Raw genomic sequence first — 70228 nt, forward strand, 5'->3', positions numbered from 1 at the left:
AGGACACCCCTTGATAAAAGGTAAACACAGCCCGGGCACGTCCTCACGGGGAGGGATCAGAGCTGCCCGAGAGTGGGCCATGGTGCCAGACACCGTTGCAGCTCTCGCGCAACTACTTATGCGGACGCGGGAGCGGGTGGGACTAGTGCCAGGTCAAACCCCCTCCTCTTCTGGATAGGAAGCAGGCAGGCCGACTTGCACTTCGCTCTTTAAGGGCAGAACTTGTTGATTTGGCGGTAGCATATACGGGCCCTTGGTTAGCGCTGGACGCAATTAGGGCTATCGGCAGGAAAGGACACGTCACGGCTTATCCAGGGCAAAGGCTTGAAGTGAGGTCAATGGAGCATAAAAGAACCGCGAGTAAAGGGACGGTTCCTAAGCAGCAGGCTACCTTAGACAGCCAGGCGATCCTTTTTTGGAAAAGACGTCTTAGCCAGGATTTTTCAAGAAAGTGCGGAGTCGTAAAGTGCGCTAATACAGCTAAATGCTAGTCGCCGTAGGATCGACGCCATAGTAGGATCGCCACGAGCTAGGGGTGCTTTAAGGTCTTATTTAGTCGAAGTGGAGTCTGTTTATTTAGTGGCGCGTGCTTATCGCTTGTTGCGCAGCACGCGGTGGAGCTTATGGTATTTCACTCACTAATCATATATCCAAGCCAGAACCTCGGTAACCTCTCGTTTGCCAAAAAAGGGGGAAAAAAGAAGGCCTGTTAGCTGACGCTAGCCGAAAGCCTCACATACATGACACCAGGCAACGCTGGCAGCACAGCTATGCCACAAAGCAGGCCAACGCCTTATGCCTATCTAACACCCTGCGCTTAGTATACCCAAAACTTACTATCACTCCCAAGCACAAGGACACCCTAATCCTCCAGCCATTCGATACAGCAAGACTGCACAAGCTCAAAGTACATTATCAAAAATCGACTAGTCCCGCCGACTTTAAGGCAACGAAATATATTCTCACATGCACGATTCCGATCCTGCCAGTCCCCACCACAGCCGTTGCAGGAGATCGAGGGGGAGGAGGAACTTTGACTTAAAGGCGTTCCAAATCCTGTATATAGTCTTAATCTCGGGTGAAGGTGTTCACGTCACGGTTGAACCAGGTGTGTTGTACTGGGCCCAGGCATCCAATAACTTATGGCGTCGCTGATAAGAGATACGTGCCAAAAGTTACACGATCGCGCCGACGAGGAATTAAATGCTTAGGAAAAAGGAAAGAAAAGACCGCTGGCCAGCTTAGGTCCACGATTTTCAAGTGTCTTGGTTTGCATAATACCTCCCTACCTTACTCGACGAACGGAATGGACCCCTTCCTAGATCTTATCAGTAGTTGCTTAGTTAGGCGGTAATGGCTAAAGAACTGGAGACTTACGCACCGAGGGCGATATAGAGCGGATGGAAATTGACAACTTGTGTTCCACTAAAGCCGTAACAAAAACCAGCCTTGATAGCCACAAATTATCTCGTCTGCGCGTCCATGGCAAGCTGAGCATCCCTCTTGAACTCTTTTACAAACTTATAAGGTTTCGAAGCCAATCCCACTTATCCTTACTTACTCCCTGGGGATTCTGCATTTGAAGACGACTAACGTCTTCAGAGACAAAGAAATACTATTTCTCGAAGATTTTCGGGATAACCGATATCCAGGGTTAAAGCTCAGGGTTGCGCAGAAGCTCTTCCAATATTGGTGAACAGAACAGTTCTGTCTCCCATTCTTATAGGATTCCGTATAAGATATTCGTAAGTTGGATCCCAGCAACCTTAGGAAAAACCGTTTCCCGTCGATTAGAGTACCCGGTGCGTTAAGGGGATGTTGGCCTAACTTATCCCCCTCGGCAAGAAATGTTGTGTTATGCCTCTAAGCTTCAGGGGAGTCAGCGAGGTCACGAAAACGGCTAATAACGCTCACCAGCAAAGTAGAGAATATTAAGAAGGTCTAAAATCCACCGAGGGGGCGTCTGATTCGCCTGTTAGCTGTCGTATATGCTATATGCTAAGGTACTTAAAACTCACCTTCTGCTGAAGCTCTTCAGGGATGGCTTCATAGAGCATCTCGTTAATAGGAGTCTTTGCACTCTTTTGGCCGTTACGTGTCACCTAGGAGGAGAACCAGTTAGATCTCTCCTCTTTCAAACGCGATATTACCTCGCCTAATCCCGTATCAGCTAAATCCTTATCACTGAGAGCAAATGAGCTGTCTTGCTGGACGTATTTCCTTTTGCCATCGCTGAAGTGCCTATCAAGGTCGACTTCTCTGGAAAATTTCGCGAGCCGCACCTTTACGGGGATCCTTAGTGAGTATTCCCGACCCGACTTCCGAGAGGCAACGACGATTGTAACGTAACAGATAGGGCCGGTCAGCTCTATCACGTTGAAGTTAGGTTGTTCTGGCGGCCGCAAGAGGCTGGTTCTTTTTAGGGTACCAGTGAAGCATTATTCAAGGGGGTCTTTTCCCCCAGAGATTATCGTTATTCTTTAATAACGGGGATAATGCCTGTTAGAATGGAAAAAGAAAGGAGAAATCTGTGGAGGAAAGAACGAAGTATAGGAGAAGGAAATTAGGCTAGAGCATTCGGGACGTCATGCCCCCTATATACCGTGCGCAATCCACTCAGCAAGACATCTCACCCTTGCCTTATTCATAACAATAGATGCCGAGCAGAGCTTCGCGTGGTCAATAATGAACCATCATTAGAAAATATTTAACGGGCAAGGAAAAGATACCTCAAATTCAAGGTGGTAGAAATGCAGAAACAAGGGATATTTGCTCATCAGTGCACACAGTGGCACGTCCTCAGCAAATCAGCGACAGGATACAAACGCATAGGAAAGGATCACCGAATTTACCAGTGCCATATCGCTCCTCTCCAAGCCGAAGCATACGGCCAACCGGGCTTCTTATGGTGGAGGCTAGTAAAGTTATAGATATAGAGCATCCCGTGTCGGCGACCTGCTCAGCTTTCATCGGTGCGCTGCCGTGAAACGTACCATCGGCGGCCTTAGGGAGTCTAGGACTGGTACACAACCTAGACTCTCTTGGTGGACGACAAAACCAGGGAGCAGGGCCAAAGCCATCAGCCCCGCGCATAGAGGGACCAATCTCTTCAACGAAAACTATTACTATGTTAATAGCAAGGCCCATCTCTTGCAGCATGCATACGCCACTAGTCGTCACACTACCGACGTATCGGTCTGGTTGAATCGTGCCGTCGTACTTCGTCGTCAAGGGAAAAAACCACCTCCTCCCCTAGTACCAGAACAGCCAATTCCAGCCCGAATAGAGAGTCCATACAAGCGAAAATGGCTGGACGACAAACGAGATTAGCCTTAATTAGTTAAAACATTTCGACCAATCTACCAAACATCGTACGAAGGGAGTCTATCGACTACTTATACTTGAACGGTCACGAAAGTTCCGAGCAGAGAACAAGGAGCTTCGTACGGCAAATGAGCGGCAAAGCAAGCGACGCAGGACCAAAGAAACACGTTTGCAGGATAGAGGATCACTCATTGACAAGAGTTTCGGGAAGATTCCGATTATGGGCCAGAACTCTAAGCATATTAATGCGGGCTGGCTTGCTTGTGCCAATTTCAGGGACAAGCTTGAGGGGTTCTCATCGCTCTTCCTAATGGATGGACTCGTCTGGGACTGAAACCAGGTCATCGCATTCGCTGTGAAACCCCGCAAGGAACTCTACTATGGCCTCTCTGGATATTGGGCTGCATAAGGACCCTGCGACATGTGGCAGGAGGGAGACAATCGTCTGGAAACGAATTGGCGCCTTCAGTTTGATCCATCTTTGCAGATAGCTGAGAAGAATTAGTTACTCTGAGTAGGCGCGGCTGTTGCTCGAAATCGCGACGCGTTGGTGGTGGCCGAGTCAGGCTTACATAATCGGCACGGGGCCCCGTGCAAAATTACAGCTACGGGGCCCCGTGGCCCTATTAGGCCCTAGTGTGGAATGGTTGAGGCTGAGCGTAGCTTGCAGGCTGCGTGGGATACGTCGCTAAAGGATTAGACGAGTAGGAATAAGTAGAGGTTTGAGCGGAATAGTAAAGCTGCTTATGCCGTAGTGTAGGAAATTATTATATTAGTGATGGTTGATTTATTAAGCTATGTAGATCTAGGCGAGGTTAAGGAAAAGATACTGAGCCCGACTATAACAGATATCTTTAATATTCTATCAGAATAGTAGTAGAAAGGGAGGTCTACTATTACCTATTTAACTTACTAGTAGAAACGGCCGGGTTAGGCAGGATTAGGTGCTAACGAAGTAGTATAAGACTTATTATATATTAGTAGGCAGCCTTAGGCCGTTTAATAGGTTAATAGCTATATACTTATATATCCCCTAAGTAATACTATAGCTTATAGGGTAGCGACCCGTTATAGTAGTTCCTAGGTATTAAGATAATACGAGATTAGACTATATAGAAGATCTAGTTATTATAATAGGACTATATCGTGAAGCTTAAATAGTTCTTACCCCCGGGAGTTAGTAATAGTAAGCCGGCTTCGCCGATACGGCTAAGTACTTATAATCGCCCGGGTATTTAGCGGACCGGCCTTAGCGTTAAGTAATATTTAAATAGTCTTAGAATATACCTACGAGTCACTTATTATACAGAGTAAATAAGGAGTTAAATTACTACTCTCTTAGTATAATTTAATAAATAGCTTACTTAAATCCTATATTAGCCTTTATCTCTAGATTAGCCTTTAATAGCACCGTATTATAGCTAGTTATTTTGATTTTATCTTCCTTAGGTTACTTAGTTAAGTTATCCGGAGGGTTAACCTATTCGGTTCTGCTATTAGTCTAATTCCGATCGACTAGGTTAGAAAGGACCTTACTAAAGAGTTTAGAGGAGCTAGCTTCTTATCCGTATTTCCGTTTATATCCGAAATAGCCTGCTCTTATATTAGATAAGCGTCTTCCACTCTATCTAGTATTTACTAGAAGACTAAAAGGGTTATTACTACCTATACCGCTACTTACGGTATCCGGAGCTAGATTCTCCGGGGGATTAAAGAAGGAACCCTGGTCGGGGTAATTATAGGCTCTAGTATAACCGGCGGGATCCGAAGCCGGATTAGCTATCTCCGAAGGAATATTATCCGAGCCTTCTATTAGATTAGCCTAATCGGCTCTCCTATTAGCCTAGTCTTAGTTAGCTAGCTTAAAGGGGACTTACCGGGGAACTAGTTTTAGGATTAGCCGCGAGAGGTTAAGGGTTACCCGCTATACCTAAACCTAAATCAGGGATTTTAGTACTTAAGGGTTATTTAGGCTATCCGCTAGCCCGGTTATAGTGGTTCGGTATTAAGCTAGGTATCTTAAATTGCGATATTTATAGTTATTATAACGGCGGCACTTACGGCGTCGGCTTAGAATATACCCTTAATACTCCCTAAATAACTAGATCCCGTACTTTTAAGTGTGTTAATAGTGGCTATAGAACCCGAACTAGTCTATTCTAGTAGTAGTAGTACCGGTAATAGGTGAATTCTTAATAGAAAATAGGGTATTCTTATACCTACTAACTATTAGGTATAGGTACGTACTACTTAGATAAGTAACGAGGTTATACAGACGCTCTAGAATAAAGTTCTATTCTGTGGATACTCTGCTTTAGTCTCTAATATTCCTCTACTATTAATAGTTTAAAATATACCTTCCCCGGTATTCTCCTTACTAATTATACAGAACACGCGGGTACTTTCACGTTATTAATATACCCAGGATAAAGCTATTAACTACTAGACGCTATAGGTTAGCTAGCTACTCGGCCGGTACTAAAACTACCTAACTAGGCATATATACGGGTATAGATCGTAATATAATATATATATACATGCCTTTATTATTAAGCGATCTCCGTAAACTAATATATATAATAAATATCTGAATATAATAGTCTGCTTTTACCCCTATAATAGGATTATCGATATAAGAAGCTATAGAGTAGTTTAAAGGGGTAAACCGGAGGAAGTGGTATAATTTGCCGGAGCCGCGGGGCGTTAAACGCCCTCGTCTGTCTTATTCGAGGTGGCTTTATGCTGCTGTCAAGTTGCTGCTGGTCCTGGCAGCCGAGCTTAAGTAATATAAGAGAACCCTGACTCGTCGGTAGTGGGCCAGTGGCTATGGGTTATAGGCTAATACCGAAGCTTATTTTTTGCTTGCTGTGGTTCTACGTCTTAGACTGCTCGGGGAATGAAGTTCCGGTATTGGAAAGGTTGTTCTCTACTAAATAGTCAATATCAGAAATTCAGAATCAGGAATTTTATTCATTAAGCTATTCGACTCACAATTTCAGATACCGGAGGGGGGAAGTTTGTATCATCTAAGGCAGCGAAACAGTAGAACTTTCCACGGTAGCGGATAGCTAGGTACACTTCGGCATTACAATCCTCGTGAATATCGCGTAGCTTGCTGTATATCGTGTGTTTGCGGCGTCTGAATTTGGCTAAGAACGCCTTTGTAGCCCGCGACGTCTCTCGAGTAGTAGTCATAATATAGTGACAGGGAATTCAAGAGAGAAGATTAATATGCTTGCTGTTTATGATTATGTGAAGGTTCTTAGGTATTAATAAATCTATGTTTGATGTACTTAATACCATTAACAGTTTTATGATTACAGAATATACTAAGCAGGTAGCGAGTAGTACTTACTCCTTATACCTTATTTAGTAACTTCATAAAACAGAAACCTGTTTTAAGTCTTTAGCCTACGTACCACCTTATTTATACTATTACCATATATATATTATATATCGGTTCGGGTCCGAGCAAAAAAGATCGGACAGAGAAGTGGATAAAGAACTGACTATAAAATTATATACTATAGTTTAAAGTCTCTAATAAGTATATATATTATGTGTGTAGAAGCGAGGAAGAGATAGCTCTATGCTCGGATCCATAAAGAAATCTACGAGGTACCTAGCTATCCAGCTACCTGATTAGTCAGCTAATATAGATCACGGACCACTATAACCTAGTATTACTAGGACTTTAGTATTATATTAGTAACTAAACTATTACCACGTATATTAACGTACTAAAAAGTCTTGAAACCTACGAAGTGGCTAGAGGAAGCCGTTAACCTGGTCCCTCCCTTCGAACTAAACGTAATACGGTAATAGTCAGGCGCTCGGTATAGTATCGGGTTCTGGGGTCTCTTCTTAAAGCAGGAGACGCAGGCAGATAGGTCGATATCTCTTCTTTACGGAACCCCGTAGCCGGTAGTATATCGCGCGCTTAGAATTATTTAAGGTGATAGTAGGCAGGTTGGCCGTTTAGGCAGTGTACACGCAGCTTTATATTACGAGGCGGAAGAACTAGAAGATCTTTAGTGTCGTGTACCGTAAAGGTAAGACTTATTAGAATAGAAGCAATAATAGCCTGCCCGACTTTATAATAGCTTAACCCTAAGCTATAAACCTAAACTACCCTAATACCTGCCGAATATATCTTTCTATTATACTATAATATCAGGAATAAGGAATCCGTATTCCTGATATTGGTGGCCGGTCGGGATTATTCTTTAACGCTTAATATAGTATAGTAAACCGATATATATTATCGTCTATTCGTATAATCTAACTTCTTCAGAGTGACTTCGTGCGTCTTCGTAATATCTTCGTGCGTCTCTAGGTATCTTATCACACCTGCCTGCCTAACTTTAATAGTAGACTCGACCCTTCGATATATTATAGTATTATGCTACCTCCCCGGGGCATCTATAGGGAGGCAGCTCTTCCTCTTCTTCGGTGAATAGAACGACTTAATATCTCGGAAGTGTAGAAGTGGTAGTGGGCGGAGGAATCTTAACACCCCTAGTCGGGTTAGTGTCGGTAGGTGGGATTTATAAAAAAGAGGTCTTTTTAAATAGATAAAACGAAGGGAAATAAAGAGTAAAGATATCTTCCGGCCTAGCTAGATAGAATCGTTAGCTCCCCGGATAGCGCCGTATATTATCAGGATAGAAGAAATAATAGTGATATTAATACTTAAGATGTAAAAGGGAAATCCTCCTTCTAGGAGGGGTAAAAAGCTACGTATAAATAGTTAGTATATAATAAAGAATAACAGGATCGGTAGGGATAGGAGAACGAAGGCGAGGGCGGTAGTTTAATTCGATATCGAAGAAGAGAAAGAGTATATATACCACGAGGCAGAAACCTAACGGCTTAACTATTCGTGCGATTAAACTCGTCCTCTAGAATATATAGCTAAAAGTAAAAAGGGATATAAAACGAAAGGAGAATACGGGCGTGTAGAAGAGTAAGAGACTGGATAACCTAGCGAAAATATTCTGATAATAGTAAGACGCTTACAGCGTAACGCGTAATTAATATCGTCGCTCGTTTAATTAACGATATCGTCTCTCGTTTAATGAACTGCAGCCCTACCTGTAGTTATAGTATAAGGTAAGGTACGTAGTGGAGGCACGGTCGGGGCGTGTCAGGTGGCGTCGGCTGTTATCATGGGTGCCCCAATCAGAATAGCCAAATGCCGTAGTCGGAATAAGTCAAATACAAGAAACGTCTATACAGAGTCATGTATTAAGAGATCAACACCGTCAACAGCCGCGAATACGGACACCCCCCCCGGCATTATATTATCTGGTACGTGCCGAATTCCAGTTCAATCAATCCAGACACCCCTCCAGGGGTAGGCTGGTGGTGATTATGTCCCATGGTTGACCATAGCGCCCGACCCTAGCCCGCCCACATAGAACGGGAGAGATGTTTGAATAGTATACCCCTCATGGTTTTGGAAAACCACTAGGCATTTCCCTACCGTCGGTGCAGTGAACCGGGCAATAATGCGATAATATCCATTTTCCTTGTCAATGAATTCCCACCCGAGGGGAATGTCATTGACTTTTACGCTTCCTACCACGTCCACCTCGCGGAGGAAACTCGTCACCGTGCAAAGACCTCCAGGCTGTGTGGGCCAGGGCAAGACGGTAGCAAACGGCGTCCACCACCACCATCTATCTTATTGGGCCCTAGGTATACTGGAATTATACGCGTTTCTATCTTCACAGTCTGATCTGCCGTTACTTACAGACTGTACGTCGTTATATTTTCAATCGGCATGATGCATTCAGGAGGTTTGACGCTTTCTAGGACTGCGCGTCCGCGGCTAAAAGCTGGCTAAGATTGGATTGATAGGCATTGGCTGATCTCTTGAACAGCTCGTCTTCGGGTTAAGAGAGGTTCAAGTCGTAGAATGCCAGAGCACACCATCGTCGAGCGGTGGGGCGTCGAGCACAGTGCATCATCCGACTTGAGAGAAGGAAGCTCGACCGTGTCTGCATGCCCCCGGGAGGTTGTCCACTTTTTGGAGACGCGTCGTCGAGCGATTCTCGGTCGGCATGGTTGATGCTTGGTCGATGAGAAAGAACGATGGACACATACTCGCGGGATGATGCGTTTGGCTTTTGTTCTTATAAGTGTTAGTCTAGCCTTATGCGACTTGTCACTTCTTTAGGCAGGCAGCGAAGACGGACCAGTTTGTCTGGTTTGCGTCCAAGTGCCAGGGACACGGTGCCCGAGGCGAAGGCGCGACTAGTGATCTGGCTGCGTGACTAGCGGGACGTGTAATCCGCACTTTTCCCCAAAAGTGCTGGTTCAGCCATTTTTCGGAGAAAAAGGGAGCACCCCAGTATGTACATGTACTAATGATCAGGCGGCTCGCGTACGCGGGATCGGCAGGTGGGTTCCTGTGGACACACACCGTGCCCTAGTGAAGAGTGGGCCGTCACTACGCGTTCTTCATAATACGCGGTACAACCTACTTGCCGCGGTCGGGTTGCTCTTACATCTCATCACGCCCCTAATCGCTCGCCTTGCTTGCCAGCTCTCTGCCCCCGAGCCTGCTTGACCGCAAGCACGATGGATCAAATGCCTAGAATAGGCCGTCCCCCCAAACACTCCCCAGCAGATGCTGAAGAAGAGAAGCGACGCAGTGATGAACAAGATAGCCTGAAGGCATACAACTTACTTCAGAGCGGGAAAGAATGGAGCATAAAGGGTTCGAGGGCTTCAAATGTTCGGAGAGTGTTCCAGGAGCTGTATGACACGGGAGACAAGGAAAGTGCGGCGACAATACAGTTCTTACCCAGTGAAGCGACAGTCATCGCTATGAGAGGAACACCCAGCGTACTCAGAAAGCTCAAAAGGCATCCCAACGGCACGAAAGATATGCCGATCATATTGCCTCCCACCATAGAACAGGTAGGCAGAGTCATGGCAATCCTATTTATCGAATGTCCTACACACGGCCTGCGGTTTATTTGCGGTATGTATTTGATCTCGTCCCAGCTGCAGCGGTCTCTCACATATGATAGAGTTATTAGCACAATGGGTAGGACCGGGTGGGAAAGACATGCTTGTCAGTACTTTACAAGAGGCTATCAGCAACGTGAATTCCAACCCACGTACTTCACGGGCGTTTCAGGCAGAACAATCCCAAGGCGCACAAGACGCATCACTCGAAGCTCAAGATAGCGGGGCAGCCGCAGACTCGAGCATCCTGGAAAACGGAGGAGGGCGCTGGGCGCAGGAGGCAAGTCACATCAGCCAGGGTGGCAACTCTGGTGTCTGGAATAGTGAGTCCCTGTGTCAAACTGATTCGCTGGTCAGGAGGTTAGATGGACTCATTCATCCCTCGACAGGCACCTGTTCCCACGCCTCTAACTTCTTTAATATGGATGTGCTCACGGGCGTTGAGGGATACAGAAGAAACGACGAGGGCCTCCGAGCTGAGAACCGACGTCAAGACCTTCCTTCCACGCAATGTTCCCCTGCTCGTACGGGACAAGGTGAAGGTTTGAGACCAGCCACGACAGAGGAATGCCCGGCTTCGGCGACTGGCTTCTCGCATGCTGCCGACAATGTTCCAACCCAACCTATTGAGATGGAACATTCGCCAGGCGCCGTAGAGAGAGCTACACCGGGCGTAAATGACAATGAATCGTACGTCGCTGGTATTCATTATGCAGGGCTGGACGCCGACAGTAGCAGGAGGGACAAAGTGCGTGGATTCCTCTGTCTTGGCTCACTCAGCGACCAAAACGCTCAGCCAAGCTCCGCAATCCCTCATCAGACATCGACACTGCATTTATTTGGCGATAATGACACCTCAAGGGACCCAGACACTCTTCTCGGACATGATATGGACGCTGTTCTCCAGTCGTGGGACATGGATGCAATTCTCGAGACCCAGCCGTCGGATCTACCCTTATGAGCCTCTCCATTCAATGAACCCCAATAGACCAGCAACATCCCTTTGTGTTCGCGGCTTCCTCACTTCATCACTGCATCGCCCAGCCCCCTTTTCCTTTCTCTACCAGACATGTGTCGTGTTGAGCCGAAAGCAAGCATATTCCCCGAGCCTCTATGGTGTCGTTCTTAGAGCTCTGAATAAGAAGTTCCTCGTTTCCTTCCAGGATGATAACGTCGCCGACCTCCAGATCAAGTAAAGACCAAGCTCCAAGCCCCTCGGCAATTGGCCTTTTAACGCGGACCTTGGACCGCAATTCGTTTTGCTGAGGAATGACAGCCTATATTGTGAATTCAGCGCCTGCACCAAACAGTACCTCGGTATGAGCCCTACCTGCTGGGTTGCTGCTTCTGTCTTCTTGTCTTGACTGGGTTTTGGGATAACGACCGAAATCAAGAGTCTGTTAGCTCCAACCGGAACCTTGTGGAGCCAAACTACTTGGGGACCGAGCCTGGCTTTGTCATGAATGCGTATTCCACTCTCCTTTGCCCAGTCGTTAATGTGCTCTCGCTGGATGCCTTTAGTAATGACCTTGCAACAAGGTGTGAAACGCACCTTTCTATCGTAGAGGAACCTGACGAGCTCAAGTGCAATTGCCGGAAGGCCCGGTAGTCTCAATATTCCCTTCACGTTCGGGACAGAATTCATGTCTTCGAACCGGGTTTGGACTTGCGCTGCACGTTTTTTCAGCTCTTCGTGCAACTCATCATTGCGGGTGAATAGGAGCATGATGAATCTTATTCTTCGATAATCATCATAGAAATTTCCACGGGCAGAAGTTTTATGGAAGTGCTTGTTTATACACAATTTCGAATTTCCATTAGAGTCGGCCTAAAAGCGTCAGGTGGGGTGGCTATTGCGCCCGAACCGTAGATTGTCAGCTGTAGATCTCGTCAGGCACCTCCCGGTTAATGATCGGGTCACATGCATGCATCACGTGGATCACAGCTGTTCACAAACAACCTTGTTAGACCTATCGACTAGGACAGATCGAGCATAAAGCAGCCGCAAAGTCCATCACGTTCATGGAACAAACTGAGCTCCTTGGGCAATTCAGGATCGAGTCGCAACCCAGATGAAGCTGAGCACTGGGGGGCTACTATAGGTAAACAGAACCGGTTATGAGGTATTCAGCCTAGACAGAGGGGCACAATAGCACATTAGCAGAAGAACCGCCATCTGTAAAGGCCGGCCAGCAAGTACAGATAGAGGTTGAAGAGCAGAAGTGGGAAATTTGGGGACAGCAGTCAATGTCTCGGCATTGGCGAAGTGGGGCGGTCCGGATAAATGTTCGAGCGCGTCGGCGGCCTGCCAAACCCCGCTTATCCGGGCATAGCTGCTGACTATATAACGGCCATATCCGAGTAGGAGAAACAGGGTTCTACCTCGTCTTAATAACCAACATGTAGCGAGTGACCATTTTGAAATTCCATACTCCAATTGCTCCGATCCAAGGTTTCCTTCCGAGAGGTTTCTTTTCGATGATATATATGGTCGGGCGCCTGGTTGAAGTCTTGCGGTCAGAGTCAGATGCTTGAGTCGGAGGCGCAACTGGTATTACCTTGGATCATTTGAATCCGATATCTATGTTCGGTTCCTCTAGGACATCGTCCATATCAAAACTCGGTCTATCTCCTTCGCCATTTTCTGGTGGAGGAGTGGGAGAGGGTGGCGGGGGAGAAAGGCGGGGAGGAGTGTAGGCGGAGGAGGGGTAGGAGTGCGGTGCTTCTTGTCTTGGTCCTCCTTGTGAGGCATGTTTGTGGGTGAGAATGAATATATCTCGTATAGTGTTCTTCGTACGTCCAAGATGTAGATGATTATAATACGGCAGAGGATGTGGTCCTTCTGGAAGAACTTCGATAATGACGACGGGAGACTCGGCCTTGAGAACGAGCGTTAGCAAGACATTATGAATGTTGCAGTATCTGTTCTAAGTTCTCTTACAGGGTCCTTGTTGGGTCTGCAATGATGGAAGTGTCGTAGACCAAGAGATAATACAAGAGAGCTATGACCGGCAGAGCTGCTGGCACTTGGGGCCTGGATGGTGCGGTTGATGAGATCCTGAACTTGACGGCGAAAAGGGCGGGGTCTTTATATCTGTTGACCCTCCGGACGAGGTACAGGATGTCTGGGGTAGCCGAACTTCTCGTGCCTTGTCGACTCCCTTGACATGGCGAGCTTGGGCATGGGCGATACATCACCGGCCGGTCCTGCCGTCATGCATAGTACCATTGACAACTACACCATAACCTGCCAGAAGCAACCTCTGCTGCCCATCTAGCCTGTATGCGGCTTGACCACCATCGCGGCCGTTTCTCGCCAGACTCGGGAGCTCAGCTCAGCCAACTGCCCTCCAACTCCATGGATCGTCAAGACAAGCGGCCGAGAACGAACAGTTGGCCAGGAGCTACTATGTGACTTACATGCATGATCCTTGAGCGAATTCGGTATCGGATGGCCTCCGTGAACAAGACCAGGTCTCATCTCCACAACTTCTCACAGAAAACTTAGCTTCCTGGGTAACCGACATGTATCGAGATGCGCTCGTAGCCTTGCCAACTCCTTCCGGGCGGATGTAGGCTAGGCGGTTTACATAATCACCATCATCCTATGCTCAGTTTGAGCTCCACAGCACTCGGCAGCAATCACATCCAAGTAGACCTTATCTCACCAGGGGATTCTTAGTCGGAAGATTCACGTAGGCAATGGCATTCAAAACTCTATGGATTTCCTCTGCCCTCCCTATGACGTCCGTGTTAATCTTTGCCCAATAGGACCAGTTCCTCCGCCACTCTGCTCATAACCTTCTTACTCTCTTACGGGCCCGCTTCTCGCCCTGCTCTACTGTTGCGACCCCTTGATCCTGCGCTAGGTGAAAAAGGTCGAGCGCTGTCCTGGCGAGGTTCTTCCGGGCTTCGTCGACGGTCTCCCGAGCACAAGCGATCTCGTCTCCCTCCCTGTCATGGAAGCGTCGGGGAGTGTGTTGAAGCTTGTAGGTTAACCCATGGTCAAGACGGCCCAGATTGAAACGGTGCATAATGGAGGTGTCGACAGAATCTCAAATCCGGCATGCATAGCTCTGGGCTCGTTTGCCGGTGCCAGCTAAGAGGTGATGGCGCGCATTGTGAAGGAAGAGAGCTTTACGAGACTATACAGAGGACGTGAAATCTCGTCTCTTGCTTGGCCGCCACATCGCCACTCGCTGCACTAGCTGGGGATGTGTACCGCATCCATCAATAGTCACAACGAGCGAGCCACGTCTGCGGTTGGCTCGCCCAGCAAGTATGGGGCCGAGATCCTGGACATAATCCCGTCAACGGCCCATGTCGTTCACGACCTATCCGACGGCCACTCGACAACACAAAGGCTGGGCCAAGGATGGCCTATCGGCCAGGATCATGGTCGTGACTCCAGGAGAAGCCTGACGTCTGCAGAAAGGGGATTTGGAGGACAGGGGATTTGGATGACAGGGATAGTAGATGGCTTGAGCGTCCGTGAGGTGCATGAATGGAGCTGAAGACGTGTAGTCGTCAACGTTCACGTCGACTTTCCCAAGCCTGATGCTCCGGAGCAATCATGTAAGCGGAGCGGAAGCCAAGGCTTTTCTCATAACGTGAAGTTTTCGCGAGGTAGATCAGTAACCCCACATCGTGTAATAGTGTTTGATCGAACACTACTTAATAGGGTTAGCGCTTTGTTTTGGGAGACGTGGGTAAGACATGTATTCAGGAGTCATATCACTGATATCCAGGACGGGCCCCTGTATCCCTAGTAACCTACTCTTCACGAACACCCAGTTAACACCTAGTTAACACCCTTCGTCTACCAGGCCATCATACAGAGTACCTGGTCGGCACTATGCAAGAAGATTATAAGAGGGTGTGCCGTAGATAATAACCTACTCGGCATATTCAGCAGTGCTCACCCTTCTAGCTTTGGTTAGTTATACTCCTACACGCTATAATCTTCTAAGAAACTTATATCGATCCTCTTATACTATAACCCTAAAAATAGCCGTTACCCAGAAATTAGCCCCCGAATTAGCTAGATCGGCTATTTTACGATATAATCGTATAAGCCGAGATATAATTTTATAGATATAGAACTAGCAGAAAACGTAATAGTATAAGGGGGTCCTGGTTTTTTATATATAATCGTTATCTTTAGCGAGGCGCCGTGTGACTCACCCCTATTACTCGCCTCTAGTATAATTTTTTTTTTATTAATACCCCGAGTACATACCGAATCCCAGGGCCCTAGCAGAATAAAGCACTAAGTCTACTAGTAACGGTGTCCTATACCTAACTGTAGCGCTTCTAACTATAGTAGTAGCACCCAAAGACTAGGAAGGGTATAGTTATATTACTATTCGTGGCTAGGAAACGCTAGCCCACGAATATACCGGAAAATTAATATACCTAGAAGCAGGCTACCTAGGCAGTCCGCTTAAATAGAGCCGCTTATTATAGCCATAATCACCGGCAATATATAAATAACCACGAGTTACCTTTATCCCGATATGCTAATAGACGTGATAAGGCTTATATTAACCGAGCCACCCCTAGGTAATAACTTTCCTAGTAGCTAAGCCTAGGTAAGATCCTCTCGCTCGATTAGCGAGTCCTTATCTAAAAAGCACTACTATTATAGCGAGCTAATATCGTAATCTTAAGAGAAGTCTAGACTTACTTCTATACGTCTAGGGAAATAATAAACCGTATAGTCTAGCTAATACTTTTCCCGATTAGGTCTGCCGACGAGGTAACTACTAGGATAGGCAGGGAGAAATACTATATTCCTAAATCTCCTAGCTAAAGATACAGAAGTCGTCTACTTTCAGTAAAGCTAATCTTTAAGTAACCTAACCGATTAGAGCGTTAATCCGCACGGGTAAGGGATATAGGACACTAATATTTTGATTCTAATAATCGCTAGTATAGTAGGGATTATCTATCTATCGACTACCCACCTTTAGCTCTAGTCGGCTAGTAAGAGATCCTACCTAGATAGTGCTTTTATTTTCTTACCTAGTGAGATTCGCCTTCCTTGTATATATTAGCACGAGAAAAGCCTTTATACACTATACGCTAATTAATTATTTCATATATAATCAGGAGGCTAGGTAACGGGATATCCAGTAAGAGGTGAATAGTCTACGGATCCAGGTCTCCCTATAGCTCTACGTGGCTCCTAGCCCTAAAAAGTTTTAGTATCCTATAGAGGTAATCTATCTTTAATCCGAATAGACGAAGAGTGACTTACCGTGATATTCGATATAATAATAGCCCCTATTAACGTAAGTCCGTAACTACGGAGGTGTAAATATATATAAGTATTACTTTAGTCCTTAGTAACTAGAGTCTTTAGTATTCCTCAAGGACTCTAACGTAGCTATTAACACGATTAGATACTTTCCGTGTTATGCCCTGTTATATATGCTTACGTATAATACTTTATAGTTCTTTGCTGCTTAGGAGTGGACCTATAACCCCGTTCGTTTAATTAATTCCTTTATCACTTCTTAGTCGGATATAAGGCGAGGAGTATAGTTCTCTAGCATAGTTCGGTCTATAGCGTCGTAAGCGTAGTAAGCGATACTATCCGTAGTGATTACTTTAAGGTATTCTACGCGAGTCGGGCGATTAATACGGAATACCCCGGTAGAGACCGCTTAATAACTATTTTATATCCCTCTACGTTATCCTGTTTATATACGATTCTAGCTAGTTAGAAGAAGCTTACACGGCTATATTATTAGTATCGCGGGCCGGGATTATCCTCTTACTACTATTTAACTATTACTAGCTTAAGTTAGAATTCTCTAGTCTTACTAACTTAACAGCCCTAATCTATTTCGCCTATCGCCTAGCCTATAATAAGATAATAGGAGGTGACCTTATCTCGTGTAGTAATAAGGATAGAGATTAAGCATAACTTCGGCTTATCTATCTACAGGGAAATAGAGTAATAAGGGAAGAAGAGAAGAAAAGGAAGAAATAAAATAAGAGGATAAAAAGGAATTTGAAATAAAATGAGATGATAAAAAGAAATGGGAAAAAGAAGAAAAGATAAAGATAAAGAAGAGTAAATAATAGGGTTTCCTCCTCCACCCTCACCTATACTAGGGAAGAGGGCATAGTACGCCTGCAGGCTGGCATTAACAGGGTCTAGTCCTTACTAGCCCGAAGATCGAGTAATAATATACGGCTATAAGGCGGGCGGATAAGGGCATTTAGGTTTCCTTCCGGACTTAGGTTAAAATCGCCTACGGCGATTACTTTTTACGTGATCGCACGCGTCGTATTACGCCGTATCACCACTTATTTTACTTAACCTTATTAACCTCCTTAGTGTGTATCTAGTACCCTGCCTATCCGTCGCCGCTCTCTAACTACTAGGTAGTCTCCTCGTTACTATTATTATTATTATTATCGCTCGCCGACTCGCTTTCACGGCCTATAGTCTCTAGGATATACTCCTTACTAATACTCCTAGCCGTATTTATAATAACCTTAATACCGCTTAGGTTATAGCCTAGTCTATAGTTCTCCGAGCCGTTAGTACCGTGGAAGACACGGCGGTAAAGAGGGCGGAGGATTAGGATTCCTATATATACTATTATCACGGCTAGTTTAACGGCGGACTAGATAATTAGGGGCATGGTGTCCTCTATTCGGTAATATTAGAGTATAGACTTTATAGCTAGGCCGATAGACTAAGGGGCTTACTTATATAGTTCTCGGTGAAGCCGGAGGCTATGTTATAGGTATATACGATACCGGCTACTCTAGCACTACGGTATATATTAGTTATCGTATAGTCGGAAAGAAGACTAAGAGAGATCGTTATATAATACCTAAACTTATACTACCTATAATAGTAATCTTCTCCTACTTCGGTATATTAAAGTTCTAAATAAATATATAAGGGAATAACGCGAAGAAAAAATCAGTAATAATATAGAAGACTACCACGTGCTTAGTTTTAATGCGTCGTTCCGAGTCTTAGATCGCCGACACGACTTACTACCTAATATAACGGCGAAAGGAGTAATCTTAATATTATAAGTAGTAGCCGCTTAAAGAGGGGGTTTATAAATAGCCTTGACGGGCTAGTATTATAGCCAAAATATAATAGCTATTAGGATCGAGACTAATATTAACACGTTTATAACTACCTAGATTACGATCTTATACTAAAACACTATAATAAGATAACATAGTAAGAAACTAAGCGATACTTTAAAGACGGCTATACCGATAACGGCGAATATCTAGCCGATTATCTCCTAGTATATAGCGTTCGCTATATCTTATATCGTTCCTATTTCTAAGATCTTAGCGATAGATAGGCCGAAGCTATAGTGTAGTGACTTTTAGATAAAGGTTACGTAGAGTAGGAGGAAGATCTAGGGAGTAACTAAATACTACGTTAACGTACGAAAATATAAATTACTAGACTTTTAGTCGGCTTATCTAGAAAGGTACTTACTCCTGCTAAGACGTAGATATAATCGTCTATACCGAGCTTATAGATAATAAACTACCTCGTAATTACTCGGATAATAACGAATATAAGCGTCACGGCCGTTAATAACTATATAATACTAAGCGCTATTAGGCTATTACCCCTAGGGTCGATTATCTTAACGTATTATAAAACGGTCTAGGATAGTATATAGCTAGAGTTATCTAAGCAGGGTTATCTTAAGTCGAAATCGTAAGAAATACTAATATTCTAGGGATTAGTCCTTAGGGAAAGCTAAGTGTTACGTCTAATTCTTAAACCGGACGTATAGAGTTAGGCCGGGTCGGTATATATATTCGGACTATATATCGAGCAGTAAGGGGCAATACGGCTGGATCTTCGTCCTACTAATTCCTCGGACAGCGACATCGAAGCAGTTCCGGGTCTAGGTACTTCAGTGACATAGTTCTATTCCCGAGTCATGGATAAGAGCTTCAGAACAACGAAGGTTCCAGGGGTCTCGTCACACCAGACCAACAGCACGATATCGGCAGATGGATTTATTCACCCCCGGCGGGAACATCCAACGGAAGTTGCAGGATAGCATGAGAAGCTCCTACCTTGCTGCCTTGGTTTCCTAGGCTTGTTCCTAGTGGCTACACGACAAATTCCTTGCGGAATGCAGTTGCACTTGCTAAGACAGGCCCAGAACTCCCATACACTCGTTATCTCCAAGGGAGTAGTGATGAAGACACTTAGCGTGCTTGAGAGTACAACGGGACAATAAGGCGGTTATGCGCTACCACTACCTATTTTCCTCAACTCTGCATATCGCACCCATTGAGTCTCGAGTCTTGGGCGCTAGATTAACCCTACTGTTAGGATATTACAACGATAAAAACCTGGGACTAAACAATATTCTGCTACGGAGGCAGTGAATGGGTGGAACATTAGAACACCCCGCCCCCAGGTTGGAAGCAAGGAACAAGGGGCAGAACATGGATCAAGACCATAACAAATCTGATCTCGTCATCTACTAAATCCACCCTGGCGTGTTCAAGAGGTTACGTGCCGTGTATGCCACTGGCCCTGGGTTCCAGATTAATGCTAGTCCGCCCCTTCCGCGGACCGGGGGCGTATCCCTTGTACCCGGAGGTCGACTAAGAAAATGAGGGTGGGTGATGGAGTTAAGTTCCATCAATAACACCACGCCAAGGAACCAGGGCAAGGGAGTCGACTCCCCGCACACTCGGCACAAGCGCTCCTCCTGTGTGGTGTAAGTCCGGGCCTTCTGGGGAGCACAAAGCCATGCTACCCTTTCATCTATGGTACCATACAGAGTACATAAAGGTATATTCTCGCCCATCCTTGCAGGGGACCATCGAAACATTGAGAAGAACGCTTTCTTATTTTGCCACATCTATTATCAGGCTTTGGCGTTGAGCATTTTGAGGTATTCGTTGCCGTTTCTTGTTTTCTAGGAATCAGCCATGTCGGACGTCTTGGGAAACTCCCCAGTCTCGTCCAGGGACAATAATGTTGTCGTGGTATTCTCGAAGGGGGTATCGGCCCTTCTGATGTTTATCGCGACATGCTGTTTTTGGAACCTCTACTCCTACTTCACTTCGCCGTTGAGAAAATATCCCGGACCGTTCTTTGCAAGCAAGTCGCTACCCCCTTTGTCGCTTTTCAGTTTCAAATCTTGTTCAGCAAGCCTCCGATGGCGAAGTCCCTATTATTGACTTTGTCCCTCTAGGATGGACCAGGCTATGGTATCTTTACCAGTCCTGGACAGGTGACTCGCACCTTGAGCTATATAGGCTTCACCAGAAGCATGGGCCGATTGTTCGCACTGGGCCTAACATGATCGATGTTGACTTACCGGAGTTAATGTGTACCATATTCCACATTAGGAACGGCTGGCCGAAGGTATGTTGCATAGTCGTAAATGGATATTTTGTGGTTGATATCGTCGCTGACGATACCTTGGCAGACCGAGTTCTATCACGGCAGCAGCGCCCTCATGGACGATGGCCAGATTGTCTACAATCTCTTCAGCCAGACCGACCCAAAGAAGCATAAGAAGGAAAAAGGGCCGATCGCCAAGCATTACTCCACAGCCAGCATTGCCGACCTCGAACCACACATGAACACGATGATCGAGATGCTGTGCAGCCAGCTAGAGACTCGATGCTTGGGGGGTGCGGAAGCGCCCAATGAGTTCGACCTTAGCGACTGGATTTTATACTGTGCGTTCGCTTTCCCTTCCGATTAATCGATATTTAATAAAGAAACCGGTCAGATTGCTGAATATGCCGCAGACGCCTGGGACGTTATCGGTGCCGTCACGTTCTCTGAGCCTATCGGCTACCTCGCGAAGGGCTGCGACTTCGACGGCACTCTTCGAAACGCCAAGAAGGCAATGGACTACTTTGTCGTCGTCGGCGCAATGCCCTTCCTCGACTACTTCTTTGACAAGAACCCCTTCTTGCGTATGGGCCCGCCCGGGTTCAACACCATCACCGACATTTGCGTCCAGCGCCTCAATTATCGCCTCAATGATTGGTCTGGGGGCAAAGACAGCGGCTATCACGACCCGAAGACGCCCGACTTCCTAGACCATTTCATTAAGGCCATGGAACTCAACCCGGACAGGGTCACCGAACAGCAAATCATCTCGTGGCTAATGATCAACATGATCGCCGGCGCCGACACGACCGCCAGCACTATTTGCAGCGCATTCTACCACTCCCTCAAGAATCCCAGCGTCTGGGAGAAGCTGACGGCCGAGATACTGGCGCACAACCTCCATACGCCCGCTACTTACAAGGATGCCCGCGCCCTACCGTACGTCGATGCCGTCATCCGCGAGGCCATCCGTGTCCTCCCTGGCGTCTCCATGCCGCTGAAGCGTTACGTCCCTCGAGGCGGTGTCAATCTCCGCAACGGCGACTACATTCCCGGGGGGGTAGTCATCGGCATGAATCCTTATATCACTAACCGCAATCCGACTATCTACGGCGAAGATCCGGATAAGTTCCGCCCGGAGCGCTGGTTGCGTGACGAGAAAGGCGATGAGACCGAGGAGGCGTTTCAAAGTCGCCTGAAGGATATGAACAAGCACAATCTGTCGTTTGGAGGCGGAAGCCGTGTCTGCATTGGGAAGGACATGGCTCTGTTCCAGGTGTATAAGGTTTTAGTTACGCTTATCACGCGCTTTAAGATTGAGTTAGTTGATCCTAAGCAGTGGAGAGTCACTAACAGCTGGTTCATTCGTCAGGAGGGCCTTAAGGTTAGGATGATGAAGAGGCAACCATGAAGGTGTTAAAAGGGTATTCGTTATTTTATTGATAAGATGTATGTACATATCAATTGGCAGGTCAATCTGTTTCCATATTCCCGGGTTATAAAGATAGTGAGAATGTAATTATCAAATGCCTGCTCACATTCAATTCATTCATAACAAAGAATTTAGGAGTAAATTCGGTTAAAATATAGTAGTGTGAGATGTCCGTGAATAACCTGCCCATTCTTCACCCAGCTCGATATTGATATACTTCTCGGTGGAGTAACCATCGTCCGCGACTAGTATATCGAATGGTACGATAGTGCAGTGTAATAAGATATTTATTCAATAGCTAGGCGAGAACATCCCTTATAGCCGAACCTGATAAAATTCAACGGCTCGCCAGTTTAATGCCGCTTCTTAGCATCATATTACCATATTATTAACCTCTATATACGCTATCGTTACGCTTTCAGCATAGCCCCATTACCCTTATAATCACAGTTCCTCTAGATATAATCATCACGCGATACGACTAGTGATCGCTGTTAACTAACCGTAATGCAGTTAGTTAAACAATATTCGACATCCTAGAAAGCCTGCACGTCCCACGGAATTAACTCGCCACCTCCTGTCCGAACTTCCGGCTGCCAGGCTCATCTCCCTGCCAGGGATAATATCCTGTAAAATAGTTAGCCTGGTGGCATCGTGGCGCAATCTGAAGAGGTGAAACGAAGTTCTGCTTGACCTATTATAGAGTAAGCACTCCAATAGTAGTCTAGGTCGTAGGAAGAGTTCATACAAGCTAGCAAAAAAGCCAAATAAAGGATATTATAAGACCTAGACCGAGGGTAGAAAGGAGAAACAAGCAAAGAGTCTGGAATTATTAACCAAATCTTCGGGATGGCCTAGATATATCGCCACACAGCATGCCGCCAGGAATATAAGAGAAAGGAAACGGTAGGTCTTCTGACGAATGCTTTCTGGTGCTAGATTGGTGCTAACATTCCGTCCAAAGGCAGTCAAAGCAAGTTGCAGTTACAGAGTTGGCTCTGTAGCATGTGTTCTAGAGCAACCATTATTGTCCAGTCGGATTGTCGTCAAGTAGTCAACCACGCGAAGAATGTCGTCTGCCGTAGATAAGCAAAGACTCTCCCTTTTCTTGCACCGCTTAGCCTCTATCTTGGGTAGGCCGTTAAAGAATGATTCCGTTGATTTTCTTTATCCGTTTATGTTTACCGAGGGACGGTCCGGTAGTAAGGTCTGCTCGGATAGGAGCTAGATCTTAAAGCGAAGACCTAGAGGCCGCGAAGACCGGCTCCGGCGTACCTTTACCTCCTCCTTAAGCCGCTAAATACACTAAGGTAGTAAGAGCCTAGTAGCGGTTATATAGAGGTACCCGGCGTAGGTATAGTTATCGCTAAAAAATCTATTAATTCGTGGGGCTAGTATTATAGGATACTAGGAGATTCTCTAAAGATTCCGAATTCTTCCTAAAAGAGTTATAATCCACGCTAAACCCGATTGATTAGTATTAGGTTAAACGCTATTTAATAGGGCTTAGCGTTCTATTTTAGGAGATACGGCTTAGGTATATATACCCCGAAGTGGGTCTTAAGGCCGCGCGTCTTATCACCGTTATATTAAATACGTGCCCTAAGTTAGGATATATACTAGTGGTATAATGGCTTACTATATAGTTAGTGCCTGCGAAGATTTATTATAGCTAAGTTCAAGTATATAAGGATCAGGATAAGTTTCGGTAACTAAGTGATAGGCGCTTACTTTAGACGTATTTAGAGAGGTTATAGTTAAAACCACTTTTAGAGAGGGGAAATACCCTCCTCCAGGAAAGGAATAGCGTGTAATCATGGGTTAGGGGGGTTAGCATAGTCGAGATATCCATAACCGACCGCGGATCGTGCCTATATTAGCGAGGGCAACGTCCGGAGGTTAGCATGTCATTACGAAGCATATGCACATTATTAATCCTGGTCCACCACCTCACGCCGAATCTACTGACCAACATGGTGTCGCCTAGGAACCAACTCACATTACCACCCCTGCTTTTACACGTCGACCTGCGTCTTCGAGTCGTTGCAGATGCGGCAGGAAAGCTTCCTGAGAGAAAAGTTATCAAAAGTATCATGCGTGTATATCAATTCCCTTCTTTATATAGACTAAACCGGTGGCGAAAAGGGCGGTAGCGGAAAGTCGGAGATCCAGAAAATTTCGAGAGCTTTTGGGTGACTAAAATAGACGGTGAGCGATGGAAAGGTCTCCGTTCTGGTGCTTACGTGGTTGTGTCGTCGTCTTGAAATGACCACAAGCGTGAAGCTAAAGATACTAAGGCGCACGGTGGAACAAAAGGAGCCGACTCGCAGCCACAAAACAAGGTCGAGAGATTCCTGCATCGGGATGAAAAGAGGCAACAAGGCAACTGACGTGGCTGTGGGGAGGTGCAGTGGTCGCCAGGGCCGTATGCGGAGATCTTGCGGAAGTCCAGTTCGTGCGCTGTGCAAGGCGTCCAGACATATATACACCGAATTGGATGATGAACTATTCGGCTGATCATTGAACTGGATTTGTCAGAGGCCATGGCTCTGTCAGGAACAGGGCAGCATGGTTCTCACCTTGTTGGCACCTATCGAGGTGTGACATCCCTTATTGTGTCCAACCAGCGAGAATATATCGATCCTATATATCCACACTTATTTCCCCCTACTTTACTCTATAGTTCTATATTTTCGCAGAGTAAAAGATATTCTTCTTAGAATACATAATTCCGCGTACCTTATTTATATTCTGATATTAGAATGGGTTGGTTACTGGGGAGGCAGGGGCTTCCCCTAGATATCCGATATAGTATTCCTATAGAACGCTAACCCTATTGAGCAGCGTTCGGTCGAACGCTATTAAATAGGGTTTAGCGCGGATTGAATCTCCTTTAGGAAGAATTTCGGAGTTTTCTGGAGGACCTCTTGGGTGAAGCTATTGTTAGTATCCCGATTCTGCTCTAAGGTGCTAATAATAGGTAGTATAGAGTATAGAATCACGCACAGCGCCGCAGGGTATAGAATAATACACCCTACACTAAGGCGCTACCCTTATCCGTCGTTAAGGAGCACCCGTATAGCACCCTAGTCGCCGTTTTTTTAGTTAGTCCATTATTTACAGGTTATTAGGTAGCACCCCTTTTTTAAACTTATATTCTGGACCTTCCCTTACCTTAAACGTAGTACTAGAATAATATATCCTGTAATTAAGGGTATATTATATTATATCTGGACTAGTCCTAACGCCACTTCGCTAAGCTTAGGACGGTGATAAGTCGCGGCCTTAAGATCTATTTTAGGGTATATAGACCTACGCCACGTCTACTAAAACAGAACGCTAAACTCTATTAGATAGCGTTTAACCTAACACTATTTAATCGGGTTTAGCGCGGATTAGGACTTATTTAGGAAGAATTCGGGATCTTATCTCTTAAGAATCTCCTAACATCCTATAATGCCAGCTCTACGAATCGATGGATTTTTAACGACTATGCCTACGCTAAGCACCTCTATATATCCGCCACTAGGCTCCCACTACCTTAGCGTATTTAGCAGCTCGAGGAGGAGGTAAAGGTACGCCGGAGCCGGTCTTTACAGCCCTTAAGTCTCTGCTTCGAGATCTAGCTCCTATCCAAGCAGACCTTACTATCGGATCGCCCCTTAGTAAACGGAACAAGGAAAGCAACAAAATCATTCATTACGGGCCTGCCTAAGTTCGACCTTCTTGATCCTTCCTAGAATAGCTGATACCGGAACTACTGTCCACATACTCCATGCCTTGGCGAGACTATGGTGGTGTACCTGCTTAACCAACCAGGCTTGCAGCGTGGCATATCCGGCTACTAGGTAGTCCATCCCTGCGCAAGTTAGGAATCCAATTCAAGCAAGATTTGCATTCATATTATAGTGTTCAGGCTTTGCCAGCTCTGCATCGCAGTATTACCCATATAGAGTAATGTATAGGAGAGGAACGCAATACATGGGGTGCACAATGCTGAACAAGGTTGCTCTTGGATGCCTATATAAAGTCCACTGCCTGAGTGCCTATCTTTCGAGCATATGACCAAATTCTCCAACCTCGCCACTATCTGCCTCCTTGCTAGGTTAAGACAATCTTCAGCCTTCCACCTTAAGTGCCAGAAATTCCAATATCAATATGCTTGCGGCCATAAGAGCGACGTGGAATGGGTTCCGCTGGACCCGGCTGATTGTGACGATGCGCCGTATATGCAAGGGACGACCATAAAGCTTCGTTGCACACCCCCAGCATCAACTGCAACGCGTTACCGGTCTGGTGTCTGCGGTAGAGAGTATTGTTCGAAATCGAAGGGGAAGAGTGAAGGTGATCCAATGTAAGGGAACCCCTGAATACAGCAACAGAGGCGAGAATTGACAGTCTTGTTTGTCCTAGGTGATGGTTCGGCTGCATGCGTCAGAAGAGGGTGCCAACGCCTTGCCTCTTTTATTTCTGGCTGTACGTAGCCGGTTGCGCCAAGTCAGGAAGCAGGGTCGTCTTTAAAGGGTATTAAGGAGAATGGCCCCCACTATGTATGGCACAGCTTTTCCTCTCCAATTCACTCTTAATTCAATATACTTCTTCCCGTATTGTTAGCCATGCCAAAATTCCACCTTCAGCATCTGACGCCAGGTGCAGCAGAGGTAGGAGACTTTGAACTCTCTGTTCGGTGTCTTGGTAGCGTATTCTGTATCCGGTATTCACCCAGAAACATTTCACCTTCTAACCTCTTTGACAAATATCGCCAATTGTCGAACGACTACGAGGAGGCTGGCAATCCGTTAGCGGTGCACCAGCTGATTAAGCCGTTCGAGCCTCTAATGGAGAGCTTGGTACCTCCAGATCAAGGCTATCTCCTCTCCGACTACCTGTATCCAAGGTACTTCGTTCTTGAGGCGATAGCGGATCCGGAAGACACGGAAATAACTCCGAAACTCAAAGAATCGAAAGAGTCCCTTCCTGGAGACTATACGCATCAATGGCCCGAACTAGCGGATCTTGGGGACTGGGTGACGAACATTTATCCGTCAAGCCAAATTTGCCTTCCTGCTCCCCCAGAGCAAGATACTCGATTGAGCGGCCCAGAGAAAGTTTTGATCGACGGCGAACCATACTTCTTCAAGAGATGGCAACAGTCTGCCCGCCCCCCCGGAGCAAACTTTACGGAGCTTCGTACGTATAAACAAATCCAAAATGCCTTTACATCAAGACGAATTCAGCACGACCTACGAATCTGCCGCCTACGTGGAGTCGTGGTGGACAGCGACGATCGGACACCTTGCGGCGGTGATGTGGAACCAAGTACCATCCCGGCACGACTTGTTGGGATCTTACTTACCTTCATCGAGACGAACCGACCGAAGTGGATGGGGACTCTGTCTAGCAGGGTCCGTCGCGGAGGTTGCTCCCCTGACACACTTTTTCGCTGGGCATGCGAGTTGGATGCATGCGTCGCTGAACTACATAAGGCTGGTCTCGTCTGGGGAGATGCGAAGCCAGAAAACATCTTAGTCGACGGGAAGGATAACATCTGGATCATCGACTTTGGAGGTGGTTATACCGATGGCTGGGTCGATAAGGAGAAGGCCGAAACAACGGAAGGGGATCGGCAAGGCGTCGCAAGAATCAAAGCCTTCTTACGAGGAGGGGAGGGACGGAATGGAAAAGAAGAGGAAGGGACGGAAAGGGGATGAAGAGGGAAGGGGAGTGAGGGGAGAGAAGGGATGAAGAGGGGAAATGGGGAGGAGGAGGGGAGGCAAAGCGGGAAGCGGACTGTAATAGTCGGCTTGACGATGAAGACCTCGTCCGTTCTTGTTCTTCTCGATGGTAGGGTACAGGTCTTAGGCGTCCTCTATCGAGGAGCGCGTGGCTGGCAACTGATGGAGTGGAACCTCTTTTTGTTAGCCTAGCTGTGTTTGAAGAGAACTTGGAACGAGTAGCATCCTCGACCGCATCAACTTGCGAAGCCGCTCATCGAGTTCGACGGGGCGTTAGACACGAGACGGATCTAGGGGGTCTGAGGTATCTAAGAGACATCGCTATGATCTCGCCTTGCTCTGCACGTCGTAGAATCTAGTAGCAGATACCTGTGCTAGAGAAACCAGAGGCATCAACTCCGAAATCCGCGCTTTATTTCTTAAAAGCGGATGCTAATCAGTCAGTTAGGCTCGCCAGCTAGGGAGGAAAGGATGAGATACCTTTTGCAGTTTCGTGGCAGACCAATCCATAGTCATGGCCAAGAAGTCGACGGCTTCAGGCGACCAGTTCACGGGCTTAGAGCATGCAAGTTTGCCATCCGCTATGTCTATCTCCATATTGAGGCATAGTTCGTTATTTATCAATCTATAGCGACCTTTCCGGAGGCAATTCAACGTAAACCCCTCCGTTTCGAAATTTCGAAAATGACCCTCAGCACTGTATAACCTCGGATATACTGCTAGCTCCAACCCATGGACGGACGGCCGCCGCTGGCACAGCCCAACCAATCAAGTCTTGGGGAAAGGGAAGGGTAAGGGGCAGTGGCGGCCGCTTTGGAGCGTTTCGTCCCCCGAGAGACAGACAGCTAACCCCGCTTAGCTCGCCCTTCTGATACTCTCCTCCCAAGCCAATCGACCAATAAAACCCAGAGATACTGATCGAAGGCAACTGGCTTTTTCTATATATTGGGTTTTCCCGTAAGGCTTGCCATGGATATACCCAAGTTGCACCCGGACGAAGCCCCCAGGAAAGTAGAAGAGAGACACCACGGGCGCTCGACGCAGCGCAGGACGCTTTGTAACGGGGCCGAATTCTGGGACAAGCATAGGAGGGTCGCTGACGAGGATGCCGAACCGTAGCATAAAATAGTGGCCACGGGCCACGGATGCAGACCATACAGGCCGTAGTCGAAGCGACTCCTCCCCAGTCGACCTCTATTTCTAATTTTCTTATACCCCCAGTCACGATATACCTGGCGAAAATGAATCGGCCACTGGCGATAGCACGCGGCAATGGCCAGGTCGCGGAGAATGGCGGTCTAGTCGCCGACCCGGTGAGTGACATATTATGGCGGCCAAACGGCCACGCTAACGAGTCAGCGTCGCGCGAGCTGCTGCTGCTTGTGTAGAGAGACGACCGGGCTTGATTACAAGCTCTGGTTGTCGATTCAGGTTCTCGAGAAGGCACGAATGACACTGGCCGACCACAGAGAGGTCACCAAGAAAGCGAACCAAGAGCGGTCGCATCTGCTGCTGCAGCACGCCTCCAGACTAGCCAGCATCAGTGTTCTCTTTGTTGAATTAGAATTCTTTTCCTTTCCAGTCTTTATTCGTATTTTATCTACCCAGTAGACTATGCCGGTAAAGATCCTGAAGTAAGATTAACCTAGGTATCGCGACAAGATTAGCCCTGTTGATGCATCTCCATAGGGAAGAAACCTACGTACTGTCCAACAACGCAACTAAGGAGTAGATTATTAATGCCGAGTCTGCCCGTCGGACCTTAGTGAGTCTTAAGGAACTACTGCCAACTGGATTCCGGGCTGAGCTAACCATGTGGTGAAGTGGATGCTTCATAGTCAGTACTCCCGGGACAACTTACACTATGGAACAAAGTCTCCTACGTCGCTTACTGCGAGCGACATCACTTGCCTGCTTCCGTGTGCCGAGGAAGAATTTGCGGATGGACGACAGCCTCGGTACCGCGCAGCTCTGGAGGATACGCCCCCAGCGCATGACGACGAAAGAGACACAATCGCATAAGCCGATATGAGATTTTTCAGACGTGAAATTGGCAGAAAACACAATTTCACAAGCGGGTCCTGGTTTTTTTTGCATGATGGTCCTCTTCAGCGAGGTGCCGTGTGAGTCACTCCTGTTACACGCCTCTAGCATGAATCTCTTTCATTGACACCCCGAATGCGTACCGAATCCCAGGCCCCCGACAGAAGGAGGCGCTAAGTCTGCTGGTGATGGTGTCCCATGTCTGATCGCAGCGTGTCCGACCCTAGCAGCAGTGTAGTCATGTTGCTGTTCGTGGCTAGGAAATGCCAACCTACGAATGTGCCGGGAAAATAACATACCCAGAAGCAGGCCACCCAGGCAGTCCGCTTGAATAGAGCCGCTTATTACAGCAACACTCACCGGCAACGTGCAACTGACCACGAGTTACCTTTATGCCGATGTGCCAACAGACGTGATGAGGCTTGCATTGACCCAGCCACCCCTGGGTGATAACCTTCCCAGTAGCCAAGCCCAGGTGAGATCCTCCCGCTCTATCAGCGAGTCCTTGTCCAAAGAGCACTGCTGTTACAGCGAGCCAATATCATAATTTCAAGAGAAGTCTAGACTTGCTTCTGTGCATCTAGCGAATTAATAAATCGCATAGTCTAGCTAATTCTTTTCCCGATTGGGTCTGCCGACGAGGCAACTGCTAGGATAGACAGGGAGAAATACCATGTTCCCAAATTTCTCAGCTAAAGATACAGAAGTCGTCTACTTTTAGTAAAGCTGATCTTTGAGTAACCCAACCGACCAGAGCGTCGATCCGCAGGGGCAAGGGACACTGATGTTTTGATTCTAATAGTCGCCAGTGTAGTAGGGATCATCCATCCATCGACTGCCCACCTCTAGCTCTAGACGGCCAGTAAGAGATCCTACCTAGATAGTGCCCTTATTTTCTTGCCCAGTTAGATTCACCTTCCTCATATACTTTGGCCCGAGAAAATCCTTCACGCACCTCACGCCAATTAATTATTTTATATGCAATTGGGAGGCTAGGTGACGGGATATCCAGCAAGAGGTGAATAGTCCACGGATCCAGGTCTCCCCACAGCTCTACGTGGGTCCTGGCCCGCCCTGAAAATTTCCAGCATCCTGTGGAGGCAATCTATCTTGAATCCGAACAGACGAAGGGCGACTTGCCGTGACGTTCGATATAATAATAGCCCCTATCGACGTAAGTCCGTAACTGCGGAGGTGCAAATATGCACAAGTATTGCTTTAGTCCTTGGTAACCAGAGTCTCTGGTATTCCTCAACGACTCTAACATAGCTATTAACACGATTAGATGCTTTCCGTGTTGCGCCCCGTTGCATGTGCCTTGGTTGTCGAAGTAAGCCCAAGCTTTGACCAACGTTGTGCGTGACCCCACAACAGGTATACGCTTAACCTATTGGGCTTGAAGTCTTGAACGGTTTTCAGGACCGTGTACTACTATTCTAGGCATTCTATGCACTGCCAGGTGTCATGTGGGACTCGGGCCAACATGCACACTCTCGTACATGACTAAACTTCCGGTACTTATGTATACACGAAAGGTCAAAAGGCAATGTTTGGTGGAATATCCCTTCCCCTTATAAAATTCCTAATAATCCTTACCCTTCCCGGCGCTAAACTAGCGTGTATTCTGATTTCGACGCTAAATTAGTACGCGTCCTGCAGTTTACACGTACACTCTAACCCCTGTTTAATTATATCAAAGGTACATTCGTACCCGGGTAGGTATACGGGAGAGTATAGGTACACCGTATAGATTAGGACTACCCGTCAGGACTACTCGTTCCTCGTAGTTAGTCAGGAAAGGTAGAACTAAATTGAAAAGTAGGAACCAAAGATACTAAGTACTTTGGTGTACCTATCTATACTTTTTTACTTATAGAGCTATAAGTATATATATAAAAGCATTCTCGTCCCCTTCTTCTTAAGGATTACCAGCACTACTACGTCCAGTAGTATAAATATTATTACAGAGTAGTATCTTAATCGTACTGATTATACTGTAGATTCCTATTATATAATCGTAAAGAGGTTATTGTTATTGTATTTGATACTGGGCGTTAACGAGGCCTGGATGTGTGTGAGGCACGTGATCGTGGACTTGTAAGTCTGCCACTGTAATAACGCACGAATTGTCTTGACTGCTGGGTCGTAGAATTAGCTTTGACGGGAAGAATTACTTGATATTTGTATAGTATTCGACCCGAGGAATCCAAAGAGACTACTTTTAAGAGCGGACGTAATATGTTGTGGAAGATATAACGACTTAGATCTGCTACTATAACTGCTGGTAATATATGGAGAAAAAGGTCCTTAGGACTGGCCGGCAATAACGTATCGTAGTATAACTAAAAAATAACGTATAATACACGCCTGCTTTCGCTCTTTAAGGTGATTAAAGGATCGATGGAATTAATTGAGTTATTATTATAATATCGTAATATAGAAGGAGGGCGTTTACTATGGGAAAACACGTTTTTACGTATTAGGGTAAGGTACCGTTAGTTCTTTTTTTTCTGTTAGTTCTACCTTCTCTGACTGACTACGAGGAACAAGTAGTCCTAACGGGTACCGAAATTCTTAGAACTCACTACTCTTCCCCCTAGCACTTATTATACCGGGGAGCTACTAGCCGTATATACCACGCACGAAACATAGCGACTTCGCCGACTATTATAAACGCTTCGACCACCCTAAATCGCTCCTTACCTATTTATACGGGAAGCTTAAGACCTTAGGATACCCAGTCTTTTACCGTAAGGCTCGGGGGCACTCTACCCTATACATAGGCCATCGTAAGTTGTACTATAGACGTATTATATCTATTATTTAGCGAAAATAAATACGCTAGGTATCCTTTAGTTTTCTTAGATTATTTAAGACGAAGACAGAGAGTATACTAGAATTTACTATCTAGGCTAGTCCTGACGAAACAAAACACGGGACAGTGGTTTAAATAGGTGTTCTATCGTCGGTATAAAATAATATATTAATTATCTTCTCCTTTACCGAAAGAGTGAACCGAGTAACCGCACGGCTATACCCCGTAGAGTCAGAAATATACTCCTATTTAAGGCGTTCACCACTATCCAGTTACACCTATGTCGGCTTCTTCGTGTTAAAGAAACTAATTACTTTATAGGCGACTCCAGCTATAGGGGGGTAAGGAGAGAACTAAGTATAAGGAGTAAATCGCTAAAAGTGGTCAGCGATAGGGTTACTAGAATATATAAGCTCTAGTCTTTCTTCTAAGTTAGAATTATTAACGCGTTATACTTATATAGTGTATATAATATTATCTATGGTGATCTCCTTTATCTACGGTGCCACGGATTCTATTACTTTAAGTCGTATACGGAATTAGACGGCTTCCGGTATAGGGTGGACGAAGACGTGGTGAAGATTATAGTTATTATCGATAAAGATATAGCTAAAGTCGTCGATAAAAGTATGACCACGTATATCTCTGATATAAAGCAAGACGACCTTACACTATATAGGCACTGGGTGTGTCTCTGCTATAATTTAGTATAGGATAGAAGGGATCTTAGAAAGAAAATAGAAAGGTGTAAAAGACTATATAATATAGTCGTGCGTAGAATTAGTTACTATAAGAGAACAGGAAAATATTCTGGAGTTAGTGCCTATAGGCCTTTTATATTTAGGAGATAAAAGTGGCCTGGTATATAGAGTAGTGGAAATGTACGGCTTAGAAGTATACCCGGTAAGGAATAGATATTACCCTAGAGATAGAACCCTAGACAGCGTACGAAGTCACCTATCTGTCTTTTATTTCCAGGTACGTATACCCGTTTCTTAATAGCGCCGTTTCTATGCCTATACTCTTTCTATACGATATCGTTTAGAAGCTCTAGCCAATAACGGCTTTATAGCGCCTACTAATACGCTATATATTACTATAAGCTATATATATTAGTATATAACCCTATATAGCTTTATTTTTCTTATCTAGTATTGCCTATAGGCTTACACGGGGGGGCGTATAACTGGTCTTTCCTATACCCGTAGGATATTATTAAGAGAACGTTTATTCTAGGGCAGTTTAAGATTCTAGACTAATATATATCGAAAACGGCACCGGCCACTATAAAATATATAATACGGGAAGGAAAAAGACTTTATATCCGTTTATTTATTCGGGGACTTAGGAGTAATATTAGACTTAGAGCTCGAATAAAGAATTTTGCCTCGTTACCTAAGGTAAGTACTTAGGGTGTCCTATCTCGGTTAGTTAAAGTATTAGACTATATAGTTCAATAATCACGATATAAAGTTATTACTAAAAGACCTTCCTGGTGACTATATTAGAGCGAAGGCATTATATATATACTTGATTTTTTTATAATTAACTCTAGTCGGAATTTCTGTCTAGACTTATAAAGGGAAATAAAGAAATAAGGGGTAATAAAGATAAGAAATAAAAGAAAAAGAGGTGGACGCTATCCGCTAAGTCGTACTATTCGACGCCGGTCTCTAGGTCCTAGGTGCTTAACTCGATGCTATTATTAGTTGATAGGATATTCAAAATGCACTCGTCGCTCTCTCTGAACTGTTGACGCTGCCCGGTGCTGTTGGTAATGTTATTATTACTAATATCTCCGACTTTTCTTTGATTCCAGTAAAGGCTCTCGGAGCCATTAGAATCTCGGAGGACGCGGCGATAGGAGGGTCGTAGAATTAGGATTCCGATACAAACGATTATTACCGCTAGCTCGATAGCAGACTAGATAATCAGCGCTACTATATCCTCTATTAAATAGTATTATTAATATATAGCAAATAATGCGTAAAAAGGCTATGCAACCAGGGGAAACGGGCCACCGCAAGACTATATATAGGACTTTTGAGTAACAGAGATCTATATAAAGCTAAGATAGTCTTAGTGGTGAATATTGACTTTAATGCTCCGAGGTGAATGTCTGTCCCGAAGTAAGGATAAGCACCCTCGCGGGAGGGCGTGTTCACGCCCCTCTTACTGGGAGCTCCTAAGTGATAAGTCCTTGATTCCTGGATAACCCCCACCCCCCTCTTTCTTCCCGCCTTTCCTCTTACCCTCCTACCCTCGTATATACACCTTCCTTAGATTACGAGAATTCCGTGTGTTTAGGTAGGTACGTTATAAGTGGAGCATAGGGGCTAGGAGGCTACAGGCCGCGGTGCATTAACTAGAGACTAGGCTCTAGGTTCGTCTACTATAGATACGAGGAGTATAAGGGTTAACGGATAGTTATCTACTAGTTACTCGAACTAAAGATAGCACTAGGGGTATAATAAGAGTATACTCTATATCTATCTCGCTAGATATATCGAGATTCGGATAGTGTAGAGGCGTAATATATTAGGTATATACCGAGCCTAGAAGTCCGCCTATAACCTGCTAGAGTTAACCGGTAGACTACGGGCACCCTTTAGCTAAGTGTTTATCTACGGTCTATAATAACGGAGGAGAAATACTCCTTATAAGGTATTTATATTCCTCCAGTAGTATCCGAGACTCCGAGTTAATATATTAGGAGTTAGAGGGTTAGATTTAAGACTTACTCTTATCTGTAGAGATTATAATTTAGGAAAATCCTTATTAGCTAATTTTAGCCTTAGGTATTATATTAGCACGTAATAGGACCTAGATACTTAGGCCCGGGGGTAAGGCTAAAGAGGGAGGGGCAGGCTTATTAGTAACTGGTTAGAGAGTTAAGCCTTACTTTATTCTACCCTCGCTCTAGTTATACGTAAGATTCTCTATTCGAACTAGGATTAGTAACTAACGATAACACCCTTATATAACCCCTTTTTTCTATTTTATAATAGCCTTAGTACTACCTATACAGAGTAATAAAAGAGTGATTTAGGGAATCTTAGAACACGCGTAGTATATCCGACTTTATAAATATAATACTAGCGGCGCGCCCTTATATAAATAAGCTATTACTACTAACTAAGAAAGCTAATCTATTATCTCCGAAAAGGCGTATATCCTATACCCTATATAATAGATATTTTATAGAAGTGTATTTAGTAAGGTAATAAAAGATCTTCTATAAAGTCCTTTATATAAGGTATAGGATATATAGATATTATTATCGTAGTTTTACCCTTCGATACTCTACGGAATATAAGACGTTATAGAACTCTTATAAATAGGGGCACTAGCTTAATTCGACTAGTTCCAGCTTTACCGTAATAGAGATACCTAGATTACCTGGCTTTATTATAAGAGTCGTGGACATCGCGTCTAGGAGCTACTTTCCTTTAAGCTTTATAACTATCCTAAGGGCTATAGCTAAGACTACGCGGAGATTTTATCCTTTATTTATCTATATTACGATACTACTCCGAAATACGTTTAAGGGAAGAATATACTTTATCGGTTATATATTAGGGAACGGTAAGTCGACTTAACACGGATTAGATAAACCTCTATAAAGATTTAAAGTACTAAGAAGGACTACTAGAGCAGGATTATCGCGGCTCTAGGGAACCTCTACTACCACTAGGGTATTTATCGCTAATACTCGGAGGTCTTATATCTTAGTTATAACGACGTCTATCCGTCTAGCTTAACCCTCCCTAATATACCGAATTCAGTCACTCTAAGCTTTATTATATCTAGGTAATCCGCAGACACCCGACGCTTATTACTAAACCTATAGCTATAAGAAACGGAATAAGTGGTGCCTTAGCTAGCGGACTTATTTTATACGGCTACTAAAAGAAAAGCTAAGTTTAACTCGGGCGAGGGATAGTTAATAAAAAAGCAGAGATTATTATCTAAACGTGCTAGGGAACTCCTAGCAGAGAATATTTCAGCTAGTCCTTAGGTCTACTCTTAAAGAGGCGATAATACTCTAGCTTCTATCTATAGTTATAACCTTACCGGAGGCTCCGGAGCGACGCCTAACTATGTATCGGGATTAATATCTAATTCTCCCCTACTTATAGATACGAATTCGTATAATACCGGAGTAGAACTCTCTCTAGAGAACTCGTTATTCGGCGGCCCCTTCTATTCTCCGAGGCTAATTATACACACAGGCTCTAGGCAAGGTTTCACTCTTTACTTACTAGAGAGTTACTCGGATTTATGTATATAGTATAAAGCTACTTAGGAAATGGATAAATAGGACTTTAGTATCGACTTTTAGGCTTTTATACCGGATAATTTCTTCTCTTATAAATAATTCGAGTCCTTATGATTCTCTCCCTTATTTTAAAGGACCCTCGGCACGTGTAAGAATAGTGATTAAGATATAGTACCTGCTTTTAAACGATTCCCACTAATATTCTTTATTCTAGTCTCTAGCCCTAAGCTCTCTAGGTCTATAGTTAATCTTACTAGACTATTAACTTCGTAGTAATAAAGACTTTAGGTTAAGTATCTTATATAAACCGTGGATAATAGTGGGTTAATAAAGTAGTACGAGACTTATTATATATTAGTAGATAGCCTTAGGCCGTTTAATAGGTTAGTAGCTAGGGGGCGGCGGGGGAGGATATCCGAAAGTCTTATAATAATAACATAAACGGAATAAGATAGCTTTAGCAGAACTATAACGTGAATAGACTAAGCCTCTTATAGCCGTATTCCGAGTTATAAATCCTTAGAAGCTATAATAAGGGATAGAGGGTTATTCTTATACCTTCTAAAAAATACTATTAGTAGGCTAAGGTTAGGCTATCTTATAGAAACTAGTATAAGCCTATTACGAACTAAGTATATCGTGTCTAGTCTAACTTACTCTATCTAAAAGGTACTAACCTCCTAAAGAACTCTAATTAGAAGGTATAGTATAAAGGAGGATAGATATATATACTATATAATAAGATAGTAAAGGTAAACAGTAGCTTATAGGGACTAATTAATTCTTAGTAGAACTAAGATAGGATAATACTCTAGTTATTAGTATTAGTATATAAATCGGTCTGGCTATTAGTTATAGGCTCCTTCGGAGGAAGGCTATTCTTATACTTAATAGTCGACTAATTAAGTAAGTATAGACGGCTAAGATAAAGCTTAAAAAACACTAGCTTATTACTCGACTAATAGAAGCTAAAGTATATTTACCCGTGTTTAAAGGATTAATAAACCAGATTTCCTATTATAATAGCGAATACGACGACTTTAACAAGGATAGTAGCGACGAAGGCGAAGATTAAATATAATATTAGTGCCCGTATCTAGTATACCTATAAAGAAAGGGTTTTAATAGTTAGCTCGGCTTTTTACGATACTTTATAATATATGCCTCTTTTCGGCTTACTTCTTATATCCGACTACTAATACTCGAAGTAGATATAAAGTGCTCTAAGTTATGCGTTTACTATCAAGAGTCGTTTATAAGACTTCGACCGTACGTTAAGGCATAAATACAGAGTCCGGGAACGCTACCGGAGCACGGAGAAGGACTTCTATAAGAAGGAGAGATACTCGTAGCTACGCGGGAGGGTAGCCGACTCCCTATAACGGATACTCTATAATAAGAGAGATACACTAAGAAGAGCGGTGATGATAGCGATTTCTTATAGTAAGAGATACACGCTAAGATAAGAGTTAACTATAGGATTTCTTATAGGTCTTGACGCGGGATAGCTAAATAAGGAAATTTTCTTACTCGCCCTTCCTATATTAGTGGTAATCTTAAGTCGAAGTAGCTAAGTAACTAGGTATAGTAAATATAAGGAGGGCGAGTAGAATAATTTCCTAAACTAGCCGTTTAGTATATATTAGCGCTATTAACTTCCTAATATATTACTATAATATATATTTTAAGGGGGTTATTATCCTAACTAATATACGAGTAGCTAATAGCTTTTATTTTCTATTATAATCTATGACTAAAGGTCGGAAAGCAGGTATATTAAAGACTTATAGATAGGAAATAAGTATATAGTTCGCTAGATCTCTAAGTCTAAAGCTCTAATATTAGTTCCGATAGGGGGTAAAGGAAGTATTATAGATTATAGGGGTTATAGCGTTCTTTTAAGTACCCCCTAGTATACCGGTACGGGTATAACTATAAAGAATTAATAAGTATCTACCGCGAGATATAATAGAGGCCCTTATACCGGTTATTATATATCTGCCCCTACGTTTTTTCCTGCCGCTACTGCCTCTCCTTGATTTTTCCTGCCGTTACTGCCTCCCTTGATTTTTCCCGTCGCTGCCCCTCGATTTTGCCTATCGCTGCCCCTTGATTTTCCTATCGCTGCTCCTCGATTTTGCCTATCGCTACTCCTCGATTTTGCCTATTATCTCTGCTCCACCGTTTCTCTCCTGCGTCTACGCTCTAGTCTCGTGTCTATCTATACCCCTATTCCTTCTCGCTAACCTTATAAAATAGGAGACTCCGGAACACGTAAACGCCGACGCCTTAAACTAATTCGAAAACTCGATACGGAGTTACGTAAAGCCGACGCCCGAGAAGACCTAAATACGTTTATTAATAAGCCTACCGTTTTTAGTCCGAGACGCCCCGAAGTTAAGAAGTAAATAGTGCTCCGTATAGCCGAATTACTATATTCTGGCTATTATTAGGGTCTTCGCCTAGGTGCCGTGATTAGTATCTCCCGGGGTTATAGTAAAACTAGGATAGGAAGCCTAGAGTAGTACGTAGTAAAGTTATTAACGAAGGAAAGGATTAATCGCCTAAACGAAGGCTGCCCGCTTAATATAGATAGCTAGCTTAGCTACTATAAATACCTTTAAGTAAAACCGGACCTTCTTATGCTCTTAAGCTTAGGTATTAGCTTACCTATACTTTCGCTATTATCTATCGTTAACCGATTATAGAATTTATAGAGGTATACGTATTTAAAGAGCGCCCCGAGCTTATTCCACGATTTTATCGAGATTACTAAGCGCTATTAGCCGAAAAAAGGGTAAGCTAATAATCACTAAGATAAGGGGTTAGTCCCTTCTAAGCTCTCGCCCACCGTAAACCCGCCCGATTATAACCTTTAGATACTTATACTATAATATCAGGACCCCTCTTAGTGCTATCTTACTTATTAGTAACTCCGCCGATAAAATATCCGAGTCGGAATAACCTTACCCAGAACAGCGTAAAATAATAAGTAGAACTACCTCGTGAATAGCCTTATAGGGATATACTAACGGATACACTTAAGCGCTAAGACTATCTGCTCCGATAGAGATAACTTATTAGATACTAGTTCTCCTAAACCAGGCCACCTAGCTAAATTCACTAGAGTCTACCTTTTTAGCCCGTGATACGTCGTAGCCTTACCGGACTCCTTTATCCTATACGACAGCGTATACTTAGCTATTTAACTCTAAACCAGCTAAACTATTATTCTCGCCCACCCCCTCCCCCGCTAGGGAGTAAAGTATCTACTAACTAGAAGAGTACGGTATAAGTCTAGTCGCGCGTTAATGTATAATAGCGCCGTAGGGTATTTATCCTATTACTATTTCTACTAGCGATTCCCACGACTACCTCTTATATTTATTCCGGCTATTATCGCTATCTACCGCTAGTAGTAGCCGATTAGTTAACCCCGGGGCTATCGCTATAAATAGTCTCCCTACTACTTCTAGTCCGGCGTATACGGCTTAGATATCCGAACCGTTAACCTTTATAATTCCTATAACCCTCTTTATCCTAAATCTAATAATGCCTATTTAAGCTAATAAGTCGATATAGTTTAATAAGCGAAAACATAAATTCGTCTAACCAGAATAATCTTTAATTTCCTAGGATCTACTCTAGTAAAGATATTATAGACAGAGACCCTAGCTCTAGCTTATAATATAGCGGAGGGTTCTGGATATAGCTAAGTCGATTATATTTGCCTTAAAGGGGAATATCGACGGCCTAAAGGACCTATTTAGCCGAGGACTAGCGTCTCCATAGGACATGAGTAATTCTCGAGGGTTTAGCTTAATAGGAGTAGTGTCCCCCGTTACCCCGCTTTTATAATAAACACGTACTAGCGTATATAACTCTATACTAGATATCGCATTATAACCTATAGGTATATTATACCTAGTATTATATCCGACTAAGACGCCCTAACGCCGGGTGTATTCCTTATACGTTATAGTAAGTTCTATATATAATTAAGTCTAGAAGAATAGTAATATTACGTTCGTCTTCTATATACTATGCTTTTCGATAATAAACTCTCTATAATTAGGAGGAACGACTTAGGCTAAGTCGGGCCGCTATACGGGTATTATAGATATTAAACTCACCGCGGCGGGCGCCGCGTAGGTGTCCTTAACGGCGGAAACTTTAGTCGGCGCCGGTAAACTCCTCGACCCGTCCCGTCTCGCGTATAGTTTTATTAGCCCGAGAAGGAGGACGAGAAAAACGTTTAAGCTGCTCCTATCGCCTTCCTTCGGCGCCGCCGAATAGAATAAAGGCGTTACCTACACCGAAGATATTACGGAGTGGAATTATGGTGATTATAAGGGGCTTATGGCGGGGGAAATCAGAACATTGAGAAAGGAGAGGGGCCTGGACCAGGAGACGGAATGGAATATCTAGAGGGATGGGTGTGAGGGTGGAGAGTATGTTGTGCTAAACTTTAGGCCGTTCCTAATACCGTCATGTTCTTTTTCTTGCTCAGCGGAGACACGCTAATTTAGCGTGTTTTCTTCAAGGACGCTAACTTAGCGTCGGCAGCTATATACCATGCACACTAAATTAGCGTGTTGTTGTAAAAAGACGCTAATTTAGCGTAATATCCCTCTAGCGAATCGGTTACACTCACCCCTCACCATTAAAGGCTATGCTGGTAGGGCTTCTTACTATGTATGAATCGACTTGCTTTGGGTGAGGTCTGGTCGGGGGAGTGCATCTAGATGATACATGCACATGGAGATGCAGTTGGGCTTTCCGCCCGGGTCACATCAGGAAATCTCAATGTCGCTATGGTATGATGGGAGAATGGCACCTTAGGTCGCATCTAAGGTGGCCACCTAGTTTAATCCGAAACAAAGGAGGTTCGAAATGTCCAAAACATTCGCTCGTCGAATCGTGAGGAGTAAAGATATCGGATAAGAAATGCGTCTTCGGAATGCAATGGTTGTTTGGGGGGGGGGGGGGGGGGGGGGGGGGGGGGGGGGGGGTAGAGCTATGGGCTTTTGGAAGTTGGTGTGGATGTGGATTCGTGGATATGTTGTAGTTTACGACCGTTAGCATTTTCAGCCTAGATTTATGTATAGGGATCCTGGTCCGGAGAACTCCGATGACTACACGAGTAGAACGACACATTATACTATGTGGTGTAGGATGTATGTTGTGCATTGCCGGGACATTGCCCTGCTCGTTTAACTGTGGACTCCACAGTTCCCAACAGCGCGTGAGGGGACAGGGCTGGAAGTTTTCTTAATCCGCTGATTACAGGACAAGCCTTCCTTCAATGCGTGCCCTTATAGCGCCAACAGCCCTGCTCTATTAACAAGTGCGGTTGGTTGGTTGGTTTATAGAGCACTCCGGCTCTGTTCTTCTACGTCGCCTATATATACTGGCCGCAGTATAGGTGAAGTGCTGTCTGGGGCTTACGACGCTTCTTATTCCTGTCTTTTCATATCACACAACCGATAGAAGATGGACGGCCCTAGGGCTATAAGCCGCACCACCCTTAGGCCTCTGCTTCCTAGCAGCACAGGTTTCTCTTCTACAAAGATTTTGGCCCCGCCCCTCGTAATGTGGGACGCCCATCAGTACCTATGGCTAAAGAATATATTGCTGCTGCGTAAGAACCCCCCAAAAAGCCTAAATACCCTTGGTAACCTGAAGACTTGTCTTTCCCAGGTGCTGTCTGACTCCTCCCAGTCCTGGTATCTATCTCACCAGTGGCCGCAATACCAGGCGACAGCATTGCACGGCGAACGATCGAGCAGGCTCGAGCTGCAACTACAAATGATTTGTGTTGATTTGGTTTATCAACATACCGTCGCTTTCCGCCTTACAACGGATGCCATAGCCGTTATGTTAAACTCGGTACGAAGCTGTGGTCTAAAATCCGATTTGAAGGAGTCTCTTGAGTCATACGTGTTTTACAGTCCATGCAAACGCACCTTAAAATACCTTGCTTTCTCGGGGCCCTATATTATGAACGCCGAAGATGACCCCAAGACCTTTCGGAGCTTTTTTCGAATTATAGGAGCGTCTCTGTCAGAGAATTTAGAGCCCTTGTTGATGGAATTACCGTCGCTAGGGAGTGCATCCAACCCGCAACATCCATGGTCTGCTATTCCCAGCGGCCAGCTCAACCATGATGGACCCCAGCAAGCTGAACTCGAAGCGAGACACATATCCCCAGGAATCCCCCCAGGGATTGGTTGGGCATCCACAAGCTGCATATGGTGTGAACACGCGCCTGGACATCTGATGTTCCCAACTATTTCCAACTCAATCAACACGAACTTTCTTCCCTCGCCTTTGGGTCAGCAACCTTCGGATCGACTACTATGGATTAAAGAGGCGATTTTCGATAACATGGAGTGTGCGCCGTCTCTATGCGCCGTGAGTTGTCGGATGGCCTCTTATGCTCCATCGTTGCGGCGTTGACTTGTCACCACTAATTGTTTTCTTCAGGCCACGAATAGATTATAGCACACACTCAATTTCAGCCGACGGCCCACGACCGGCGGAGTCGTAGCAGTAGTTGGCAGAATCATCTCGGCTCGCCCGTTCTACCATAAAGCCTTGCTTATGGCGCAATTTCGAGCTCTGGCTCACTCCTGTACTAAGGAGACCTGCTCCCCGGATAGCGCCCCATTTGATATAAGGTGGGGTGGTAGGCAGTGGGTCTCAGTCATAAAGAACGGTACATGTAGATGATACTCGACGGAATTCATTGTTCTTACACTGTTCAGGGCCATTTGGTTTGAAAGGCAGCACTATGTGAACAGGAGGAAGAGGGGGGTTGTAATGGAACAAGGTCCCTGCCAAATTAGATATATATCACAAGAAATCTAAGATATCAATATATACACGAATATTCTCAAGCAAACACTTTCCTTCAGCATTACTCGATTAAGCTGATGTTTTATGTTTTCCCATTTTGCCGTTATCTTAGCACTAACCGAGTCAAAAAAAAAGAAAACAAAGACTCACACAACCACAACCCAGCAGCCGACCCTCATAACATGAACCGCCGACGGTATGCCCCGTCCGACTCGTCGGGCGGGGAAAACAGAAGCTCGTCGGGGCAGCCAGCCAGGCAGAAAAGACAACGAACGGGCGGAGCCGCGGCAACAGAAGGTCAGATCAAGGTTCTCCGAAGCTGGGCAATCGCGCTCATGCGCCGAGACGGCAGGCCTGGCCCCGTGGCGTTTATAGAGGCGCTGCTCGACTCGGCGGTGGCACGCGAGATGCAAGAACAAGGCTATAAGGACCAGGCGCTGCTAGAAAAGCTCGACTACGCCGCCGCGATAGAGGAGGTTGCAGAGGTGGATGATGACATTCGGGCAAGGATGGCGGGCACAATTTGGATCAAGGGCCCGGCAAGTATGGAACACGAGATTGAGAGCATGTCGGAGCTCGGTATAGTAGCAGGTGGCGACTGGCTGTTCGCGGCGGCGATGAACAACACAAACGGTTTGCTGATTCGCCTGATATTCGACTGGGACAACGAGGCGGCACCGGTAGCTATTGCAGCAGAAGGGAATGAGGGCGGCACGGCTGCAGCCTCACGGACGGCCACCGGCACGCCTGCCGCGAGTGAGGAGGAGGAAGCACAAGAACAAGAAGAACAAGAAGAAGAAGAAGAAGAAGAAGAAGGGGTGAGTACTAATATTCACGACAAGACCCCTGTACTGGAACTAGGAGAACAGCCAGCTATGGAGCGACCTGCCGAGGAGAGCGATAACGACCCAGGACACCATAATACCGAGCAAGACGAGGATGGAGATGAAGATAACGGGCATACGGGACTGTCCCAAGGAGTCGAGTTGTCGTTCGAGTCGGCATTACCCTTGCCAAGCACACCCGGAATACAAGGCAACGTCAGCTCCTTCATGTCCGAGGTGATCAGCATCGGGTCTAGCTTATCGTCTAGTGACGACGACGACGACGACGACGACGACGATGATGATACTGTTGCTGTTGCCACTGGCTCTATATCCGGCCCCATGCTCCGAGGGGATGACAACACGCCAAACGACCATGAAACCATCATCATCGACGATGACGAAGACAATGAACAGGAGGGCATGCAGGATGTGTTGCAGGCGCACCTCTCCCAGGCTGAACAACATCCTCACTGGAAACGTATCGAAGAGGCTTTCGCCCTAGGGGACCCGAGGTGGCAGGGCGAGGTGGCGGAGCGAAAGTTCCACCTCCCCTATCTGCAGGACGGCCAGGGGCTGCTCCGACACCAGCTCGAAGATCTTTGGAGCTTAATGCAGAGGCCTGAGTCGGTTAACGGGGCCATCTACTGGGCGGCAGTCGGCACAGGAAAGACATACGTGGCTCTGGCGGCGGCAGCGACCCTTCGAATGGCTATCATCTTAGAAGAGGACCACCACCAATACCCAGCGGCACACCTAACAACCTCGACGACAGCAAGAGGGGATAATTGCCCGACGGGGGCGGCGATGCACCTGCAGTGCCCCTGCAACCCGCGGGGTTTCGGGGCAGACATCCTACGGCGGTATTCGCATGCGCCGCACGACCGTCCTATGATATACCTAACGCCGCCCGGCAACGTCTTAGGGGTAAAGTCTCAGGCGGCAGTGTTCTTACGCGAGGAGGTGACGGTGCGGGGAGGAGTGGGCGTGGAACGGCGCTATGCGGGAGTCCGCGTGCTAAGCCACCCTGAGGCCAAGGATTGGCCAGGCACAGGTAACTGGGCAGCCGATATCGATAACAACGTGCTGACAGAGACAGTCCTGCGACTATTGCCATACCGGTTCCGATTAAATAACGGCGGCCGACCCCTCGATGTGGATGGTCGGGTAGACAATTCAGCGACTCAAGCGGCGGTGCTAAAGTGGTTAGAGGAGTTTGGTGAGGCAGAAGCCAGGGCTGCCAGAGGCAAAGGGGCCGCCATACCTAAAAGCGCGAAGAAGACTGAGAAGGGGATGCCATACCCTTAGGACGCGGCTAAGTTCGTTAAGGTGCCTGGCCATGAGAAGGCGGATTTTGAGTCGCGTATGCCGGGGTATAGTCTTACCCTGCCACAGCAACGGCCACTAGCGACATCGTCCTTACTCCTCCTCGGTTCTAACATCGGTGCCTTGGCGGACAAGCTACGGTCGGTGGCGTCGGGGGTCGTCCTTCGGGTAGCCAGGCCCAACATAAACAAGACGGGACATCTAACGCAGAACAGAGTGCGCGTCTCCTGCCGGCCTATCCCCTCAATTCCCATTAGCCTGATGGTGATGGATGAGTTCCACCAGGCACGGAGGCCGGAGACCGTAGGTATGTCGCTGGCGGCGCAGCTGCTACACGTTCAGGGCCACCAGAGGTACGGCCTGGATCCACCTCCTCTGCTCCTTATGATGAGTGCTACGCCAATCACAACAAGCTTTGCCAACATTGAGACCCAGGTGGCGCTCCTCTTCCGGGCGGGCAACGTAGGCGACGCGGTCAGGGCCAGACTTGGCGAGTTCCAGAGGCGGCTGAAAGAGGCGGAGGGCGCGGGGAAGAGCCACGAGCGAAAGGAACTATACCGAGAGGCGGCCGCCCAGCTTCGACCTATATTCGTCGGTCGTGGAAAAAAGTCTTACTGTGACGGGCAGCCGGTCGTGCGGACAAACGAAGCCATCTTCCGGCTATGGCCGTGCACCTACGATAGTCACGACGACTTGGCGTGGCATCGGGCGAACGAGTCGATGCGCCGAAAAATCAAGACCAAGTGGGATAAGTGCGCGAACGGTCAAGCGCCCGGGAGCCTAGCAGTCAGCGAGGCGTACCAGCATATGGACAGGGTCCGCACGGAGCTGGAGACCTTTGGCGGTGGGTCGCGGGCAACGCAGCAGAGGGGGGAGGTGACGATTAATCACGCCAGGCGCTATGCGTCGTGGCCAGTGGCAGCGCAGCTCGAGGAGCGGGACTTTAACAAGCTGCAAACGGCGCTAACGGGGATCAACACGCAGCTCAGCAAATGGGTCCGCGAGACCATGAAGGCAGCAGGGCCGCGGGGGCATCGGCCTCCGCCGCCGCAACCAACAACGACAATTGGACGCCTGTGCTATATACCCACTGGCTAGAGAAGGAAGCGACTCGGGACGCGCCAAAACAACTCGTGCTTAGTACCGCGAGGGAGAAAAATATCCGAGTCGAGCGGCTCGTGCAACTTGTGGACGGGGCATTCCAGAAGGCGCCGACAGCCGCGGGCAATGTGCTAGTGTTCTGTGTCGATCCAGGCGACGCATCCCTTCTACAAATCGCCCTCGAGACGATAGCGGCGGCCAGAAAGCAGCGGAAACATAGCGATGGTGGCGGGGAGGGCGGTCGACAGCAGCGGGAGCCGGAGCTAATCCCGCAACTAATCGCCCAGGCGCACGAGGAGGGCGCGCGGGGCAGTATCAAGAAGTGGTTCCAGGCGACAGATCCAGGTGCGGTCAAGATTCTTATCTCCACGTACGAGCTACTTGGAACCGGTCACAACGACCTCGAAAGGGCATGTCACCTGACGGTTTTGTTCTACGTGTCCCGGCTGCCGTCGAGCATCGAGCAGGCCGTGGGCCGCCTCACGAGACCGGCACAGACGCGACAGGTGGAGGCGTACGTGCTGTATACCGAGCTATGCGTGGTTGAGTTGTTGGATATGTCGGTGCTCGCGTCTCGCAGGGCGTTTGCGGGTGTGGATGAGAACGGCTGGAACGACCTGTTCCAGCGCATCCTGGCCGAGCCCACCTCCAGCCCCGCATCCACCATCACGGCCACCGCACCAAGCACCCCGGCCGGCAGCAAGACAAAACGACCGCGCCTTTGTCGTCAGCGCCGGAGGATATTCCACGCAGCGGCGGCAGCAGCTCCGTCACAAAGTGGCCATCTGGGGGCGTACTAGGTCGTTCTGGAAGCGGCAGCGGCAGCGAGTATCCGCCCACATGCATAACGAGGCGGCTGGATATAAGGCCAACCACGGCGCACCCGAGCATGTTAAGCAACAAAGTGATCCCGCATGGCCGGGATGGCGCGTCGGGTCTTGCCCGGGCATGTGCCGCAGTGGCTTGGAGTATTGTCGCCCAGTATGGGACGTATGACCGTTTAGCAAACAATGTCGACGCCGTCGCGGAGGCACTGGCTAAGGGAGAGGAGAGCAAATACGCCCCCAATGTCGCCACTATTGCGGACGAACTTGCCAATGAAATGAAGAAGATTGTCTATAAACGGGAGGCTGGAGGCGTCAGAATCGACCCGGAGAAGATCACTATCGAGTTCGTCGACGCGGCTTTGCAGAATTGGAATTCACGCACTTATCGCACCTACTACCTGGGTTACATACTTGGCGATCATGCATATATCGTATACCCAAACAAGCGCTTCGGGCTCACATCCCAGGTAGTATGGATTCGGGCGGAGAATTGGGACCCGCGTGTCGAGAGGAATGTGTATGATGGACTCCAACGGGCGGGATGATTACGTCTAAGGAGGCGAGGCTGGTGGCTATGGTGTTGTACGTTATCACGTGATGCGTCTTTCATATTCACGCGGGGTTAGGTGGATCCATATGCTAGAGTAGATAATCTATCCAAGGTCCCTCTACTCAATCAGCCACCCCTATCACAATCCACCTAGACAATCCATAGGTCAGGTTAATGCCGTCGTTGCCCTGATCAGAGCTATAGCTACTCATCTATCTACGTCCATGTAGTTATAGACCTGACTACGATCCATATAAGGCAGGTCTATTGCCCTGCCCCTCTCCTATTTCATCTCTAGCTGACGATATCCTTATAGGCATTGACCGCGATATTCCTACGTAACTATGGCAGTGAGACGGCGCTGGCCTAGCCATAACCCGTGTCACCGAGGCGATGGGCGAAGGGGCGGCTGTGAATAAAAGAGGAAGAAAACATCGAGGAAAGGCCTGAACGAGGATCGCCTATCACCAGGCAAAGAACAGGCCGCGGCTCGGTTTCCTGCTGCCACTATAGTCGAACAGGAAATCCTACAGTCTTCCGACCTCTCCCATCTACAGTCTTCCGACCTCTTCCAAGTTCGATAATATTACCAAAAACACTTAAAGCTATTCAGAGTCTTAAGAGCTGGCTGCTACAGGGTCTAGTAACTGTTAGTGGTTCAAGAGTGGGAGGAATGGCATAGGTTCGAGGCTAACAGGTATATCTATGATCTGGGAATAGCTTCACTTATGGACAGCTACTGACAGGGGTAGGCGAACCAATTCAATTAATTAATTGACAATCAATCAACTTCACGGCGCCGAATCTATTAATCAATCAATTCTATACCCTCGAATTGATTTGATTGATCGAAGAGCAGCGCTGAGCAGTGCAAAGTGGAAGCAAAATCACGTTTATAGTGTGGGCCATGCGAAGTGGAAGTAAATCCACGTCTTCTTATAGTTGGAACCACTATTAGAGCGGTGTCTATGACTGTGAGTTCGACTGCAGCTGCGTCTGCGGCTGCGGTTATGCCTATAATCGCGAGTGAGATTATGACTGAGGTTGGCATGCATCGAACAGAAACACCTTGGGAACCATCCCCCCTGCGGATACAATACACCGGAAAAGGTCTCGCGCGTCTTCGCTAAGCTCATGGAAACGCTTCAATGGTCGGAGATCAACCTTAGGGGCGGGAAAGCTGTAGGCTAGATTCATAGCCCAAGGCTCTCGACTAAACTGTATAATAGTAGCTTTATTAAAAGCAGAGAGCTTAAGATTAGTCTTTAAGAGTAGAGAAAGCCGTTACGCGTATAGCTCGTGTGAGAGTCTTAATATAAGTATTAGAAATTGCTTATTTTTTTAGTCGAACCGAGCTGGATCGGAGAGCTTAGACCCTGGCTTTATTCTATAGAAATACTGGAATGCTCTTTATAGTGGCTACGACGGAGGTAATAAAAAGGACGGGTTCTAGCGTCTTCGCCTCTCGTGGTTAATAGAAGCTAAAGCTAATTCGAATTCTACTTTTAAGTAATCTAGGAAGTTATTATTAGCTTAGAATAAGGTAGGCAGATTAAACCACGGAATATCGAGCCCGCCCGGAAGTGAAATCTTAAGAAGAGTGGCTATAATAAAGTGCAGAGTATTAGGAAGAATTAATAAACTTACGTGGAAAAAAGGAGGGGAAAAAAAGAAAAAAGTGGGTAGTCGCAGTTATATATATAATATAGGGACCGACTAGGGGTATAGTAAGACCTAAATAGAGGGATAATAAAACGTGGGGCCAGGATATAAGCTATAATCGCCCTAAGTACTATAGTTATTCTATAAGTACTAATCGGGTTATCGCGGTACTCGTTATTTTATAATATACCTATCTATATACTACCTACCTTACCTAAGGTAGGTACCTAGGAGGGGGGCTATAGATAGTGCCTAAATAGTGATTCTTATACTAGGTAGGTAGGTAAGGTAGGTAGGTATTAAAGGTAAAATGATTATAATACTATAACCTAAAGGACGAGACTATTAGCTACCTAATAGGTACGTATAAAATAGGTCTAGTACTTAGGGTAATTATAGCTTATATCCTAGCCCTATATTTTACGGTCCCTCTAGTAGAATCTACTATCCCCTTAGTTAGTCCCTATATATAAGCTTTTAAGACGATAGTCCTGGCCCGCCTCCGTAGTTCCCGCTCTTGGGCGGTACCTTTATTACCTTAATTACACCTCTAAAGATTAAGTACCTAGGTACCTTAGATTAGCGTATATAAGGTACTACTTAAAAAGAAGTAAGGTACCGGTCCTCCGCTACCCCCTACTCGGTCTTTATTATATACTTAACACTAATTAGGAAGCTAAGGCCGTATAAACATAACTGGCTAAGGATAATAGGAGAACTCCAGTCCAGTGGGTAATAGTTTAACCATATATATAATAACTATGCTGATTCCTTAAGCATCTATACTCACAATATTCTTTTGCCTCCCCTTATCACCACTACCGAAGTTAGTGTCTTTACTATACCTAGGTACCTTCTAATAACTTACGTACCTTACCTTAGGTAAGCAGGCATCGTATAACTATCGTTATACTATTATTATTTTCTAATACCTATCTATGTAAAATAGATATAGAAGTACGGACCGGTAGTAATAAACTAATAAGTAATCGAAATAAGATATAAAGCAAAGTTATAAACTACCTTAACCTATTTAATCCCTATAGAGGTGCTTAGGTATCCTAATAAAATAGGTATAGTACTTACGTGTTCCGGCGCACATGGTATGGCCCCACTTTTCGATGTCCTGAATCCAAACATAATGTCCTCGCATCCCGAGCCAATTGCATTACTCTGACTGCCTATATACCTACCCGGGAGGGGGGGTGCCAGGGACAGTGCCTGGATAGTGATTTTCTTGCTGGTCATAATAAGTAGGCTCTGGCATAGCAGTACTGGTATAAAGGGTAAGAAGTCCACTATCTAAGCACTGTCCAGGACCCCCTCCCCCCCCCCTCCCGGGTAGGTACTAGAGTGATAGCCACGGTACTTAAGGGATTAACCAGTGCCTTATGCCTAGTCTATATAAAGGGTCTGCGACCCGTAATAGATAGCGATACTATTACTAAGGACGCCGATATCTAAACTTTCCGCTTTCCGCTTTCTGCTTTCCGCTTTCTGCTTTCCGCTTTCTGCTTTCTAAACTTAGTAACACAAATTAGTTTCTAAGCTAAGGTACCTTAAGGTTCAAAGTGCCAGGACTAAGGGATAAGTGGCTATATACCTAGGTACTTTATTAGTCTATATTAGGATACCTAGGTATCTGCCTAGTTAGGTACGATATAAGGTACTCTAGGGAGCTCTGTTATACACGTACTTATACCCCGGCCTTACTTTTTAGTAGCTCGGTTAGACTCGTACCGGAATAAGTAGTATCTAGGTAGTGTTTCCCCGCTTCTCTACTTTATTAAGCGCTTATATTAGTTACCTTAAGTAGAATTAAACTATCAGGACGGGTTATTCCTATAGATTAAACGTAGGTAATAAGGGGCTATAATACCGTATATATTCCGTACTATATAGTAGGTACCTAAGAGGTACCTATATATATACCTTAGTATAATACCTCCGTGACCTAGTTATATACGTTATAATCTCTTATTTAACCTTTAGCTTATATTCCAAACTTAAGATACTAAAGACTTATCGTATCTTTTACTATTATCTAATCTTATTATCTCTTATATCTAATAGTTAATCCGTCCTTAGATAAATAGTATACTCCGCCTACTAAGTAATATCTTAACTATATTACTTATTATTACAGCGAGTACGAAAAAGCATACCGCGAGTATAAAAAGGTATATAGTATATTTTACGAATAGTATTCTCGGCTCGAAAAGCTAGAGGCTAAAGTAAGCGTACTTATAGCTATTATTTTCTGTATAAAGTAAGGAGAGAAGTAACTTAGGATAGTACGTTTATATAATTCTATTTACCCTAGAATATTCTTTACTAACAGACTAAAGATATCTTTACGTGATATATAAAGCCAGGGTACGAGTAGTAGGACTTAAGAATAATAATTATATATATCTTTTTAGATATCTTTATATTAAATACACGGAAGACTTTCTTCTAAGTTCCTAGGTAGAATAAATATAACGATATAACCTAAGGAGTCAGGGTATATAGTCTAGTCTAGTTATCGGCTCGCTATTACTTTGTAGAGCTAAAACTAAATCCCTTATGCTTCGGTATTAGCTATATCACTAATAGGTTCTTAGTATTCGTAAGCTAGACTAAATCACGAGTTACCAGAATCCTTTATGCATTAATATTCTGTTTAATCACTAACGGGCGTATATATAAGACTCCACCTTAAAGCTCTATATTAAGCAGTTTTAAAGTATAAGCTGCTATAGACTAGGCTTATTAGAGTTAGAGAAAGTCCGTATATTATAATAATCTAAGACTAAAGACTAACTATATTTTATCTATGAATTAATATAAGATTTAGGCCGTATACGGTATATAGGGAATGATTAATAATATTATCTCCTTAAGACCGTATATAGAAGCCCGGAGAACCTTCCGTCGTTAACCGAATATAGCCTATTAAGTATTCGGGCAAGGTGTTCCCGATCCTGTAACTATATTAACTATAATAGAAGAAACGTGTATGCTAATAGGGAAGGCCGAGGCCCTAAAGCGCCTAGGGCTCCTGCTCCCGTGGATTATAGTAAACACCGACTTATCTAATAAGGTTAATAGAGACGTAAATATAGTAAGACTTAAAAGGGATATTATTAAGGAGCTTTAGCTTATAGTACTAAACGTACTACTAAGGTATAGAATAGGGGAAATATAGGTAAGGCGCCCGGTATTCTAAAGCGGTAAGGATAAACTACTATAACCTCTAGAAATCGTTACGCGACTATACGCCGGTAATTCACCTATATATTACCTTTTATAGATTAGAATAATACCTTTATAAGACTCGGGTATAGCCTACTATATAATATATATATCGCTAGAGGGAATGCTAGCGGGGATCTAGAAAGTTACTACTTACTATCTAGGGTAATTAGCCGCCTTGAATATATAGGTAATAGGCAGAAATATAGTATCGCTAAAAATAATAGCTACTAAGTAGTGTTAGACTAAAGGATAAACCCTGTTAACGTTAGCTACTAATATAACGCGGCGCTAAGTAGCGAGGCGTATATAAAAGTAATAGACGAACTCCTTACTAGGAGATTTAGTTCGGGGGATAAGAGGTATATCGTGTAGTAGCCGCTAAAGTATAGCCCGTGGATAAAAAGAATACTAAAAAGAAAAAGAAACTTTATAGTAGCAGAAATTAGGTACGGTATATAATAAGAGACTTAGAGAGCTAGTATAATTCAGTTAATATAGGTAAATAGGTATTTAGTGGGCTAGCTTATATAGATAAACTTAATTATAGCGAGAATTAAGAAATAAGAACTCGGTTCTTACTCTCCTTAGCGCTAATATAATAGAGGGTTAGATTATAGGGTAAATACGACCCGGGAGGAAATTATAAAAGGAGAGAAAGTCCTAGTAAAATAGGACTATTTCTTATAATAATAAAGTTAAAGCTATCTTAGTTTATTATTAATATCCTTACCTCTAAAAGTAAGTACTATTATCGGTAATTCTAAAGCGATAGACTCGATAATAGGGGCTATTAATATATAGAAGGGTCTTAACTTCGACTTAACTAAGCCCCTTACTCCTAGTAAACTTATTCCGAGTATTAAAGCACTAGATTTCGCTTCCTTTCTAAGCCTCTAAGAATAGCCGCCTCTAGACCCTAAGGTCCTACTAGATAATACTACCTTATCTAACTTCTTGTCCGACACGACTCTAGGCTTTATTCTAGAAAGTTAGAACTCCTTTATCGCGAACGAGAAGCAGGGCGAAAATACGGCCGTTAATTTTCCGCCGCTCCCCGAAACGCTTAAGTTCGAGTATCCGGTAGTGCATATTAACCTACAGCCATTATAATAAGGAATAAGGTATATACTATTTAAGCCGCTACAATATCTCTTACTAAGGCCTCTTTATAAGCTCCTCGATTTATAAGAAACTGGATCGTATAGAGCTTAGGATATTATAGCTTTTATACTCGCTAGCTTAAATCGACCAAACTCTTAGTACGCTATAGAGTAAAGGGCGTTAGATACGGTAAGAGTAGATATAAGTGGTGGATACTATTAATAAGATTAAGAAGGGACTGGACCGATTCTTTATATATATCGCTTTCGATATAGCGGTCGGGCTAAGAAAGGAACTAAGTTAATTCGTGTAGCACGTAATAAACTTAGTATATACGTAATAATTTCTATAAACTATAACGATAAATCAGAATTTAGTTCCCCGTAACCCGATAGTCCTGACTACTACCGTAATACCTATATCCTATTCCTAACTATATAAAAGAACCTTAACCTATATTACTTTTAAAAAGACCCCGCCTACTATATTAACCGGTGACCGCTATAAAATTACTTACTATCGCTTCGAACTAACTTAATATCGCTTCGAACTAATTACCCTATTAATATACACGATAAACCGCTCTTACTGCTTTTATACTAAATTAAGCTAAAGTCGGACAGACGAAAGAGATAGCACCTATACGGTCCTTATACCCCTACTCCCGGTAAGCTATAGATCTTATAAGCAGAGATTAAAGATCTGTACCGGTAGCTCGCTTCGTTACAGTAAAAAACCACGGGGTTTTATCGCGAGATAAGCCGTAAGGATTGTTTTATTATAGACCCTCGCTAAAACTATCAGGGCAGCTTACCTAGCTTACTAGAGAGATAATATAATATAGCTTCGTCTATCTCTCTTATCCTTAGGAGGACTAAAAGGGAACCACGTTTATAGCGAGTTCGACTTCGATAATAACTAGGCGCCTAGTAGTCTCCTATTTTCTATACTAAGGTTCCTATTAGTACTAGTTTATTATCTTTAGTATCCTAAGGAGACTACTATCCCTTATCTAATTATCTTATAACCTTCCCCTCTTCTAACGGAGATAACCGTTACCATCGCTATTAAGCTCGTTATAGCTTATCGACGAGTTTTATTTAGGGGAATAATTTCTAGTTAGGACTTCGGTTAGTAATTCATCGCCGTTATCCAATTATATTTTTAACTAGCCTACTAGAACTCAACTATTAGGATACTCTTAGCTATAATTCTTAATTAGTTCCTCTAGGCTAGGTGTTAAGCGGGTTCTATAGCTAGTATCGCCTCTTATTTTAATACCCGTAACCTACTAACTTCGTACCTAGGTACCTAAGGTAGGTACTTAATAAGTACGTACCTTCTTTAAATAAAAGCATTCTAATATAGTAAACTTAACTATATAGGTATAGGGACTAGGATCCTAAGATTATAAATATAACGTACTAATTAATAGAGAAGTCCGAGGGCCTCCGATAGTTAACCTATTAGGCCGTCTCTAGTAGTGTCCGACTATAGGTACTTAAGGCTAGGATGGCTAACTATCTCTGAGTAGTAAGTCCTAATTCTCTATTTCTCCTGATACTCTACTATATAGCCGTATTAAACCCTATATACGGTCCCTAGACTCCCTATTATTATACCTTACGTCCTACCTTCTCTTATAGAATTCGAACCTAGCTATACGACGCTTTTAAGGCGGTAGATACTATATATATTTAATCCTAGATATTAGGATAAACTATACCCCTTTTTTATACTATAGCGGCGTATTAACGTAAATAGCTTCCGTACCGAAGAATATTAGCGGTAGCGCTATAATAATATATACCGCGAATTTTCTTAGATTTTCGACTAACTTTAGGACTATATTAGGTCGCTTAAAGCTTAAGTCGCTATGTATAAAGCCCGTATAAAAGCCGAGACGGTAAGTCGAATACTAAATTAATTAGTATATCCTATCTCTAACTTCGAGAATAGGCCTAAAACTAAGCTTTAGCTACGCTATAAGCACCGATAACACTAACTAGTATATACCTCTAGGCTTTATACGATACACGTCGTTTAGCTACGCTAAAGGCTATAACTCTCCTAGCCTAAGACTAAGATAAGAATATCAGAGTTAATCTACTAGTCTTTATTAAGCGGAACTCCTAATATAGCCGCTTCCGCTTTCGCCACCTTATCTATAATTCTTTGCTTTAATAGTGATAGATACGTTTACGATATAGCGGATACCGGAAGGTCTTAACGTCGTTCGACGTTTCCTGCTTTACTATTCTCCTTCTATTATTTTATCTATTTTATCGGTAATTAACTTAGCCCGGGTCGAAAAGAATCTATCCCTACTAGCTAAATCCGAAGGTACCTTTATTTGAGAATCCTAATAGGGGGGCCTACTACTAGCCTTATTAGTAAATCGAATACGCTTCCTTATATAAATATCCTAAGAGTCGCGAATATAAACTTAAGTATTAGACTCTTCGTCTTTATAAGATCTGCCTTATTTGCTTAGTTCCGAGACCTGGATACGCCTCCTCTTATAAAATTACTAAACGTCCTAGGGGTCGCGAATATAAACTTGAGTATTAGACTCCTCGTCTCTATAAGATCTGCCTCGTTTTCTTGGTTCCGAGACCTAGACACGCCTCCTTTTATAAAGTCGCTGAATATCCTGGGGGTCGCGAATATGAACTTGAGTATTAGACTCTTCGTCTCTATAAGATCTGCCTCGTTTTCTTAGTTCCGAGACTTTGTCTTCTAATCTTTCTAGAGTCCGCGATAGTCTTATTCCGCGAATAGGCGTAATCTATAGAGGTTCCCGGCGATTTCGGCGTCTAGGTATTATATAGGACGCTGCTAATATATCTTTAATTAGGCGAGACTCTATAATAGTAGTCTCTTATTCTAGACCATCGCGCTCTCCGAGAATAAGACTCTCTAGATCCGTAGTCTCCTTGGATATAACTAGCACTTAACGTTTATTACCTCTTTCCGGTATTATAATATTTATAGTATTAGTATTATCTATCTAGGGCCGCTTCGAGTTCTTAAACACTTTATACTAAATACTAGCCGCCTATCTCTTACTTACTTCGCCACGGCTAAGCACTACTCTTCTAAGGCTTATAGGCTTTATATTATCTCTTAGGGCATAACCTTATATTATTCGCGGCACTCGGGGCGTGGGTAGTATAGCGGTAGAAGTAGATACTATATCGTCCACGTCTATATCTAATATATTTATAGTAGATTCTTCTTAAGGATTACCACCTATAATATACTAAATATTAAAAAAGGCGTTTATAAAGTCGTGTAGGATAAAGGCAGGGCTTAGAATATCGGATAGCTAGGATACTAGAGTAGGGAGATATCCCTTCTCTTTTAAGATAAGGTAAGTCTTAGTAAAAGGCCTTCCTGCTCTTTGATCCGCTAATAGCCCGGGGCCCGGGTTAAAATTATAATAAGGAGGTTATACTAGAACCTAAGCTATAATATTATTAATCTTAGGGTTACTAAAGCCGCTTAACGTAGTAAGCTAAGTAAGCTTCTAGATATAATAATCAGATCTACTAGCCGGTATTCTCTTTCCTCGTGTATCTTATCTTAGTAGTAGTAACTATAAATAGGGAAAGTCTTAAAAGGACGCTAGAACGAGTTTAGTATAAGCTTAGTGGATAAAGTCCTTTAGTCGCGTAATAGTCCGATTTTCGTGTTATACCTAGTCTTTCTCGAGGCTTTAAAAAAGCGTAGGAATCCGTAGTCCTTTTTCTTTATTTCTACGTTATATCTCGCTCTCCTTATCGCGTTTAATATACCTATTAAGAATTATTATACCTAGCCTAAGGTATTTTATATTCTCGTAAAGTATCTTAATACTAAGGATAACTACTTAGAGTAATAAGAGCCTATCCGTTAGGGCGCCTTTAGTGTTAGAATTCGTGATCCTCCTTTAAAGGATCCTAGTTATTATTAGTTTAGTGATCTTTTATTTATCCGAGGCGTTTATAGATAGAGCTTAAAGCTATAATAACTTAACCGTGTCGGGATCCGTAACTAATATAATTATTATATCTTTAGCTATAATCTTTATTTATACGCGGTGAATATAACTAAGATAGTGCTTAATTTACTTATTATAATAGAGGGTAAGGTGTTTATAGACGTTACCGAGTTATTAGCCCTTAAAAAGGCCGGGAAATATAAGAAGACTCTTAAAGGCTTTGCTAAGCCGGTCGTTTTTTAGAAGGCCGTCTAGACTAATATTCTTAGGACGACTTAGGCGAGTTCGGAGAAACGCCTCTCTCGCCTAATCCTTCTCCCTTCGGGCTTCTAGCACGCTACGATAAATTATACTATCGGAGTACCGGGCCATATTTAGAGAAAATTCGGCCTTTTCTCGAATAAGATACTACACTTCTATCGAGCTAAATCTAATACTAGAGGGAAAAGACTCCTAGGTGCCTTAAACGTAAAATAGCTTAGCAGCCTACTATAATATCAGGCCGGAGATAATACCCGCTATAACTCGGCGTCTTCTATAAATAATAGCTAGTAGGTAGTCTAAGAGAAATAGGTATTCCTCCTAATATACTATTAAAGTAAGGTTTTTGTGGTTAATTCCGAGCTTTTAGAGAATAACTTAGAGGTCGGCCTAGGTAGTAAGCACTTTAATAAGATTACTATCTTTAGCGGGAAAGCACCTAGCCTCTTCGAATATCCTTAATAACTTTTTAATATCTTCCGAGTCGTACTCCCGTCCGATACGTAGCGGTGCGAAGGGATAGAGTAATATTAAGGGATAGCGGATAATACCGACTAAATCCATAATAAAAGGTCTAGTTTACTAGTAAAAGAAGTTATTCTATTCTTTTAAGAAATTCGGGTATTTTAAATAAATATAAGCGCTTATTTATAATAAAATTTCCGAAAACGCGAAATAGGATACGGAATCTAGTCTATTCCCCCTTTTTTATCACGGCCACGCGCGAGGGCATTAAACCAGGCTAGGGTAGTGGTTTCACTGCCACAGTGCCACCTTTCTATACCTAGGTATATTAGGACAGTGACCGGACAGGCCCTTTGTGGACCTTATTATTAATCTTCATCTTATTTTAATATATCTTTTACTACGTTTAAGGTATCGCTATAGCTTAACTTTTAAGTTAAGATACGTTAACCTAATTAGATAAATATCTTTAATTCTATATCTTCTTTAGAAGTCGTAGTGTTATAGGTGTTATTTTAGTTAGGCTAGTAACCGATCTATTTATCTGCTTAGTTATCTAACGATCTATTGCCGTGCTAATATATCTATTTAGTTATACTAAGATTCCTATTTACTATTATAGCCTTCTAGCTATAAATAAGATCTGGCCTAGAGGGGCTAGTCCTCTCGGAGAATTTAACGGCCTACGGTATATTTATAGATATAAGCGTCTATTCGCTAGTCTTAGCCGTAGGAGGCGATAAAAAGGCAGCGTGCCTAAAGTCTTTATATTAACTTAAACCGGCCGCGAATCCTAATACCGTTTGATTCCGTTTCGCTTCTAAGTCCTTAACCTTTATAGACTATAATATCTATTATATAAAGATAATACGAAAAGTCTAAGTAGGTCCCTTAGTGGGTCTACCTATTATAAACTATCCCCTCCGTATAATACGAGTCGATTATAACTCCCCCCGCTAGGTTACTAGGTTTATATACGATCTTTACTAGCGTTTATTAATACCCTTTACGTCCACGATTCTGCTATTCCTTAATAATCTTAATAGCGTAGTCGGCCTTACCGATATTATTATAGTATAGATCCGATAATCTATATATAAGCCTATTAAGTACCGGCTAAGGCTTTTTATTATCTTAGGGGGCCGACCACTAAGATTAAAGCACTTTAAAGAACTTCTAGTATCGAAGTTTATTACGCTTTTTCGGATATCGGAACCCTATAGCTTAACTAAAAGAGCGGATATTTATAGGCTTTTTCGACGTACCTTCGAAAGTCTTCGAATCTATTCTCTATCTCCTAATCAAATATTTAGCGATATTTATAAGGTATCGAAAATATAAAAATAAGCTAGTTTTACCTTTAGTAGAGGATACCTAAAGCGTTTCTTCTAAGAAGCGATTTCTTATTTCGCGTTTAATAAACTTAAAGTATTCGACTTCTGCTAAGCATTAAGGCAGCACCGCCCTCTTCCCACTAACCTCCCACGTTATATTTCGGAATTTCTTAAGGTTAGTAAGGGGAAGAATATAGATAAGACTAGAATTATTGCGTTAGCTTTAGTGCTCGAAGCCTATCCTCCAGGCACGCATTATAAGTGATTCTTTATCTTAATCTTTAACTAACTCTAATCGTCGTCGTATAGTCTTCGACCCTTCCTTAATATTTAAGAAACTATATAAGCCAGCGCTATAAAAGGGGGGGATAAAGTTTAAAGTGCTAGCGGTTCGCGATTTATTTATAAAAAAGGCGATTAAGAGACAGAACCGCTTATTATTCGTAGCGTATCTTTATCTCCTTAGAAGATACCTAATCGGCTATATAACGTGTTATAGTAAAACTGTTTATTTAGTATACTTAACACGAGAGCCGAGGAGGGTTCCCTTAAATTACGGTTATTAAATTTACGACACGTGCGTGATAGTAGCGGGCGAATCTTCGGTATCTAATCTATAACGCTTCCGAGTTACTAAATATCCGCTATATTAAACACACTATAAGGATATTATCTCTTATCGCCCACTAATAGCCGGAGTAAGGGTTCTTAGGCTCGGGGCCTTACTAAATAGTAAATTTATAATTAAACGCTTTCTAAAGGAGCTTTAATCGCTTATTAATCTTTTACTATATCTCTTAAAAGAGTATTTTAACTTAGTTATCGGCTTAGATATTAGTTATCAATACTTTTAATTCTCTTTCTTATTTATATAATATACTAACTAGAAGCAGGTATATATTTTATATAGACTCTATTTATAGAATGCTAGTCTTTAGCTCACTATAAATAATATCTGCCACGAGTAAGCACCCTAAAGCTATAGGAAAGGAAATCAATAGTATCGTATAAAAAGGGTTTAGACTAGGACCTAGAAAGGATTAAGTAATTTAACGGGTATTAAGTAGCTATTCTTATCTAAGCCTATTATATCTTAAATTCAGCGGGAAAACCAGAGTAAGCCTACTATTACCTATACTATTTATCCACGTTCTTATCGTTAATAGGTATATCCCTAGCGATATATTAGATATTATTATCGAATACCACGGGGGAAGCTATAATATAGGACTTCTATATTCTATTACTAGCTAGATACTATCCTATCTATTTTATATCGAGCTCCCTTTTATATTTAACTTCCGCTTAGGATTAATTCCGGTTAACGTTTTATTACGATATCGCCTACCGCTCGGTCCCGTATTACTAGATCTTCTAATAAGATTCCGAAACGCGGGCGCACGACTCTATTATTAAAGCGATAACGGTATATTCGCTATAGATAGTCTTATAACTCGGATACTACTATAAAAATATCGTACTAATAACGGGTTCTTTCGAATCCTTCCGATAAGTATCTAGTCGCTGAATTCTATACTAGACCTTAGAATCACGGGACTTACTAGGAACCTAGAGTATATTAGTAACTGCCTTTACCGTATAGAGAAATTAGTATAGGATTAGGGACTTAATTATAAGGTCGGAAGCTAATACTATTAGTGGATTAACGCTATAGACTATCCAAGTTAATTAGTGATAGTAGAGATAGAGAAGTTAAATAATATCCTAGATACACTTAGTAGGACTTAACTAATAGGCGGGTTATATTAGCTGCCCTAAAGCGCCTAGGGTTACTGTATTTAGCTTTTTACCCTTTATTACTCTATTAGACTAAAAAGGATAGTTCCGGTTAATCGTTTTTCTAACCTTCTTTTAACCTCTTTTAATAATTATATTTAAAACCGATATTATAACCCGTTATTATATCGCCGGGATATTATTTTAATTTAAATAGTGCTAATTCTAAATACTCTTTTAACCACGATACGATATAGACTCGACCGCCTAAAGACTCGGCTAGGGCGTTACGTGCTTAAAGACTACTACGGATACGATCCTAGTAGTCTCGAACTACTCTAATCAGGGTAACGCGAGCCTAAAAGACACGATTAAAGCCGGAAGGCGTGGAATACTATTTATCTTAATAGGACTCTACGGCTTCGCCTTCTGTCTCTTACTACGACTCTTCGACTTCGCCCGTTTCCTCTTTAGGACTAGGATACTAGTCTCCCTTAAAGACTCTTTATACGTCTCTTCGTCACCGCTTTATTAACTACTTTAGCGTTAATAGCCGGAATCCAAAGAGAGTCTCCCGCGTATAGATTACCTTAGTTAGGGTAACGAGCTAGTTTCTATCCCTTCTCCTCGTTCTACGACTTCGACTACTCCCCCTTCTTATACGGGGGCCGTATCCTTACCGTGGTAGTAAGGATTTTGGACTCTGTACTAGGGCCGTGAATTATCCCCCCCCGGGGTCCTATACCTATAAAAAGCTTTATATTAGACTAATTAGAAGAAGAAGAAGGATTTCCCGAAGAGCCTTTTATTGGTTTTAGTTATTGTTATTGTTTGGAAAGCTGGGACCACGGGGACCGCGCGCCTAGCTTTGGGGCCGAGGATAGAGGAGAGAGTGCGAAGCACTCTTAACGCCCTCCCCCCCGGGCGCCGCGATTTATTAGCCCTTCTTTCTACTCGTGCTAGCCTAACTAGAATAAGCGCTATCGAATAAGCCCGTTTTTAAGTCTTCTAGGTTATTAGTTATTAGGTTCTTATTACGTGGACTTAATTATACGGCTATATCTTCGACCCTTAGCTTTTAGCCCTTTTTTTTAGCCTCGCCGTTATTTTTTCACGTATTATTCTATACCCCTCCGTAGTCTACGTTATTTTCCTTATTTCCTATATCTTTTATTCTTATTCTTTTCCTTCTATCTTTATTATTCTGATTCGAAGGAGCTTAAGCTGCCTCTACGGTTAACCCTGTTCTTCCTCTTTATATTCCTTTAGTTATTTCCTTTCGGTTCGAACGATTCCTTCAAGCTTTGCCTTTACCACGGCACGTACGATAGTCAGCTTCTTCCAGAAAAAAGACGTCACGATACGAACGCGTTAAACGGAAAAGACCTGCCTGCCTGCCGTTACCTCGAGGGATTCCACGCGAAGAAGATACCGCTGCCTGCTTCTGCGTTGCATAAAGAGGGACCGCCGCCTCTACGTCTCTATTTCGAAGGGAAGACTGCGTGGGATTATCGGACTACGTGGGACTAGTTCCACCGCTTTAGGACCGTGTGGGAGAACTGCCACGTATGGCTGGAAGAGCTAGAAGATACGGTAGTGCTTTAAGGGAGCCCTGGTCAGGATAACGAAGGATATCTATGGGTTATTATTTATATCGGGTTAGATCTACGCGTTATTGATTTGAATTATTATAGCCTTAAGGATAAGGCGACGATAATTAGGGCCGTATTATAACCGCGCACAGAATACTATTTATAGGAAAGTGGTGGGTCTTACTAAGTATAATAAGCTACCTACCTAAAGTACTAACCTATTTTATATATATACTCCGAGTACCTATAACGTCTACGAAAATTAAAAAATTCGTATATAATCTAAAGGAAGTAGGACTTAAACTCCCCGGCTTTATATAGTCTACTAGGACGCTATCCCCCCTATCTTAATAGAGCTTTATAGCTTTTATCTTCTATTTAAGCTTTAGGCTCTGCCTTATCGTCTTCTGTCTTAGGATAAGGCTTTACGCCTTTACCCTCCTCTTTACGATAAGAGTCTACGTCTTCGTCCTCTCCTTCTCCCTCCTCTTTTAGTCCCCCTCGGAGGCTATTCGCGAGTCTTTTTAGACCGTGGTTTTAACTCCGCCTACGACTACGGTTTCGACCCTATAACCTACTTCTATACCCGTCCTTACTTTGGCTCCTACTTCGATTCCTATTCCTATACCTATACCTAGTATAATAACTATAGTTAGCCGAAATCCTAAAGATCCTAAAGGAAGCTAGGCATAGCTATAAGCTCCTTTATAGCTTACTCTTATTACGCCTCTTAATTTAATAGCACGTATATCTATAGATTCTTCGAGAAGTATACCGACTACGCGACGATATATCACTTCGGGGAAAAGAAGCTTCTATACCTGCCTTTATTTTCGACTCGAAGTATATAACCGGTCGTGGAATAGATCGTGAAAGAGGTAGAATCTATACTCGGGGCCGATACCTAGGAAGGCCTCGTGGAAAGACTAAAGTCTGAATATCGTTACCTGGATCCTGAGTATGAATAATACTTCGCCGAGAAGGGACAGGCCTTACGGGTCCCGAATTCGGTTAGGACGGCCTTATAGGTTCATAAACTGCTCTAGAAGATTATAGCCTGGAAGGCTAAGGCCGTAAGGGTAGGTAGATTCTTTCCGTGGGAAGCTAAGCTCTATAAGATTCTTTATAACGTCCTGGATAGAAAGATTCTATTCTATATTACGGAACGGGTAGCTATATAACGTGTGGACTTAAGGAAGAAGAAGGACTATAAGGTCCTAGCTACTTACCTTCGAGGGTGGTATAACGATATATAGGCTATAGACTACTAAGAGGGTATAAAACTATGATAAGAATACCCTAGTTAGGGTAACGAAGAGGATAAGACTTTTATTAAAGTGCTTAAGAGCGGATTCACGAATATAAATTTATTAGATATTAAAGAGTTAGTGAATCTGCCTAGACTTTATTAAAGTAATAAAGTATATAGGAAAGCAAAAACATAACTAAAAATAAGTAAATAACCGCTACTCCCTTACTATACTTACTCCTTTACTGCCCTTATTCTAATCCTATCCTACGATCGATAACTCTTTAAGAAATTATCTTACCTAGTATCTTCCGCTCGAGTTTCTAATAGATTAGCGGTATCCGGCTTCCCCTATTTCTTAATTATTACTATCTTAGAGATTAATAATATAGTATACTTATTAGCTAAACTAAGGGTATCTATATAAAATAGTTTTCCCTAGGGTATCTTTAGAATCAGGTTTAGCTCGAAATCTTCCGGACTCTTATAAGATCTTAGCGTGCTGATATCACCCCTTAAAAGGATAATATTATCGCTAAGTTTCCTATACTTATTAAGTACCCCTAGGTAGTCGGCAGAGTTTAACTAATAGCCCCTCTAGAGATTAGGGAAAGCCGGGTTTCTGGTATTAAGAGTAATAGCGAACCACTTTAAACGCTTTAGGTTTCTCCTAACTATCTAGGCGTTAACCTTTTTAGTCGGGTTCTCGGGGTCTTAGATTTTAGTCTAGTTCGCTGCCTCTATTATATCTTCCTCGCTAGGAATATATTCTTTTTATCGGACTATAGGTCGATACTTAAGGATATACTCTAGTCGTGCCCGGTCTTTATAACTATAATTTTATATCTCCGTGGCCGCGGCCTACCCCTTTATCGTTATAGTCTATTCCTGGGTAGTCGAGGTCTGCCCCTCCGTGGTTAAGGCCTACCTCTCTACCGTTATAGTCTATCCCTGGGTAGTCGAGGTCTGCCCTTAGGTAGTCGAGGTCTGCTCCTGGGTAGTCGAGGTCTGCCCCTCCGTGGTTAAGGTCTACCCCTCCGTAGTCTACTCCTAGGTAATTAAGGTCTACGTATAATCACCTAGGTCGCTACTTAGACTACTATTACCTAAGGCTACTTAACTTTCTTAGTCTAAGTTAGTGCGGTGTTAGAGGGGACTATAATCGGTTAGTTACATCTTTTTACCCGTGAATTATTATTATTTTACTATTTTTTTAGTCCTCTAAGTATTATTATAGACTACCCCGTGTTTCTTAAGTGCCGTGATATAGGTATCACGCTAATATAAAGAAGTATAGGGCAGGTTATTCTCTATTATAAGCGTGCGAAGCTCCTTATTAACACGCTATTAAGGCTATTTCTTATTATTAATATTATCGTCTTCTTTTTCGGGGAATAGGGTGCCTTAGTAAGAAGCTAGGGGGCTATCTATTTTTATAGCTAGGCTATAGCGGGCTTATACTTATTATCTATAACTAAGGTATAATAGATAACCTTAAGCCCTATATTCCTAGAAGACACCGATTTATATAGATAGACTGTTATTCTTTATTCCCGAAGCGAATACCAAAACCTAAAAACAGAATATAAATAGATAAACTGTTCCTTATTCCCGAAGCGAATACCGAAACCTGAAAACAGAATACACCCCACTACCCTGTATCGCCTCTTTAAGTTATCCTAGGCGCGTAAAGCAAAATACTAAAATCTGAAATCAGAATATAATTAGATAACCTCGGCGCGTAACCTATATATACTACCCGAATAAGTCATTTAGTTATACTCTGTATATTAAATAATAAAGCTATAAAAGAACTATAACTATATTATACTAGAAATATAATTATAGAGGAAACTTAATTAGTCTCTTAGAGTCATCGGACTAACGGATTCTAACCTTATATAATCAATATTATAGCTTATCGCACTCCGCCTAAGCTACTCCGGACCTAGGATATTAAGAGATCTCCTAAATACCCTCGCCTACTAACTCTATATCCCTTTATCTCTCCTAATCCCCCCCCTTATATCGATAAAAGCCTACGCAGTATCGCTTATAACTAGCTTTAACACCGTGTCTAGTATATATAGCCGGATAATGCACCTTATCGCTCCCGGGATATATAAGGAGGTATTCTACGTTATTAACGAATCGCTACCTATAACGATAATATACGTCGCTAACCGGTTATCCCGCGTAACGGGGTCGGAAAAAGGAGTACTCGTAACTCGAAACGAGTTAAATTCCTACTACCCGAGTAATATCTCTCGCCTATACCTTATACTTCGTCTATTAAGCAGAGTACTCCGGTATAAGAAGACCTTATCCGATCTATATAGAACCTAGATCTTCTCGATATTAGAAAAGACTTAAAGGAATGATATTCATAATATAGCTATATTCTGGATAATTAATAGGGCGGCTATAGGTTATTCGGCATAAGGCGAGGCCGCGAGACTAGCCTAAAGGGCTTACTATTAGTAATAGAGTACGATACGAATTAATAGAATACTATATAATTCGAATATAGCTCCTAGTAAAGGCTAAAACTAGAAAGAGTAAAGATAGATATTATTTCCTAGTAAAGATAGAAAGAGAGAAACCTATTTCTTAGTAAAGTTAAAACAGAAACCTATTTCCTATTTCACGTTTCCTGGTAAGTTTTAGACAGAAACCTATTTCCTGGAAAAGTTAAGATAGAAACTAGTCTATTTCCTTTCCTAGTAAACCTATTTCCTATTTCCTGTTTCCTGGTAAGTTTAGACAGGAACCTATTTCCTGGTAAAGTTAAGACAGAAGCCTATTTACTAGTCTATTTCCTTTTCTAGTAAACCTGTTTCCTGTTTCCTAGTAAAGTCAAGACAGAAACCTATTTACTAGTAAACCTATTTCTAGTAAACCTATTTCCTGGTAAACCCGTCTCTTAGTTTCCTGCCCTTTCCTGGTAAACCTATTTCCCAGTAAACCCTTTTCCTAGTAACCTATTTCCTAGTAAACCTATTTCCTAGTAAACCTATTTCCCTATCCTAGTATTTCCTGGTAAAGCCAAGACAGATTTCCTAGCCGATAAAAACCAGTTCCTGGTAAAGATAGAAGCCCAGAAACGACTTCCTCGCCTATTTCCTAGTTAGTTAAGATATATTTCCTGACCTAAGACAGAAACCTAGGGTACCGTCTTTACTAGTATAGTTACTATACTACCTATAGATGGAGACGGGACTTTATAACTAGCTAGACTTCTTATAGAGCGTTATAGTAATAGAATATCTTTATCTTAGCTCTAGAAAGCGTAAGATTCTCTATTTAAGTATTTAGAAGGAACGGTATAAAATACTTACCTCTAAGCGAGTTATAGATACGACCCGCTAGACGTACTCCTTCCTCGCTAGGCCGTATATTACTACTCTTTTAAAGGAGCCGGGAAGCGCTTTATCGTCTATTATAATACGTATATCCGATAAGGTAAGTTATCAGGGGCTAGGTACTATATTATATCGCGGCGTGCTAAATATATTATAATAAGGAGAGCTAATAGCTAATTAGGGTAAACCGCCTTATACTAGCGTTAGCCGACTTACGGGCTAGTAATACTAATATTCTACTATATTATCGGCCTATAAATTATATCCTACCCCTCCCCCTTATCTATAGTTTAACTTAACTTCCTTTCTACCTTCTCTTTATTCGCTAGTTCTTACCGTACCGCTATTATAAAGACCTTATTAAAGACAGAACTCGCCTATCATACGCGCGAGTCTAAACTACTTTAGGTATTAGAGTCGGAGTAATTATAATAAGAACCGCTACGTCGACGGATAGATACGGACGATAACGTTACTCGAAGGACTAGGATTATCGAGAGATAGAAGTGGCTAGAGTCCGACCTTATCGACTTCCTCGGAGATACCTTATCCAGTACACTTAAAAGGCTTAATAAGTTCTGTTAAGAGAATAGTAACCTAACTTAGTCGGACGCTCGCGAGCTTCTGAATAGGGCGTTAACGGAGCGGCGAGCCCGGGGCCGGAAGCGAGGCAGTAACGCCCTTATAGCAGCGGATATCGCGTAGGCGGCAGAGATAGCGGGCGTAAGGGTAAGGCGGCTAGACTCAGAACCCTCTCTAGTAATTTATTAATAGGTTATGGCTATTATAGGTTATAGCCGTAAGGTATATACGTAATCTTATAAGCTTAATATAGTTATTACCTACTATATCGGTAAAACGAAAAGCGTATAATACTAATCCTATAGAGTTCCCGGTACAACGACGATATACCGAAATTATTAATCGATTACCTATTCTTAATAACCCGGGCTTAGTAATACTTAGCTTTATTAGTCTTTTTAGTATAGACTTAATAAGGCTACGACGCGGGGCCTGGTTAGAGAGTAAGATCATCGATAGCGTCTTAAGGGCTATTAGCACCCTTTACAGGGAATAGGTTAAAGTCCTAGACTAGGAGGCGACGAAACTACCCCGAAATATATTAGTGCTTCTACCCGTGTATAGTAATAACTATTAAGTGCTTAGGTGTATATTAGGAGACGATACACTAATAGTCTACGACTTTTTTCCGGCCCTTCGACCGTTAAAGACTATAAAAGCGGACTTTGACCGCTATTAGTATATATACTTATAGTATACCCTCGGAGTCACGGTAATAACGCCCCTCCTTTAATCGAATAAGTCTAATTATAGAGTCTTCCTCCTTATTACTATAATTTACGTCGTGGCGAACCACTATCTTCCTAATAGTATTAATACGGATTTCTAGCGTAAAACGCTAGAACGCCTCCTTTAACCGCTCTCTACGTATAAGGAGACGCTTATAAAGAGTATATTAGCGACTAGTTATTTATAAGGCTAAGAGGGGGGGTATAGCGGCGATACGTTAATAGACGATTTTACGTATAATTATTATATTAATTTCGAGACGCTATTCGACTATAAAGTATCCGAGGTTTCCCTTGATATTATAAAGACGATATACTTACGAAGTCGGGAGATACTCGAGGGAACCCTATACTAGATCCGTAAGGCTTCAGGAACGGCTTTAGATATCTACGATATTATCTCCTCGCTGATAGATGCTGCTAACACGGGCCTAGAGGCACGCGGGGAAAAGGCCACGAGGCACGTTAC

The 70228-nt window shown here is 43.7% G+C and overlaps 11 protein-coding genes across 11 annotated transcripts; 6 read left to right on the forward strand and 5 right to left on the reverse strand.

Moving 5' to 3' along the window:
• Positions 1-4928: 4928 nt before the first annotated feature.
• SODALDRAFT_323540 (hypothetical protein) lies at positions 4929-6519 on the reverse strand (the record flags this gene model as incomplete). The annotated part of the gene is made up of 7 exons (XM_028609809.1): positions 4929-4952; positions 5006-5047; positions 5202-5208; positions 5255-5260; positions 5386-5417; positions 5548-5550; positions 6316-6519. 7 exons carry the CDS (start codon positions 6517-6519, stop codon positions 4929-4931), a joined length of 318 nt encoding a protein of 105 aa, XP_028466874.1.
• Positions 6520-9120: 2601 nt separating this feature from the next.
• On the forward strand, positions 9121-11263 carry SODALDRAFT_378189 (hypothetical protein; the record flags this gene model as incomplete). Its single annotated transcript, XM_028614959.1, has 7 exons — positions 9121-9446; positions 9506-9598; positions 9639-9679; positions 9762-9767; positions 9875-10346; positions 10414-10625; positions 10692-11263. The coding sequence occupies exons 1-7, from the start codon at positions 9421-9423 to the stop codon at positions 11261-11263; spliced, it is 1422 nt and encodes a 473-aa protein (XP_028466875.1). The 5' UTR covers positions 9121-9420.
• On the reverse strand, positions 11024-12161 carry SODALDRAFT_332502 (hypothetical protein). The gene is made up of 3 exons (XM_028611733.1): positions 11855-12161; positions 11633-11809; positions 11024-11579 (listed from the first exon to the last, which is right to left on the reverse strand). Exons 1-3 carry the CDS (start codon positions 12026-12028, stop codon positions 11331-11333), a joined length of 600 nt encoding a protein of 199 aa, XP_028466876.1. The 5' UTR covers positions 12029-12161; the 3' UTR covers positions 11024-11330.
• Positions 12162-12322: 161 nt separating this feature from the next.
• On the reverse strand, positions 12323-14730 carry SODALDRAFT_378191 (hypothetical protein; the record flags this gene model as incomplete). The annotated part of the gene is made up of 12 exons (XM_028614960.1): positions 14120-14730; positions 13971-14041; positions 13828-13907; positions 13723-13758; positions 13529-13623; positions 13244-13463; positions 13100-13181; positions 12923-13042; positions 12703-12801; positions 12503-12607; positions 12416-12434; positions 12323-12342 (listed from the first exon to the last, which is right to left on the reverse strand). The coding sequence occupies exons 1-12, from the start codon at positions 14334-14336 to the stop codon at positions 12323-12325; spliced, it is 1164 nt and encodes a 387-aa protein (XP_028466877.1). The 5' UTR covers positions 14337-14730.
• Positions 14731-20162: 5432 nt separating this feature from the next.
• SODALDRAFT_332503 (cytochrome P450) lies at positions 20163-22211 on the forward strand. Its single transcript, XM_028611734.1, has 4 exons — positions 20163-20428; positions 20523-20695; positions 20760-21015; positions 21088-22211. The coding sequence occupies exons 1-4, from the start codon at positions 20257-20259 to the stop codon at positions 22083-22085; spliced, it is 1599 nt and encodes a 532-aa protein (XP_028466878.1). The 5' UTR covers positions 20163-20256; the 3' UTR covers positions 22086-22211.
• A 1990-nt stretch (positions 22212-24201) lies between these two features.
• Positions 24202-24506, reverse strand: SODALDRAFT_332504 (hypothetical protein). The gene has a single exon (XM_028611735.1). The coding sequence runs from the start codon at positions 24464-24466 to the stop codon at positions 24233-24235; it is 234 nt and encodes a 77-aa protein (XP_028466879.1). The 5' UTR covers positions 24467-24506; the 3' UTR covers positions 24202-24232.
• A 1593-nt stretch (positions 24507-26099) lies between these two features.
• Positions 26100-27817, forward strand: SODALDRAFT_378193 (hypothetical protein; the record flags this gene model as incomplete). The annotated part of the gene is made up of 4 exons (XM_028614961.1): positions 26100-26111; positions 26165-26404; positions 26520-26582; positions 26744-27817. The coding sequence occupies 4 exons, from the start codon at positions 26100-26102 to the stop codon at positions 27815-27817; spliced, it is 1389 nt and encodes a 462-aa protein (XP_028466880.1).
• A 993-nt stretch (positions 27818-28810) lies between these two features.
• SODALDRAFT_378195 (hypothetical protein) lies at positions 28811-29888 on the forward strand (the record flags this gene model as incomplete). Its single annotated transcript, XM_028614962.1, has 5 exons — positions 28811-28956; positions 29063-29158; positions 29230-29384; positions 29531-29543; positions 29680-29888. 5 exons carry the CDS (start codon positions 28811-28813, stop codon positions 29861-29863), a joined length of 594 nt encoding a protein of 197 aa, XP_028466881.1. The 3' UTR covers positions 29864-29888.
• Positions 29889-42455: 12567 nt separating this feature from the next.
• Positions 42456-43864, forward strand: SODALDRAFT_332508 (hypothetical protein). Its single transcript, XM_028611736.1, has 3 exons — positions 42456-42619; positions 42679-43392; positions 43465-43864. Exons 2-3 carry the CDS (start codon positions 42787-42789, stop codon positions 43480-43482), a joined length of 624 nt encoding a protein of 207 aa, XP_028466882.1. The 5' UTR covers positions 42456-42619; positions 42679-42786; the 3' UTR covers positions 43483-43864.
• A 2409-nt stretch (positions 43865-46273) lies between these two features.
• On the forward strand, positions 46274-48110 carry SODALDRAFT_151753 (hypothetical protein). Its single transcript, XM_028606867.1, has 3 exons — positions 46274-46293; positions 46422-46830; positions 46971-48110. The coding sequence occupies exons 2-3, from the start codon at positions 46707-46709 to the stop codon at positions 47885-47887; spliced, it is 1041 nt and encodes a 346-aa protein (XP_028466883.1). The 5' UTR covers positions 46274-46293; positions 46422-46706; the 3' UTR covers positions 47888-48110.
• A 1146-nt stretch (positions 48111-49256) lies between these two features.
• On the reverse strand, positions 49257-49541 carry SODALDRAFT_332512 (hypothetical protein; the record flags this gene model as incomplete). The annotated part of the gene is made up of 1 exon (XM_028611737.1): positions 49257-49541. A coding segment is annotated over exon 1 (239 nt), but the record flags the coding sequence as incomplete, so codon positions are not given.
• Positions 49542-70228: the final 20687 nt, after the last annotated feature.

The sequence above is a fragment of the Sodiomyces alkalinus genome, assembly GCF_003711515.1.
Source record: "Sodiomyces alkalinus F11 unplaced genomic scaffold SODALscaffold_4, whole genome shotgun sequence".
Classification (NCBI taxonomy): domain Eukaryota; kingdom Fungi; phylum Ascomycota; class Sordariomycetes; order Glomerellales; family Plectosphaerellaceae; genus Sodiomyces; species Sodiomyces alkalinus.

Bases quoted from the DNA above. Each gene is read 5' to 3' on its own strand.
- SODALDRAFT_332502 (XM_028611733.1), bottom strand. From the start codon at position 12,028: ATGCTCCTATTCACCCGCAATGATGAGTTGCACGAAGAGCTGAAAAAA. The intron at 11,810-11,854 runs GTGCGTTTCACA...AAAGGCATCCAG, and splicing joins GGTTCCTCTACGATAGAAAG to CGAGAGCACATTAACGACTG. The intron at 11,580-11,632 runs GTAGGGCTCATA...TTCACAATATAG, and splicing joins CAGAAGCAGCAACCCAGCAG to GCTGTCATTCCTCAGCAAAA.
- SODALDRAFT_332503 (XM_028611734.1), top strand. From the start codon at position 20,257: ATGTCGGACGTCTTGGGAAACTCCCCAGTCTCGTCCAGGGACAATAAT. The intron at 20,696-20,759 runs GTATGTTGCATA...ATACCTTGGCAG, and splicing joins TTAGGAACGGCTGGCCGAAG to ACCGAGTTCTATCACGGCAG. The intron at 21,016-21,087 runs GTGCGTTCGCTT...AATATGCCGCAG, and splicing joins TAGCGACTGGATTTTATACT to ACGCCTGGGACGTTATCGGT.
- SODALDRAFT_151753 (XM_028606867.1), top strand. From the start codon at position 46,707: ATGCGCCGAAAAATCAAGACCAAGTGGGATAAGTGCGCGAACGGTCAA. The intron at 46,831-46,970 runs GTGGGTCGCGGG...ATCAACACGCAG, and splicing joins GGAGCTGGAGACCTTTGGCG to CTCAGCAAATGGGTCCGCGA.
- SODALDRAFT_332508 (XM_028611736.1), top strand. From the start codon at position 42,787: ATGATTTGTGTTGATTTGGTTTATCAACATACCGTCGCTTTCCGCCTT.
- SODALDRAFT_332504 (XM_028611735.1), bottom strand. From the start codon at position 24,466: ATGCAGGAATCTCTCGACCTTGTTTTGTGGCTGCGAGTCGGCTCCTTT.